Genomic DNA, 72,089 nt, shown 5'->3' with positions numbered 1-72,089 from the left:
GTTTAAGACAAAACAATAATAAGCAAAACGCTATGAATATCATACCATTTGCGATGTTATTAATATTGTGCTCATATGTGCATATTAAATAAAATAAACACGTTTCATGTTTAAATAACTTGTCTTCTGTTTCAGCTGCTGTGTACAATTTTTCGACCCCCTACGTAATAGTTCAGTGCATAAATAATTCCATCCACAAGACATCTTCCTTCAATTTGTTGAATAAATTTTGACAACTTGTTCCGACTTAAAACTTCTTCTCTGTATATTTGATATGATGAAGCCATGTACATACAGGTGTTTATTTCGACAACACACATGACACAGATAATTTATCTATAATCCATTAGTGAATATGTAGGTTGTTACATATTACACAATTGTGTGCTTGTGCATCTTTGATAGTACTCCTTTTTGTGTATAGCAATTTTGTAGATTTTTTTTATATTTCTTTTTCCAGAAAAACACACTGTTCATTTCACATTAATTAATCCAATTAGCACATTATCTAAAAATGTATTAACAATTAAGTTTCCTCTTCAGTATAGACCTGCAGGACCTGTTGATGATCATAAAAACCAAGATATCTGACCTATAAATACACAAAATAAAAATAAAAATTATATAAATGGAGAAAAAAAAACAGCAGTATAAATAAGCTTATTTTACATGTTTTTTCATGTTTTAATGAATATTTTGAGAAACTTTCACTTGATATTCTAACTTAAGAGTTCTCTTATTTCAGTGCTTTGTGTCGAAGTTTTAATATTTGTTGTTTAGGGCCTTGCAGTGATGTTTAAAGTTGAGCCACTTGCACTAGTTGTTATAGAATGTTCATATGATGTGTTATTTGAACCACTGTCCTATATTATAGTAAGGTTGAGTGCTCACAGACATGATTTTTTTATTAATTGTTATTGACTTTGAACATGTTGAACTAAATTTAATTGCTTAAATCTTTTAATGTTGGGATCTTTATTGGCCAGTGGTGGATTCAGAAATTTTCTTTAGTGGGGGCCCATTGACTGCCTAAGTAAGGGCCTGCTCCTGTCACGCTTCAGTGATTTCCTATGTAAGCCCCCGGCCCTCTCTAAATCCGCCTCTGTTGGCTGACCTATAAGGGAAGTGTTTTCTCATTACTGAAGGCCGGCCCACCATTGGCCTTTAATTTCTTGCATCCACTGCATGAAACTCTGGTGGATAAGTCACTCATTTACCATACCACATCTTCTTATTTTTATATGAATCATCAATCAAAGGCAATTACTTTTATTTGTGTAATTCAGAAATTATCGAGAGGTTTTTAGTAATGCGAATAATGTGACTGGGTGATTATCGCAAAAATAAGAACTCATATTTTGATATATATATATAAAGATCTTTATGCAGATTTTTTTTGTTGTCCATTCGTAAAAAATCACAATAATAAATGCAAGCAATAATGTCTGAATTTACAGTATATAGAAGTGGTATTACCATTTAGGCCTTGTTGTATTCTGTTTATCTTGTTTTGCCGCTCATTTCTGTTGTAACTGTTTATATTTTTCATTATTTTTCTATATTTCTTGTCCTAAACATAACAAGGGTAAAAACTATTATTATTATTCTATCAGTATGTGTTTTTCTTTATGTATACAATAATATTTAAAAAGAATGAAATATTTGTGCTATTTCATTTCACAGACTTTTTGCCAGTCATCACTTTCAAAGACTTTCACTCTGGTCAATAGTTAAAAAAAACAAAACATTCCCATACTTTTTCTTCGTGTTCGTACTAATTTTTTTATTGAACAACAAAGACATGATTCAACTATTTATTTATTATTTGTTTGCTTGACTGCTTAAACTTAAATATTGTTTACAGTATAATCATGATAATCTGTTTGTGTCTCACTCGTAAAAAAATCAAATTAATATATATTACTTACAGAAGCAATAAAACAAGAGGCTCTCAAGCATTTTTGTCAAGAGCCTGAAGTGCTCACCTGAAATTTTATTGCATCAATCTTCCATTTGTGATCATTTTACCCTTTTATTCCATTTTAACCATGTACATGATGTAACTATAAAGTGACTATGTTTCTTGATGTAAACATGGTAAAAGGAAATGAAATACAAACTTTATACTAGTTACTCAGAAACTCATTCTGTCCAAGATTGGCTGTTATAGTTTTGCAATGTTAAAGGAAAAGATTCTTTAGAGTATTAAGCAAACTAGATAAACACATTGTGAAAAATTGTCTTATAAAGGCAATAACTCCTGATGGGGTCGATTAAAAATGTTGGTTGCATTAATATCATATTTGTAGACCTTACTTTGCTAATTATGTTTGCTGTTTACAGTATATCTTTATCAGAAATAAGATTCAAGTTAATAACCAATAAAAATGCTACGCATGGCTTAGCTTGATACGACCGTACAGGTTGAACCGTGAAAAGTTGGGGCAAGTATGGACACAACATTCAAGCTTGCTACAGCTCTGAATTTTAAACTTGGATTGTGATTCAATAGTTGACACATCATATAGGTTTCTGACACAAAATGAATGTGGTCCAAATACTTAAAAATTTTAAATTGACAATTACAGATGGATGCAGTCCTAACCTGTACAGCAAGTTAACTTGATAACCAGTCATTTGGACTGGTCAAAGTTAACCTATGACAAAATTTAGGACTGCTCTGACCAGTCCTAGGACCAAAATCTAGTTAACTTGAAAAGCGGACTTGGTCCTAGGACTGTTTTGATGTCTGCCAAAAAGTTAACTTCGAAACAGGTCCGCTATTGATATAAGTTAACTTCGAACCAGTCCTGCCGTTAAGTTAACATAAGTTAACTTCGAAACCAGTCCTGCCACAAAGTTAACTTTTGCTTTGACAAATCCGATCGAAACCAGACCTGTTCCCAAGTTAACTTTTGACTGGTCTGCTCAACACTAAGTTAACTTGTAACCAGGACCGCTCTACATCGATTTAAAAAAAATATTTTTTAATATCTTTGTTTCGTAGTATAAACATCGAAAATAAAGTAAAACTAATACTTCCGTTATACATGTTATATATAAACAGGATTTAATACAAATATTTGAAAATAAAGTTCGCATAAAACGTTGCTTGAAACACAAATTTATCTGTGATCTGCCAATCTATCAATTAAAAAACGATCTTGGTTACAATGATAACGGGCACTGAATATATATTCCAAATTCAACCATATTTGCACTTTATTTATATGTATATCTATGAAAGGACGTATTTTAGAGGAATACATCATTTTAACACATGACTACAAATTTTTGTTCGCATAAATTTAGGGTGCCAGCATGTCCTCCTTTTATTCAAAATATTGATGCATAAAAAATTTAGTTACGTTTTGATACCTCATGCTGACTTGTACAACAAAATTATTTGACCGCGTTGACCAAAACTGACCATGTGTGCACTTTTATTTATAAATCTATATACCTCATAGTAAATCAGCCATATTTTTTCAAATTTTTGTTCTCATAAATTTAGGGTACCAGCATGTCCTCCTTTTATTCAAAGTTTGATACGTAACAAAATTTCAGTAGTTTTGATACCTCATACTGACTTGTACAACAAAATTATTTGACCGTGTTGACCAAAACTGACCGTGTGTGCACTTTTTTTATAAATCTATATACCCGCATAGTAAATCAGCCATATTTTTTCAAATTTTTGTTCGCATAAATTTAGGGTACCAGCATGTCCTCCTTTTATTCAAAATTTTGATACATAACAAAATTTCAGTAGTTTTGATACCTCATGCTGACTTGTACAACAAAATTATTTGACTGCATCAACTAAAACTGACCATATGTGCACTTTAATTTGTAAATCTATATACCAGCATAGTAAATCAGCCATATTTGTTATGTCAGGATTCAATGTATATTACAATGGACAGCAATATTGCTATACAATAACAACAATTTTTTGTTTGCATAAATTTAGGGTGCCAGCATATGTCCTCCTTTTATTCAAAATATTGATACGTAACAAAATTTCAGTAGTTTTGATACCTCTTGCTGACTTGTGCAACAAAATTATTTGACCGTGTTGACCAAAACTGACCGTGTGTGCACTTTTTTTATAAATCTATATACCCGCATAGTAAATCAGCCATATTTTTTCAAATTTTTGTTCGCATAAATTTAGGGTACCAGCATGTCCTCCTTTTATTCAAAATTTTGATACGTAACAAAATTTCAGTAGTTTTGATACCTCATAATGACTTGTACAACAAAATTATTTGACTGCATCAACTAAAACTGACCATATGTGCACTTTAATTTGTAAATCTATATACCAGCATAGTAAATCAGCCATATTTGTTATGTCAGGATTCAATGTATATTACAATGGACAGCAATATTGCTATACAATAACAACAATTTTTTGTTTGCATAAATTTAGAGTGCCAGCATATGTCCTCCTTTTATTCAAAATATTGATACGTAACAAAATTATAGTAGTTTTGATACCTCTTGCTGACTTGTGCAACAAAATTATTTGACCGTGTTGACCAAAACTGACCATGTGAACACTTTTATTCATAAATCTATATACCAGCATACTAAATCAGCAATTTTTTTCAAATTTTTGTTTGCATAAATTTAGGGTGCCTTCATGTCCTCCTTTTATTCAAAATTTTGATACGTAACAAAATTTTAGTAGTTTTGATACCTCATGCTGACTTGTACAACAAAATTATTTGACTGCATCAACTAAAACTGACAATTTGTGCATGTTGTGCACTTTAATTTCTAAATCTATATACCAGCATAGTTATTCAGCCATATTTTTTATGTCCGGATTCAATGTATAATACAATGGACAGCAATATTGTAATACAATAACAACAAATTTTTGTTCGCATAAATTAAGGGTGACAGCATGTCATCCTTTTATTCAAAATATTAATACGTAACAAAATTACAGTAGTTTTGATACCTCATACTGACTTGTCCGGCAAAATTATTTGACCGCATCATTTTAAACTGACCATATGTGCACTTTAATTTGTAAATCTATATACCCGCATAGTAAATCAGCCATATTTTTTATGTCAGGATTCAATGTATAATACAATGGACAGCAATATTGCAATACAATAACAACAAATTTGTGTTCGCATAAATTTAGGGTGCCAGCATGTCCTCCTTTAATTCAAAATATTGATACCTAACAAAATTTCAGTAGTTTTGATACCTCATGCTGACCATGCTGATTGTACAACAAAATTATTTGACCGCATCAACTAAAACTGACCATATGTACACTTTGATTTGTAAAGTTATATACCTGTATAGTAAATCAGCCATATTTTTTGTGTTAGGATTCAATGTACAATACAATGGACAGCAATATTGTAATACAATAACAACAAATTTTTGTTCGCATAAATTAAGGGTGACAGCATGTCATCCTTTTATTCAAAATATTAATACGTAACAAAATTACAGTAGTTTTGATACCTCATGCTGACTTGTCCGGCAAAATTATTTGACCGCATCTTTTTAAACTGACCATATGTGCACTTTAATTTGTAAATCTATATATATCCGCATAGTAAATCAGCCATATTTTTTATGTCAGGATTCAATGTATAATACAATGGACAGCAATATTGCAATACAATAACAACAAATTTTTGTTCGCATTAATTTTGGATGTCAGCATGTCCTCCTTTTATTCAAAATATTGATACGTAACAAAATTTCAGTAGATATGATACCTCATGCTGACTTATACAACAAAATTATTTGACTGCATCGACCAAAAACTGACCTGCATATGTGCACTTTAATTTAAAAATCTATATATATCCGCATAGTAAATCAGCCATATTTTTTATGTCTGGATTCAATGTATAAAATAAATGACCGCTGTTGGGATGGCGCCTAATTATGTCTGCTCCTGGCACTCCTGTGAACGTGTTAGTAGGGAGGCAAATGTAAGCAATAAGGAAAACAATTAATGCAATTTTTTTTCCGCATACATTGAGAATGTCAGCGTTTCATCTCTATATTCATAATATTGAACAGTGACTAGGGTGTGTAAAACGAAACTATTAGGCCGCATCATCCAAGTACATGTACCAACACTGACATGTCTGAATTCATTTGTGACTTTTAATAAAAATTGTATTTGAGGTTCTCTTCTGAATAGTATACTGTTAATCTATTATGGCGGTTGATGGATTTTGTTTGTAGTTAAACGTCAAGTGACAACTGTTTCATTCATGTGCACAAATCTCTCGACAAATCTGACGAATTTGACGAGATTGTTGGTAGTTTTACCACATCGTACATATCCGGACACTGTACAACTGTACAATTTTCGTTAGAATATTCTGCGGAAAAAGAATAGTAAATCCAATCCAAATAAGTAGAATAACAATGAAATATATAATATATCCATGCATGTATAAATGCGTAAAGTAAAAATTATGAAGGGACAGGTAAAATACGGGGAACGAAGTAACGTCGACAAAGATGTTGATATCCCATGATATACGAATGTTGTTCCGATGCGTTGGATAACCCCAATTTCTATCCGCCTTCTAATTAAAAAAAATATGATAGCTCTATGTAATTGACTAATGTTTATAAAAATATATAAAAATAAAAAAGAAAGAATTGTGTTGTTATTAATAATGTCTGGTAGAGTATAGCGAGTAAAGAAATTTGCTATCAGATGCCTTCTTGGGAAGAACAATGCGAATGTTGTTTATACATAGTTTAATAAAGCTCAAGTCTGATATGAAAAGTCGCAAAAACGACAACATTTTATAAGCAGACATGTACCCAGGTCTGGTCAATAGCAGACTTGTCCACAGGTCTGGTCAGAAGCAGACCTGTCCACAGGTCTGGTCAGGAGCAGACCTGTCCACAGGTCTGGTCTGGGGCAGACCTGTCCTCAGGACTGGTCAAAAGCAGACTTGTCCACAGGTCTGGTCTGGAACAGACCCGTCGATAGGTCTGCAGCAGTCATAAAAAAGCGGACCGTAGGTCTGGTCCACCGTAGACGAAGTTAACTTGCTGGTCTGCTTAAAAATTCTCAAGTTAACTTAAAAAGCAGTCAACAAGTTAACTCTAAGTTAACTTTTGTCAAGGTTAGGACCGCACCCATCTGTACGGGCCTAAATATAAAAAATCTAAATGAATGGTTAAATTCAGCATATCAAAGAACCCCATACATTCAATTTTTGATGAAATCCAACAAAGTAAAATTTTGGACCCCGATTTGGACCAACTTGAAAACTGGGCCCATAATAAAAATCTATGTAAATAGTCAGGTTTAGCATATTAAAGAACATCAAGAATTTAAATATTGTTAAAATCAAAAGGAGTTAAATTTTGAACCCTTTGGACTTTAAGGTCATGCAGGTAGACCAATTTAAACAGGACCAAAAAATTAAGAATCTAAATACACAGTTAGATTTGGCATATCAAAGAACCCCAATAATTCAGTTGTCTATAAAATCAAACAAACCCTTTTGGCCCATAATTCCTAAACTCTGGACAAAAACTACTTAAATAAATCCCAACCTTCCTTTTTGTGATCACAAACCTTGTGTTTAAATTTCACAGATTTCTATTAAATTATACTAAACATATCATGCTAAAGTAATTATGCAAAAACCAAATGTCTTCAGATGGCCACTACATGATACCAATATATGTTTGCAAAAAACTTTTTTGCAGTCGTATAAAAACTGCAATGTTTCCTTAAAATTACCAATATCGTGGCAGCAACCCAACAATGGGTTGTTAAATTTGTCTGAAAATTTATTTTTGATAAAACTTCACCTATAATGAACTCTTAACTCTGTGTCAGATTTGCTCTAAATGCTTTTAAAACTTTACTCAGGATTATGTTTTTTGACAAAACAGAAAACAAAGTAAAAACTGTGTTTTAGATGCCCATAGATATGACATGAAGGATCATTCAGCTTAAATTTGGTAGAAATTGGTTCAGTAGTTTTAGAGGAGAACACCAGATAGACGACGACGAACAATGACAGACACTAAGTGATGGCAAAATCTTACTGTTCCACTAGAACAGTGAAGTAAAATTGCACTGGCTCTGTCCAAAAAAAGACTTTGACAGTGCAGTGTACTGCTTTTGGGACACAACCACATCAACATTGGCGGATCCAAAAAGGGGGGGGGTCCTGGGGTTATAACCATCCCTTCTCTTTTGCGGAGCAATGCATTTGAATGGAAGCATATAGTTGGAACCCCTCTCTTTTTCCCTAAAGATCTGCCCCTGGTCCACATTATAGAAAAATCTATAAGCTATAACTCAAAATAAGGATAATTCTATTTTTAAAGGGTCTATAATTAAGTTTGACAACTTCAGACATACTAATATTTCACCTTTTCAAACTATACCAAATCACTACTTTACCTAAAAAAAATTGCCACATTTCATCCAATTTAATTTCATTCCTTACTTGTTATTTCATCCGTAATATTTAAAGAAATAAATTTAGAAGGAGTATGATTTTAATTTGCAAGTTACATACACTATCCAAACTAGAGACCTAATAGAGTAGATATACTCGACTAATTTTAATTAAACTTGGCGTGAACTAAGATTTAAGGGAATATATGACCTAGTTTTATGGCAATAGCAGATACATTAAAGACTACATGGTCATTCTTATTAACAATTTCAACTGCATGTATCAAGATTTGATCCTACATTATTGAAATATTGCAAACATAGCTTTTTTAATGGCTCTATATATAATTGTGTATGTCACATGTATGTACATGATGTATTTTAATGTAAAGCAGCTGATAACTCATTAGCCGTCTGTGGCGGATCCAGAACTTTTTGTAAGGAGTGGCCTGCTAACTTACCTACTAGGGGCCCTCTCCAGTCACACTTCGGTGATTCCCTATTTAATCAACCAAATTTTTCCCACAAAAGGGGGGCCTGCCCCCCTCGATCCATCTCATATTTATTTCAGTTCTTCAAAAGGCAAATTTATATTTATATGAGCCTATGCCTGAAAATAGAGATTTCTAATTTAGAGGAAAGCCCCCCCCCCATTTGTGTGGAAAATTGTGTTGATTATATACGGAATCACTGGAGCATGACTGGAGCAAGCATCCCCCCCCCCCAAAAAAAAAACAAACAGGAAAAGTTCTGGATCCGCCCCTGTCAACCTTACACTCAGGTCACTGTGTTGTCACACAAAATGAATGATACCAAATGTTCATATGAATATTTTTTAAGTCGTGTAGATGTAAAGAGGCAACCATTTGATTTGTAGGGTGAAAAAGGTGAATATTCAGATTAATCTTGCCTTGTAAACTTGTGCTATAAATAAAAATTACAAATCCATTAAAAAATCCTTCAGCCCAATATCATCCAGTGAAATAAATTATTGTTTGTTTTCGAAGTTAAGGAACATTGTGGAAGTACTTAGTAGTCCAGATAATTATGACGCATTTCAAGGCATTTTTTTCTTGAGGAGAAGTGTTGACTTATAATTTGGGGAATGGAACCAATAAATTGATCGGATCCGATATGATCTTCCCAGTAACGGAGCACCTATTAACTTTGAGGTAATTATTATTGTCGGTGGTCTTACAGGTAAATCAGAATGAATAGTGCATGCACATCAATTAGCAGACAAGAGACAATTATCAACTTGTGTATAATGAGTATTCATTTTCTCGCAGTTATTTACGGTAAATAAGCTATATGTATATATGTCCCAAAACAGGTGCTCGAATCAAGTACTAGTATATGACTTTTAAATAACAATTATATTTATATTTTGTGGCGGATGGAATCCGGGGGTTGGACTCCTCTTTTTGTGAGCAATCATTGCATTTAATGATAATTTCGGGAATCCTCTCAAGTTCCTATATATACAAGGTGATACAGGACGTGCCGTTGGAATAGGTCGATCATCTTTTCAGGCTTAAAAATATGTGAATAGGTCGAGAAAAGCTCTATTTTGACACTTAGGTATTGCACTGTTACATTACACACCAAACAAAACGCAAACAATATGGGAAAAAGATAACATTTTAACCTACACAATATATGAGAAGGTATACACTTTTGAAATCTAAATTATATAAAAAGGGTGGGGTACCAGAAACCCAGCGACAAAGACACCCCTTATTAAATGGAGACATGTAGCTGGAACCCCCTTTATCGCGGCTTGAACCGCCCCTGATTTTACATGCAAATCAAGTCCCGGGATTCTGTTGGCGGTAATCACGAAGAGGGGATAATTAAAAGCACGAGGAATGATATACAATTGAACAGGGGTAGAGTGCATGGAGGTATTGGAATTAAAATTGTCACTTCACGATGATCGAAAAAAGTATCTTGCACGTTATTTTCATCATCTTGTCTGAAACACTCTGAATAATGAGCTTCAAGGCAAAAACAAGTCATGTTAAATACTAATAACATACACGTTGTATGGACAAACCCTCAAATCCCTCAACAACAAATGTTTAATTCAAGTCATATCAAATAAGTTATAGCGCGGAAAGGTAACTTTAATTTAATATCAAAACTAAATATTTGTTATATTTTTCAATAAATTTATAAATCTGAATTAGGCATATGTGAGTTCCATTTCACGAGACCTGCACAAGGATTTCTATAAAATAAATTTAAATTATAAATGCAGTTTTCAATTTTTTTCCAGTATAAATAAAAAAAATATGTATTTAATCCTTTGAGAAATAATACGATTTGATTGAATTATTTTTCTTCATAATAATGATAACTCCTTTAGTTCTTTAATTTTTTTTAATTATGACAGTAGCGTGTACCCTCGGAGTGTGTATAACTTATTTTCTGGGGAACATCCTGTCCACGTGTAATACTTAGTATATATTGCAACTATATATTGCAACAGATGACATTAAACAAATTTTCTTTGTATCATCCGTGTCAATTTCGAAATTTCATGTTCAATCACACACAAAAAATCACAAAAACGATATTATGATAAAATCATAAGAAAAAGATTAAAACATGCTAACAAATAAATTTGGCATTGATTAAACAGGTATTCGTGTTTTACAGAGCTTATTTCCAGTGGACAACAACAAATGGAAGTTTTTAACGACCTTCACTGGCTATACAGCACTTGCACGGTCGGACCAGTGGCCATATTTCATACTAGATAACTTATAGTAATTCTTTTTATATATACGACAATTAAAAAAAATTGTCCGATCTGATACACGTACCTCTAATGTACAGAATTTTGAACAGCTTCAAATATATGGCCTTATTATTGGTAATATACCAAAAATAATACCATATTAGTGTCACTCATTGCTTAACGTGTTATCAAATTAAAATGAAGAAATAGGCTCAAAACATCATTTTCTAAAGATATTTATTTTCAATCCCAAAATAGAGAGGGAGTCCGGTATACGGACTTAAGTCCAGATGAGCAGATTAACTTGCTTTTCTATATTAACAAGGATTTATTATTAAATTCATCAAATTATTTGAACATGGGAACCAAGTAACGAAACAAATAAACCGGAAATTGGCCATACCTTTTTAGTAAGTGGACAAATATAGGCAAGGATAATGATTTTATAATTGTTTAAATATATATATATATATATATACGAAAAAGTTCTGAACAAATTTACATTCATTCAGATGTGGTGTAGCACCACTAAGAATAGAAATGGGGAGAATTGGAAAAATAATTTTAAGAGATCGAGTCTGTGATAATTGTATGTATGGATATTTTAGAAGATGAAGCCCATGTTATTTTATCGTGTACTTTATATGACGATTTTAGAAAAGAATTATAATATTTGTTGAAGCAACACATTTTAATAGTGATTTTATGTCTTTTGATGATAAACAGAAATTAGCGTTTTTATTTACAGATAATAATATGATTCGAAGCTGTGCCAAAGCCTGTAATCTTATTTTAAATTGACGTAGAAATGTTGTATACTGTAAATAATGTTATATATTATTGAGAGATGAGACTTAAATAAAATATTGAATTTTGAATTGATTCATTACCTTTTTATCAGTTTAGGTAATTCTTTATTAGCCTAGCGATGAAGCCATATATGTACCTAGCCATTTTAACTATTTGTTTTATTAATCTTTGACGAAAGAAAGAAATATATTTTAGATAACTATTTCCTTTATATTCAATGGAACAAGAAACTAATTTGTCAGCAAACTAGAGTAACTATATTTAGAAATAGCATCGTTACAGGTCTTCTTAATGGTTGTTGTTGAATAAACTAACGGTGAAGCGTGTTAAAATTTTAAGTTGGTAAAAAAGAGAATATAAATCATAGCTGTCTTCTATGAAAGATAACTTTATTACTGATGTCAAGTAAGGACTTATGTTAGCTATAGGTCCTTGTGTCAAGGTCCTTATTGCATTTTTATGTTCTTAGTGCACTACGAAGGTCCTTTGCGGTATTTCTACGGACCCCTGTATAAGTAGCCTGGTATAAGGCCAATGCGAAAATATTCCGACCGTATTACGGGCGGTCTCAATTACAAGACCTACCTATCGTATTTATTGTTAATTTTGTTAATTTGTTTTCTTCCTGAACATGCATTCAATTTTGTTAGCACTGTTTAGGCGCACCCGACATTAATCAGTATTATACAATAGGGAATGAGTATCTCCAACATTCACTTGTCTCTTGAAGGATCAATATTGAATTTCTTCCATCCGCACCAAACATGTATATTTACGATTTAATTTGTTAAATTTTGGAGTTTGGCAATATACAATCAAAGTAAGCAAGATACAACAGGCAGAAGATCTGAATTTGTAAATTGGTATTTTGATATCACCTGCTTAGGATGTGTCTCTCTGGAATGTTCTGATAAACTTACACACAGATAATCTGCCTGTTAATCGTAAGGTTATGAGATCTATAGGAATATAAAGTTATTATAGGCCTAATTGCATGCAAGTCTTTACAAATTATATATTTTGGTATGCTATAGTTGATTTTTTAATATACTACTAGTCATTTGGTAGGTTTTTTTTATTTTTATTTTTTACATGCGGATTGACTTGAATGTGATATATTATGTATCTTTTGTGCTGTATTTAACAATTATTTGCAACCATGCTGCATGTTTACACACTCATCACTATACCGCATCTAAATAAAGCTTTCTTGTTAAAAAAAACCAAGGAGATGTACAAAAGTATTATATGTCTCTGGTGACACATGGGTGTCAAAGTGCCGTGAAAATGAGAAATGAAGTTTAGCGAGACACGGGAAATTACAAAAATATCCGAATTGCTTACTAACATAGTGTAAGCGGGATGCGGGAATCTAAAAACAAATAAATAGTAACTAAGCGGGATCCGTGAACAGAACCCCAATAAGACCCCATTAGTTGTGCCTTATTTTGGTCTTTTAAGTTAGTTTCTTTCCCCTACATTACGTGATCGTTTTCGTAAAACAACAGCACTGGAGGTCTGACAGTATTTTACCAAGAAATGAACAGAATATTCAAAAAGAACTCTTAGAAAATTGAAATATTGGTATGCACACATACTAACCTGTCAGCTCTGACAATTATACTCGTTTCTTTCACAGTGCGACAATCTTTACAATGTAGATTGTGGTGAAAACCTAGTCCAAATAATTATGCGTCTTGAAAGGCTATTTTATTTCTGGGACGCTTTCATCCGACGAAGACGAAATGTGAAACCAAATCAACAAGAAGTATAACATTTATAAAAGAACCCGAGGTGGGGGTGGATCAAGCCATTTAAATGAGGGGTTCCTAACCCAGGACAAATGAGGGGGGGTACAACTACATGTCCTCATTCAAATGCATTGATAATCCAAAAAAAGGGGGGTTCTAACCCTCAGACCCCCTGGTTCCATGTCTGTGAGGCATGCTTTAGCTTGCCATCAAACAAAAATGTATACTAGTTGAGTGATAATGGACGTCATACCAAACTCCTCAATATAAAAAAAAGAAACTGAAATAAAAATCATACAAAGGTCACAAAGGCCATAAATTTTGGCTCCTGACTTGGGAAAAGTGCAAAATGCAGTAGGGTTTAAAGCATTTACCTTAAATTCCTGAAATAACAATTATAAAATCATCTTGCATCTTTGTGAATTTCTTAAAATTGGTCATATTAATAAATGCATGCAATATTTTCAGAAAATTTCTATATAGAATTTTAAAAGTCAATCTTGTGCATGATTATCATGATTATACTCGCACAATTAACACATGTGGTTCTCAAAACTAAGAAGTGTCAATGCTATTTATGACAACATTTTTTTAAATGTAAAGCATAAAGACCAGCTTTAAGGGCAACAAGCTTATCAAAAACTCACGGTACATATTTTTTTTATTAAACACACATTAATATACATCATGTACATTTAACAGCAAAAAACATATTGATGCAAGATGTCATTCAATAATAACTTTTACTCTTTTTATATATAGACAAGAACTATAGAATATACAGAGAAATTATAAACAGCAGAAATAATAGGCAATTTAAAATTTGCAGAAGCCAACGAAACCTAAATGGTAAGGCCACTTTTAATTTTAAAAAAGTTATTGAACTTGAAAGATGATTATCATGATTACTAAAAAAATTAAGTGATGTGGTCAGGTATATTAAATATATGAAAACTATTGATCATGGTTTTGAGAAAGCAATTGTAGGCCTGTGACGACCTTCAATAATGAGAAAATCCATACCCTATAGTCAAAGTAGGCTGCTATAAAAGACCCTCAGACGAAAAATTGAAACAATCCAAATTGTAAAACTGATTGCCTAGTTTATAACAAAATAAATTACAAAAAATAAATATGACCGGTATGAAACAACAACAACAACCACTAAGTTTATGTGTCAGACTAAACTGACAATAACTAAAGGCTCAGAACTTTGGAAAGGCACAATAGAAATATGGCAAGGTTATATAAAAATAAGATGTGGCATGTAAATTTCCTGCAAACACAGACGGGACTACTGTAAACCAACTAATTGTTCGCGAATACTTTATTTTGCGTTTTATACTTTCTACATCGCAGCTATTTATTTTTCGCGGTTTTCAAGTTCACTTAATGTATTTTAATAAGGAAAGATGCATATGAAAAAAAATGTATATGCGATTTATATGCGCGTTATATTTCTAAATGCGAAAATAAATTGCTTTTGAAAATGAATCGCTTGCGAAAATATAACGCGCATATAAATTGCATATAAAATATTTTTCATATGCATCTTGCTTACGGTAAACCAACTTATTTCTAAATGCGAAAATAAATTGCTTGTGAAAATGAATCGCTCGCGAAAATAAGTTGGTTTACAGTAAGCAAGAAATTTATGCATTTCCCTTAATTGAAAAGACACAAAGTTAAGTACTCACAGTAACTGACAGCTTACGTTAAAAATCCATAGAAACTAATGCATGTAATAAAAAAACAGGTGTATGAGCACTCAACCCTACCCTAACTTTAGACAGTGGTTTAACAGCTCAACATATTTTCATAAAGAACAAACTGCATCAACTTGAAAAATTGATAAATGCACAAAATCAACTAATATAAGAAATATAGACAAAAGCATTCACAAGAAAGAAAGGAAGTATATTCAAAATGTTAATAAACATGACAAAATAAACTTGTATTGCTGTTTCTCTCTCCATTTATAACATTTTATTTGTTTACTTTGTGTATTTATAGGTGATCAGACATCTTGGTTGTCATGATCAATAGGTCATTTAAAGTTGAAATGTATCTACATAGTGCGCTTTTGGATTAATTTGAACTAGAATGTGTGCTTTTCTGCAAAAAAGAAATAGGAAATTCCATCATAATCACATGATAATGGCCATAAACAAAACGAAGTTCTATCATAGATACACAAAAACACTATTGTATAAAAACAACAACATATTATATATGTTAGTCAAAAGAAAGGAGAAATGCAGAAAAAATATTATGTTGTTGTTGAAAAAAGTAACACCAGCTGTATCTACTCATTTACATCGCTCCCTCATATCAAATATATGAAAGAAGATCATTGAAGAACAATTTGCAAAAATGTTTTCTCTTAGATTTGTAGGAATATGTTTAGTGATTGGAATAATGTGTTCACTGAATTCTTACGTAGTGGATTGAATTACTGTACACAAGCTGAAACAGAAGAAAATTTTAATTTAAAATAACAGGAAAAGTGTTTTTTTATTATTTAATCTGCAAATATAAACAAATTCTTTAGAACACCACAAATGGTATGACATTCAAATGGGTTGCTTATTAATGTATTGCATTGAAACAATTACAAAGAAAACAGAATCCTTTGCTACAATTTTTTTTTATAAATTAAAGTAAAAGTTATATTTTTATAAATTATGAACAATACCTTGACCTAAACAGTCAGACTGTATTAATTTTCAATGTCATTTAAATATTGAGTCAAACATTTATTAAAGTTTTAAATATCATTTGTATCAATTATTCAGTCTTGTAAAAATTATATTCATACTGTTTGCATACATGGTAATGTGAAGAAATGTTTAACGAGTAAAAATGAAGGGAAAACATTTCCTTAATGGAAATTTGATGTTCAGAAATTCCCTAACAGGAAATTTGAAGAAAAATAATTTCCTTAAAGGAAATTTGAATAACAATGATTTCCTTAGAGGAAATATGTTGTCTTGAATTTTCCCTCAAGGAAAAGTGTTTGTCAAATATTTCCTCACAGGAAAAAGTATTTCCTCCAAGGAAAATTTGAAGCTACAAATTTCCTCACAGGAAAAAGTATTTCCTCAATGGAAAATTTGAAGCCGCAAATTTCATAAAAGGAAAATTTGAAGTCGCAAATTTCCCCAAAGGAAAAAGAATTTCCTCAAAGGAAACAGTTATGCAGCAAATTCCCTAAGGAAAATCAATTTAAGGAAACTTGATTTCCCTTGAGGAAAACTATTTTTCCTCTGAGGAAATGGTTGAAAAAAGGGGCATAACTTTTTTAACAGTGGTGTTAGAGCTAAAACAAAATTAGGACAGATATAAGGAAACCAATGCCAACCAAGTTATCAACTTCATTTTGACTTAACTCAAAAAACTAAGGTGACAAATTTTGCACTCAGCGGAATTGCAAACTTGTCCCGGAGACTGTTATAGGCAATATTTGATCATTTGAATTGACGAGATGGTACAATTGTGCATACTTATGTTACACTTTATAATAAATATTCCTTTCAATAGACTGTACAATTCACGTTGGATCATTAGTCAACATAGAAGCTTAAATCATGTTAATCCAAGGCAAACAAGGTGAATTTCGATAAAAAAATAATATATTAAATGCACAGAGTTATAGTAAGGAATTCGAAGAGACAATTAAAAACGGGGAACGAAACAACGTAAACCATGATGTTCATATCCCTTCATATAAAAATATTTTTCCGATGTCTTGGATAACATTTCTTTCCGTATTTGTACATTTGTACATGTAACTTTTGAAGCAAAAAAAAATCTACTAATCAGTAAAGTTAATGGACTTAATGGAACTGATTTTATGTAATTTAATAAAATTAATATTTCGAATTAAAAAGGGTTTTTGAATTGTTCTGGTTTGAAACACATTTACGTAAAATAATAATACTAAAGGCCGTTTTTATAAAATAAATGTACAAATGAACTTGAAGTTTATTTCTAAGTTTACCCAATCAGTTTACGCGAAAATTTAAAGCGCGTTTACTTTCAAGTTCACGTAAAAATACACTTGTAAAATCTGTAGTAAACGCCCGTTTATTTTTAAGTGCACGTACAAATAAATTTGAAGAATTCTGAAGTAAACGCCAATTTACTGACTTAACGGACACAGAGTAAACGCCCGTTTACTCGGGTAGACATTAGACATTTCCATTTCGACCGCGTTAACGTAATTATAGTAAACGCGCGTTCCCTTTTCACGAATGTGACCTACCGAATTATACTATTTACCCCTATTTGTGACATTTTTACCTATTATTGTTTTTGTTTGTTTTGTTCACACATCGTTGTCAATATAATGGAATTATATGAGACTGTCATACAAGTGCGAGGTTTAGCTAGCTTTAAAACCAGGTTCAATCCAAAGAAAATGCCTGTACCAAGTCAGGAATATGACAGTTGTTATCCATTCATTTGATGAGTTTGGACTTTTGATTTTGCCATTTGATTTTGGACTTCCCTTTTTGAGTTTTCCTCGGAGTTCAGAATTGTTGTGTTTTAACTTTTTCCTCGTAAACAGGAAATTTAAAGTTAAATAACGAAATATGTGCACGCGGCGTTAACTTGCGTTTACTTTATGTAATGCTTGGTTTGCATTATGTCTGCTGTATAGTTTACCTACTTCTATTATTAATCAAAATCGAAAACGGTCCATTCAGAACAAGTATCGATTTGCGTATTTGTAGAATGTCATGTCGTTGGTACACATAGTGGCGGCTTTGAGGGTAGGAATGGGGGGTTTGGCACCCTTTTGTTAATAGGAACATGACATCGGATTCTCTCCCTTTATCCTTGGTTGGGAACTCCTTTTTAAAAATGTCTGGATCCGCTCCTGTACACAGAACTAGTACGCATTGTTTCTGGGCTGTACAGATAACCACTGTCACTCTTTTTTGTAGATGTAATCATTAACGCTAAATTTTGTTCATAAACATTGGTGCACATACAATTGTGTGGTCAAAGATTTTCTAAAACAAGTCTGAATCCATGTTGCATGTGGCATGTCATAAATATGGTGAATTTGAGAAATCAGAGAAAGCTTATTTGTTTTTAGGTTAATTTTAAAGTTTTCGATATTTGACAATAGGGGGAAAACTATCAAATATGTGTTTGACAGAACAAAAAATGAATGTAGCTGTAATAACAATCTAATCGAAATACAGATCTCTGATTTCGGTATACTACATATAAACTTGCATGTTCGTCCTTCATTCTTTTTCATATATAGTCGAAATCCGGATCTGGTGTACAAAAAAAAATATTGACACCTTATGTTTGTGGCATAACATCTTAGCCACTAGTTAATTGTTTTCTGTTTAGTATTAATAGAGTTATATTAAGATCCATTTTGTTACATCTTGTGATCAATTTTATTTTGCAATCGCCAATGGCAGTCAGCAGGGTTAAAGAACATCAGTTGTTCGACCTGCTGGTCAAATGCGTTTTGTTTGAATTTACTTTATCACTTTTTTTGGTCATTTGGACAATTTTGTTTGTGCTGTATTTAGACCCTTCTACAACGAAATTTGTTTTACATGCACACGTATAAAAATTGCGGTTTTTATGGAACGCAATCATAGGTTTGAACTTCGTTTTCAATTTAGACTTGTTTATATTTTTTCGTTTGGGCTTATATCATATTTTCCCTCCGGTTTATATGATCCGTTCATCCTATTGACTTTTAAAATTCAAGAGTCTATCTAAAAATGAGGGTAAATTATATATGGCCTTCCAAGTACCGTTTCGATCCCTAACATCACTAAAGAGACATATATTGTCGAAATCCGGATCTGGTGTACAAAAAAAAAATTGACACATTATGTTTGTGGCATAACATCTTAGCCACTAGTTAATTGTTTTCTGTTTAGTATTACAATTATATTAAGATCCAGTTTGTTACATCTTGTGATTAATTTTATTTGGCAATAGCCAACAGCAATCAGCAGGGTTAAAGAACAACAGTTGTTCGAGCTGCTAGTCAAATGCGTTTTGTTTAAATATACTTTTTCACTTTTTTGGTATTTTGGAAAATGTTGTTTGTGCTGTATTTAGACCCTTCTACAACGAAATTTATTTTACATGCACACGTATTAAAATTGCGATTTTTATGGAACGCAATCATAGGTTTGAACGTCGTTTTCAATTTAGACTTGTTTATATTTTTTTCGTTTGGGCTTGTATCATATTTTCCCTCCGGTTTATATGATCCGTTCATCCTATTGACTTTTAAAATTCAAGAGTCTATCTAAAAATAAGGGTAAATTATATATGGCCTTCCGAGTACCGTTTCGATCCCCAACATCACTAAAGAGACATATATTGTCAAAATCCGGATCTGGTGTACAAAAAAAAATATTGACACATTATGTTTGTGGCATAACATCTTAGCCACTAGTTAATTGTTTTCTGTTTAGTATTACAATTATATTAAGATCCAGTTTGTTACATCTTGTGATCAATTTTTTTTGGCAATAGCCAACAGCAGTCAGCAGGGTTAAATAACATCAGTTGTTCGACCTGCTAGTCAAATGCGTTTTGTTTAAATATACTTTTTCACTTTTTTGGTATTTTGGAAAATGTTGTTTGTGCTGTATTTAGACCCTTCTACAACGAAATTTATTTTACATGCACACGTATTAAAATTGCGGTTTATATGTAACGCAATCATAGGTTTGAACGTAGTTTTCAATTTTGACTTGTTTATATATTTTCGTTTGGGCTTGTATCATATTTTCCCTCCGGTTTATATGATCCGTTCATCCTATTGACTCTTAAAATTCAAGGGTCTATCTACAAACGAGGGTCAATTATATATGGCCTTCCAAGTACCGTTTTGATCCCTAACATCACTGAAGAGACATTTATTGTCGAAATCCGGATCTGATGTAAAAAAAAAAAAAAAAAAAAAGAAATATTGACACCTTTTGTTTGTGGCATAACATCTTAGCCAGTAGTCAATTGTTTTCTGTTTAGTATTAACGTTATATTAAAAACCATTTTGTTACATCTTGTGATCAATTTTATTTGGCAATCTCCAATGGCAGTCAGCAGGGTTAAAGAACATCAGTTGTTCGACCTGTTAGTTAAATGCGATTTGTTTAAATATACTTTTTCACTTGTTTGGTCTTTTGGAAAATGTTATTTGTGCTTTATTTATATCCTTCTACAACGAAATTTGTTTTACATACACACGTATAAAAATTGCGGTTTTTATGCAACGCAATTATAGGTTTGAACGTAATTTAGACTTGTTTATATTTTTTTGTTTGGGCTTGTATCATATTTTCCCTCCGGTTTTTATGATCCGTTCATCCTATTGACTCTTAAAATTCAAGGGTCTATCTACAAATGAGGGTAAATTATATATAGCCTTCCAAATACCGTTTTGATCCCTAACATCACTGAAGAGACATTTATTGTCGAAATCCGGATCTGGTGTACAAAAAAACAAAAAAATAAAATAAAAAAATATTGACACCTTTTGTTAGTGGGATAACATCATAGCCACTAGTAAATTGTTTTCTATTTAGTATCAAAGTTATATTAAGAACCATTTTGTTACATCTTGTGATCAATTTTATTTGGCAATCTCCAATGGCAGTCAGCAGGGTTAAAGAACATCAGTTGGTCGACCTGTTAGTCAAATTTGTTTTGTTTGAATATACTTTTTCACTTTTTTTGTCTTTTGGAAAATGTTGTTTGTGCTGTATTTAGACCCTTCTACAACGAAATTTGTTTCACATGCACACGTATAAAAATTGCGGTTTTTATGGAACGCAATCATAGGTTTGAACGTCGTTTTCAATTTAGACTTGTTTATATTTTTTCGTTTGGGCTTGTATCATATTTTCTCTCCGGTTTATATGATCCGTTCATCCTATTGACTTTTAAAATTCAAGAGTCTATCTAAAAATGAGGGTAAATTATATATGGCCTTCCAAGTACAGTTTCAAGAGAAAAATAAGGAGATGTGATATGATTTGCAATTAGACAACTATCCATCAGATTAATTGGATTTACACATGTAAGCTATGTTAAGCGACCATACCTTATAGTCGGCTATATATAAAAGGTCCCGACATGAACAAATATGGAACAATTTATTTCGAAAACTAACGGCTAAATTTATATAAAAAAACAATTTGCGAAAACAATATGACAGACATGAACCAACGGCAACCACTGAACTACAAGCCACTGACTCTGGACAGGCACATAAAGAAGGTGACGTGATAAACATATGTGTGTATGCTCAACCTCCTAAAATGGAGTGGATGTAAGCAATTATATGCAACAATACGGCCTTCAATAACGAGAAAAAACCTTCGTTTAGTCGACAGATTAATAAAAGGTCCCGACAATAAACTTAAATCAGAGTGAATAAATATAAGCTAACAGAAATACTAAGCTCTGTTATAAACCAACATACGTATAAACAGTTTTTTTTTAATATACAAAATGTACTTTTGAAAGCTTTATTATGATCAAAAACAAGCTGCGGTCCTAGTTTGGTAGATATCCAGGATAGTTTAAGAAAGTTATTAAAGTTTTCAACACTTTAACCACAGAAAGCAGTTTTGTGGACGCCGACGACGGAATGAACCGGATTGCTATTTGTCTCACTTTTGCTTCAAAAGTCGCAGGCTCAACAAAAATGTAAAAAGTAAAATCACAAAAATACTGAACTCAGAGGAAAATCAATTTGGAAAGTCCATAATCACATGGCAAAATCAAAAAACAAAACGCATCAAAAACGAATGGACAAGAACTGTCATATTCCTGACTTGGTACAGGCATTTTCAAATGTAGAAAATGGTGGATTAAACCTGGTTCTATAGCGCTAACCCTCTCACTTTAATAACAGTCTCATCAAATTTCGCTACATTTACACGATGCGTTAAATAAACAGTCACAATTAATAAAATAGTCAAAATATGGGTACATCAGTCATCATCGTATAACAATTTTAAAAGGAACAATTTAACAGGACACAAAAACATCTACTATCTACAAACACATGGATTGATTTGAGTGTCTGACGTCAAACTGTTATACTTTGCGAAACATGTGTATCTTCTATGTCAGTATGTGTTGGTTAATAAACTCTTTTCATTTTTGACTATTTTAAAATATTTTTATAAAGCATTACTAGAGAACTTAAAAAATGAAACAAGCAAACGAAATTAAAAGAAACAAAAATCAAATAAAAAATTATTAGAAAATACACTTTCACAAAGAAGTAAAAACAATAATAGATATAAAAACAAAATAGATACGACAGTAACAACCAGAACAAAACTAACAACAACATGAAATAACATAATATATACATTTTTAAACAGTATAATAGTGTATTCAAAACAGGTCAAGGTTGAACGAACATGAACTTCTATAGATAACAATCAACTGAGTGTGGCGCGTGTCGATGAAACATTAAATAACTTTCTAATTACTAAAGATATAATTATTAAATTTGAAATTATTTTTTTTTTAAAACGTTTACTTCTATATGCAATGTCCTTTGTGTTAATTGTATCACTCCATCAGGTCCTTAGTGCACATTTTTGTTCTTAGTGCACTAAGTTAGGAGGTCCTTTGAGGTATTTCTATGGACCCAATTTTGTATGATTGCATTACATATACTTGCACTGTTTGGATTAGCATAATGATAGGAAGATATCAGTTAGAAATTCTCAAAAAAAAAAGAATTAAAGGACAAAACTTTAATATATAGATTGTTTTTTTGGGAAAAGGTTTCTGTTGGCAAATATTTGAGAGAAAAAAAAAATGAAATTTTACATATTTAATACATGTTAAGTAAACACCTAGAGTTACAAATACACAAATATGGTTGATAGAAAAAAAATACTATGTCAATATTGTATATCTTTCAAAGTATTCTAAATTTGCGGTTTTGTGATAGGTGCGTGTAGTTAGAACAATGTGGTCAAAAGTGTTAGAAAGAAGCTATCGAAAAATGATTTAGAACCTTAAACTACACATACGGAGCAACATGTATGATACAATGACAGATAAACGTATGATGTAACTGTGAAATAGCCATTGTAATTGCCACATTATTTTATGGATCGTTGGTTTAATTACCTTTGATTATTGACACGTGCCGTCGAATTTTATCTTTATAAACAGAAAATATTAACGCATACATAAGTTACTTCTACAGTTTAGAGGAAGACGACGAAGAAGAAATATTTATAATAGTGCAACCTGAACTAACAACTAAATACATAGTTTATATCAAATAAGCTTGTTATCCCAATAAAATAAAGGATAAGCGCATTTACAAACAAATGTTATAAGTCATATACGTGATGCTGAACTTAAAATTAGATTGTATTGTTTTAATCTATGAGGATCTGGAGGGGTCCTTCATTTCTGTATTCTTAATGTTTAGGTAGTTGTTTTTCTTTTCTTCATACTTTTGTTCTATTATTTTCGTGTCATTACATTTATAAACTTGCTTTTTGACTTTTACATTTTGACGTCAAATGCGAGATTCTACGTTAGAGACAATGTATCTAACCATTCGGTTCTAGTACTTAAAATATTTCAATCGTGTATGTGTGGACTTAACATACATAAATAAATTTCAAAAAATAGAAGCAATATGCCTTTTCGGGCTTTTTTGTTAAATAGTTGTTTCTTTTTTCATTGTGATTAAGATACTTGTACATCCTGTCATTATTGTACATAATATTCTCATATTCCTGTCATTCATGTTTGCTATTGTGCTTTGTCTATATGACCTTTGGTGTTACTTTGGTGCTATACTGTGGATTCATTAATATTCGTTGGATACCAATTTTCGTGGATATCGTGGGTACAGGAGAACCACGAATTCAAATATTCAACGAATAACAAATTTTCTGAAGGAATGAGTGTAGACTTTGCCAAAACCACGAAATTAAATATCCACGAACATGTAAATTTTCCTCAAACCACAAAAATTGATACCCACGAAAATAAATGAATCCACAGTATTCAAGCCCCCATGAATTATTTTGATTCTAATAGAACAATTACGTTAATTCTTTTGGATCGAAGTGCTTTAGGTGGAGGCACATATTTGCCGTTCCCATTAATAAGCGCACTATTAAATTAGCGTAAGAAGAACTGAGCAAACTGAATTAATGATATGCTTAAAGTATTTACAATAACGTACATTGATAGTTTTGGATGAATTTAGATGATAATTTACTTATAATGTCTTATATGCTTTTAAAAAATTGGCTTATACCACTTTTTAGCAATGTTTGTTAATATTTCCTTTTTTGGTTTGGCAAGCCTGTAGCATGCTTATATTTTTACGCCATCGTTCTATGACGTCGTATATCTGATTCATAAAAAAAGTATATGACGTGGGAGTACGATTGGAACAGCCCTGACGATATATTCATATTTTACCACGAGTGTGTACTCAAAGCGTTTGAAGGTCGTCATGTTGGAATTCTTAGTAGTCAACCCACTACTGATCTATTGTTTGTTTAGTATTCAGACATTTCCAATGATCAATTCAAAACTGCGAGGGGAGTACAAAACGGAAAGTCCCTATTCAAATGGGAAAATCAAAAACTCGAACACATAGAAACAATTGGAAGACAACTGTCATATTCCTGACTTGTTACATGCATTTTCTAATGCAAATAAGAGATACTGACGAATCTGATAATAGACTGTACAAATATTCAGTCAAAGAATGCGAAGTGTTTGTGCAGTGCTAGATAAAGGACAAAACATTTGCCACAAAAGTCGTTGTAAGTTGTCTACCAATTTGATATTTAGTCTTTTGATACATGTTTACGACCATAAACATTTCAGGTTAAACGTGATTAACTAGTTATTTAGTTAATTTTGACTAGAATGCATTGAAACAAGCAACCAATGTATCGTAGAATATGAACATTTAATATGTGTTTTACAATATGTTGTTAAACTTGTATTTCAGATTCAGAAGCGGACTTTAAAAAAACGTCGATGTTGTTAATTGATGCCGGTCTTGCATTTAATTCACCATATCCGCTCGTACTGCATCCTTCTAGAAAGGTTGATGTCATCCTTTCGTTTGATTTTAGCCATCGTGGTAAAGATACAAACTGGCCGTTTAAAGTAAGTAAATTAATCATGTAAAAACCATGTCTCCGCATATATTTTTAGAAGATCGCAATTTCATTATCTCATTTACTTCAGGAATAATAATAGACACATACACAAGTCTTAAAATTGTAAACGCTTGGCGCGTGTTTTGTCTTCATAAGTCGAATAAGTGCAACTGAAATAATAAAACAAAAATGTTTAAGGCAGTATCAAATGAGCATCAAACATCACGACTCTTTTCATAACATGTATGTTAAATGTATGTTTGCTTATTGTGCCACGAACTTATTATCCTGCAATATATCTTACAATAAGGCTTGGGCATAGTTTAATTCGACATGGATAATCAGAAACACTGACCTTTTGAAAATCAAAATGGCTTTAAAATGATAAGAAAAAAAGCGTCGACCAAAATATCCTTTATTTACAGAGTAAAATCATTTGATTGTTGTGAATTAAAATGTATTGTGCTCATCATTTTAACAACATGTGCTCTCTTAAGAATGATGAGACAGCATGACCCAGGATATAAAGGTGCAATTTATGATCTTAGGGAGAATAGAAACACACATTTATCTATTAATGACCGTTGTTACGTGTTTATTTATTCACTGATTGGGTATACATGTTCATAATAAAAATAACCACACTATTAAAGCAGTACCCTTTATTAAAACAGGCAAAATTTGGAAATCAGTCATGTCTATCAAATGATCTGTAAATTTCATTCTAGTCTATCTTTATTAATGTTTTCTTATTATTTGGATACTGTGAAGCTAGAGGAGTATCCTTATCTATTATTTTTATTTATTTCCTTCTGTTTGATTGAAGCACATTGAATAGTTTACCCTCCCCCTTTTGTCAATGACATCCACCCAAGTGGGCCTCTTGTTTAGGTCAAAATTGAAAAACTACCAACAAAAAATTCATATTAAAGAATTTGCTACAATACAACTATCTGAACACAAGAAAGATAATACCTTTCTCTTTTTTGACTATACTGGTCTTTATACATGCCTACTATATCATGGTTTTTAGACTGTAGTTGACACACCAATGCATATAAAATTTGAAATAAAATTCAAGAAAAAACACATTGAATACTCAAGTTGGTGTTTTTGGTAAGAATATTAATTATTTGTCACACTTATCACAAAAATCCTTGCCAAGAAGGATAATTTTAGAAAAAATCGACTTTTGAAACAAATTTTTAACCCAAACATAGAAATTTCAATTAACCATGCAGCCCTTAAATCATGATGTTTTATCATTCTTGGCACAAAAAAGTCCATATGAGCTACTTACATGCAGGGAACATTTGAAACAATTACCCTATGCAGGTTGCAGTCTTGTAATTGACTGCTCCAAAGGCTTACATGCAAAACAGCTGTTCTTTGAAAATATGCGACATAGAAAAAAAAATCATATTCATATCATGTATGAACTAATGTAAAATTGTGATTTAATCGAGAAAAAAGTGGGTCATTTCACAAAGAATGAAAAGTTATGTAAACCTGAAGTCAAAACATTTTTTGTTTTCTACTTTCTGTTTGTTGTTTTTACCAGGCGAAACCACTTCAAGTAAACATGATATCCTCCCACTTCACTGAATTGATATCCCCTCAAAAGATGCAAGATTTTTTTAAAGTCTATATATATGTTTCATTTCAGCATAAACCTATAATCAAACAGAAAAAATAAGCTCAGAAAAAATCAGAAAAAATGCACTATTTTGTTTCCCTCGATGTTTTGACATGCACCAGAAACTGGAGTTGCAATACAAGACTGGTACCTTGATATGTGATTGTCTATTTATTTGTTGATAATGATATAGTTTAGCTGTAATTACAAGTAGTGTTTACAATAACGATGATCAACAGAAAACAACCTTAGATATCTGGTATTTACAAACAGGGACCCTTCACGGAATAAGGGGACCAGAAGAGAATATTGGTGTAAGCAGTAGTGTAATTTGTTGTTAAATAAACGAATAATCGGCAGAATTAAAATGCCAGAATAATAACGTTTAAAAGTTCAGCGTTTTGCACTTTTGTGAGAAAAATAATTAAGTAATTTCAAGCAAAGGTTAGAATATTTGAATGAATTACTGCGAAACAGTTTTCGGATTTACTTATACGTCACTCGCGATTATCTTATGAATCAGGGGAAATAAAGTCGCCGATATGGATTTTTAACGCAGTAAACTTATAATCGTTGATGTTATTATTTTACTGGGGTAAATATTATCTTCGTAACTGCAGATACGTATATCCAATGAAGGCAGACGAATTTCTGGTCAATATTTCTTTTGTCGATTTTGTAATAACTACAGAAGGGTGCTGTCCTTACCTGTACAACAAGTTTACTTGATAACCAGTCATTTGGACTGGTCTAAGTTAACATGTGACAAGATTAAGGACTGCTCAGTCCAGTAATAGGACCAATATATAGTTAACTTGAAAAGTGGATTTGGTCCTAGGACTGCTTGTATATCTGCCAAAAAATTAATTTGGAAACAGGTCCGCTATTGATATAAGTTAACTTAGATCCAGCCCTGTCATAGGTAAACATAAAAGAGGGACAAAAGATCACAGAGGAGCAGTCAAACTCATAAATCGAAAATAAACTGACAACGCCATGGTTAAAAAAGAAAGAAAAAAGACTAACAGACAAATAAAAGTACACATAACACAATATAGAAAACTAAAGAATACTGGAAACCAACTTATTGTCGCGACTTTCGCTATAAGAAAAATAACGCGAATTCAAATCGTCGCCAATATGTATCACTGTGGTCTTTTCTTATTTAATTATCTCAAGTAAATTAGAAAATCGCGAAATTAAATAGCCGCGAAGTGGCCTAGATAGGACCAAACGCGACATTAAGTATCCGCGAAAATAAGTTGGTTTACAGTAAGCAAGACCAAAAACTAGGGGTGATATCAGGTGCTCCGGAAAGGTAACAGATCCTGCTTCGCATGTACGTGGCACCCGTCGTGTTGCTTTTGTGATAACAAATCCGGTAAAAATAGTCTTATTCGGTAGGTCACATTTATGAAAGGGAAGGGGGTTGTAGTTACGACGTAACTTAAGCTAACTTCGAAACCAGTTTCACCGTAAGTTAACCAATATTATCTTTGAGTGGAAAATTCCGATTGAAACCAGACCAGTTCTCAAGTTGACTTTTGACTGATCTGCTCAACCCCAAAAACTTGTAACCAGAACCACTCTACATCGATTTTAAAAAATATATTTTTAATATCTTTAATTATTGGTATAAACATCGAGAAATAAAGTAAAATTAATACATCCGTGAAATAAACAGGATTAAATACCTTTATTTGTAAATAAAGTACGCATAAAACGTTCTTTGTTATCTGCCTTTCTATAAATTTAAAAACGATGTTGGTTACAATGCTAATGGACATTGAATATATATTCCAATGCATGTACCTATCAAATTCAACCATATTTGCACTTTATTATGTATATCTTAGTCAGCAATATTTCCATGTCAGGATAGAATTTATAATACAAAAAGAAAGTAATATTGGAACAAATGACAATATAATTTAGTATATAATTAGTCTGCACACATTTAGGGTGCCAGCATGTCCTTTTTTTATTCAAAATATTGTTTAGCATTAGTTTTGAAACTTAGGCCCAACTCCTATAACAACATTATTTGACCGCATCAACCAAAACCGAACATTCTTGCACTTTATATTGTAAATTTATATAACGTCATTGTAAATCAGCCCTTTTTTAATCGACCCTTTTTTATATCAGGGTTCAAGGTATAGTATAAATGACAGCAATATTGGAATATAATAACTACAAAACTCTGTCCGCATAAATTTAGGGTAGCTGCATGTCCACCTTTCATTCAATATATTGATACGTAACAAAATTTCACTAGTTTTGATACCTTATGCTGACTTGAACAACAAAACCTTTTGCCCGCATCAACTAAAACTGACCATATTTGCACTTTACTTTGTAAATCTATATACCTGTATAGTAAACAGTAAAATCACAAAAATAATGAACTTAGAGGAAAATCAATTCGGAAAGTCCATAAGCACATGGCAAAATCAAATAACAAACGTATCAAAAACGAATGGACAAGTCAGCCATATTTCTTATGTCTGGATTCAATTTATAATGCATATGACAACAATATTGTAGTGCAATAACTACAAAATTGTGTCGGCATAAATATAGGGTGCCAGCATGTCCTCCTTGTATTCAATATATTGATATGTAACAAAATATCAGTAGTTTTGATACCTCAGGCTGACTTGTACAACACAATTGTTTTATCGCATAGACCTTAACTGATCATATTTGCACTGTATAAAGTAAATCTATACACCTGTATTGTAAATCAGCCTTTGTTTTATGTCAGTATTCAATGTATAATACAAATGGACAGTAATATTGGAATACAATAACTGCAAAACAAACTGTCCGCATACATTATTGGTGCCAACATGTCTTCTTTTTATTCAATATATTGATACGTAACAACATTTCAGTAGTTTTGATACATCAGGCCGACTTGTACAAAAAAATTGTTTGACCACATCAAACTAAACTGACCATATTAGCAATTTATCAAGCAAATCCAAATATCTGCAGAATAATTCAGTAATATTTATGTCAGGATGTTTAGTATAAAACAAATGACAGCAATATTGAAACACATTGACTAAAAAAAAGTGTCCGCATAAATCTAGAGTGCCAGCATGTCCTCCTTTCGTTCATCATATTGATAATATGTAACACAATGTTAGTAGTTTTTATACCTCAGACCGACTTGTACAACAAAATTATGTGACCGTATCAATTAAAACTGACTATATTTGGACTTTAGTATGTAAATCCATAAGGCTGCATAATAAATCTTTTGTACGTCAAGATGGACTGTACTGTTGTATAATACAAATGGACGAATTATTTGAAAACAATGAAGGCAAAATCTTATCCGCACTAATTTGGAGTGTCATTTCATCTCTGTATTCATATTTATTATATTATACAGTCACTAAAGTTAGTTCAGGATGTTGTGTAAAACAAAACTATTTGACCGCATCAGCCAAGGCCCAACACTGACATGTCTGAATTCATTTGTACTTTATAATAAAAAGTATATGAGTTCTCTTCTGAGAATAGTATACTGTTAAAATATTATGTCGGTTGGTTGATTATGTTTGTAGCTAAACGTCATGTGGCAACTATTTTATTCATGTGCACAACGATTAAGTACAACTGACAGTAATACTAAAAAAATTGATGGTATTCCGTAGCTAAGGAAGAAGAAGAAAAATATATTTTTGGAACGTGCCATATTTCAATTATTATCGGCAAAGACATAAAGTATAACAAGAATACTTGATTTATTTAAAGTCGGTTATACATATAACAATACAACCTAATATAAAAAAAGAAAATGTGGTATGATTGCTAATGAGACAACTATCCACAAAAGACCAAATGACACAGACATTAACAACTATAGGTCACCGTACGGCCTTTATCAATAAGTTTTGTAAAACTTTTATCCGACATACAAGCATAATACATAAAACACAAAGGACATCATGCAAAATAAATCACAGCAATTAATAAGATAAATTTCTCGACAAATCTGACGAAATTGACCAGATGGTTGATATTAAAACATCACCTTATGTATCTGGACATTGTACACTTTTCGTTAGAATATTTTGTGAAAAACAGAATTGTTAATTCAATGCAAATAATGAATTACATAAATATCCATGCATGTAATCAATAAGTAAAATTAAGGAAGAAACAGTTAAATATGGGCAACGGAAACGGAAACGTCGACAATGATGTTGATATCCCGTGAAATAAGAATATTGTTATGATGTCTGGAATAACTTGTCTATCCGCCTTATAGTAAAAAAAATAACAAAATTGCATTTCTTTTATGATAGCTCTACATGCATGTGATTGTATAGCAATTGTTCAATGTATTTCAGAATATGTGAAATGAAAAAAAAATGTTGTGATATCTAGTAGAGTCTATATAATATAGCTAGCAAGTAAAGAAATTTGCTATATAGGCCTTTTGGGGGAAAAAGGACAATTCGAATATTGTTCAAATATTTAAAGCTCAAGTTTGATATGAAAAGTCTAAACACGGTAATCTGTCATAAGCAGATCTGTCCTCAGGTCTGGTCAATAGCAGACGTGTCCACAGGTCTGGTCAGTAACAGACCTGTTCACATGTCTGGTCAGGAGCAGACCTATTCACAGGTCTGGTAAGTAGCAGAGCTGTCCATGGTCTGGGGTAGACCTATCTTCAGGACTAGTCAAAATCAGACTTGTCTACAGGTCTGGTCTGGAGCAGACCTGTTGATAGGTCTGCAGCAGTCCTAAAAAGCAGACAGTAGGTATGGTCCACCAACGACGAAGTTAACGTGCTTGTCTCTGCTTAAAAATTCTCAAGTTAACTTAGAAAGCAGTCAACAAGTCTGCTCCAAGTTAATTTTTGTCAAGGTTAGAACCGCACCCATCTGTTTGGGCTATTCCTCTGTATTTCGGTCTTTTTAAACTTATTTACTAAATTTGAACCTGAAATAGTCTAGGTTTATTCATAGTTTAACCGCTAAAATGAGAAATTAGTCTTTCAAAACAACCCAATGATATGGGTTACTGTAAGTACTGTTATGTTCTAATTCGCCGGACTTAAACGAACATTAAGTATTTCTACAATAAAACTCAACACATGTACCACAAATGAGCTCGCCTTGTGAGGTTAGCATACTGTTTATTAACTAATGTTTAATAAAGCTTAATTAAACAGTTCGTTTCAATTTCATTTAGGCACACTACGGGTTATTCTCTTACTGAGCACTAAAACAGTCATGCTCGATCACAGTCAGCCATGCATTAATAAATACAAATATACACCAATCTACAGGGTCTTGGTGATAGTGTGGGTTGGTTTGGGTGGGGTGGGGGGGGGGGGGGTCGTACCAAAAGCAAGGCAGTAGCATGGCGTATGCTAACCAGCGTAAGGCAGAACCTCGAAAATAAACATTATAAATTACATTTAATTTATATCAACAACAACCACGAGAAACACGAGCAAATCATACAAAAAATAGAATACCTGTTTTAAAGTCGCAATGCGACAAATAGTGTCCAATGGAATACATTGTTAACATAAGAGGTATTCTAAAAACACGTGTTGATGTAAACAAACACACGTGTATAACCAAAACAAATACATGTGCTTCCGTACTATTATTAAATGTATATATCCGTAACTGTCTTAAACTTTTAGAAAAGGGTATCCGTAACTGTTGCGTTTAGTTATTTCTGCGTCATTTCGTATCCTCAATTAAATAGATCGGACAAACAATTTGTATGCCCTATTTATAGGCATTATGTTTTCTGGTCTGTGCGTCCGTCCGTCTGTTTGTTCGTCTGTTCGTTCGTTCGTCCCGTTTTAGGTTAAAATTTTGGTGACAGTTTTAAGTCGAGGTAGTTTTAGATAAAGTTGAAGTCCAATCAACTTGAAACTTATTACATATATTTCCTATGACATTATCTTTCTAATTTGACTGCCAAATTAAAGTTTTGACCCCAATTTCAGGGTCCAGTGATCACGGAAAATGATAGTGCGAGAGGGGCATCCGTGTACTTTGGACAAAGACATACGCATTTATATTTCACAATTAATATTCGACAATGAAAACCCCCATAAGGTATAGTCAGCTATAAAATGTCTTATATTAAAAATTTGAAACAGTTTAAACATGCAAAATGATAAAAACTAATAGCCTATTCTATAACGTATTTTAGGGAACAATATGACAGTTATGAAACAACCCATACAACTGAATTACAGGGGTGGTTTTGGGTAAACACAAATATCCTACACATCACAACACTTTGAACTGCGATTTTTATCAAATCGTGAACATTGCATTTTTCTGCAAATGTTACGGTCAAGGAAAACATGTAATACTCCTTTACCTAGTGACAGGGACAAACATATAAATTAAAGTTTCTTACTATCTTAGTATTTGAGGACTTTATATCCATGTTTGCTGTAAGCTATTTCATTCAAGGAATACAGTTTATTCTTCATAACTCAAGTTAAAAGCAAATGAGTAATATGGCAAAACGACAACAAAACATATACATGTACTGTTATGTTTTTTAGTGTTATGTCCCCGTCCTAGGCAATATTTCTCATTAATAAAATTGCATCCGTTTCATTGTCGTTTCCTCACCATAACTGAAATTATGTATACACAATGCTAAAAACTCAAGCAGGGATTTAATTTAGTCAGTGAGTCATTTACCGTTCATGAGTTATGTCCCTTTTTAATAATTGAAATATGCAAGGTATGAGCCGGATTGTTCATCTCCTCAGAACCATTCTTCTTGTATTTGCTGATAATTTAGTAGTTTTTCATGTTCACTATCTAAAAAACAAAGATATGTGGTTTTCTCTTAAATCCGATAAACTTCTTTTCGGTGATGCTCAAGTTCAGATATTACTTTACATTGTTGTTGACATTTTCTACGCATGAATGCTTAAATTTTCTTTTATTTATAATTAGCAATTGGAAAAGGCGTCAAAGTGGGCTGAAGAAGAAGAAATTCCTTTCCCAGTTATAAAGAAACAACTTGAGGAGATCAAGGAGAAATGTTTTGAAAAGGGGGACTATGAAGAGGTGTACGTCTTTCCAGGTGAAAATGGTGCACCGAGTATCGTACATTTCGTAATGATAAACAAAACGTATGGACATTCTGGTAAGTAAATGGTCAATTAAAAAGCCTATAAATGAGAGCATGTGTATGTTTAATTTTGTCAAATTGGTTGTTCCTTTATTTTGTGTTTAGTTCTCTAAAAAAATTAACAAGACATGATACTTGAAAAACAATAAGTGTGTGGTATGATTGCTAGGGATAAAATTCTCTACCAGAAACCAAATAACGTAGAAATTAACAAATACAAAACATCGTTTACCCCTCAGCAATAAGCAAACCTCATGCCGGATAATAAGGTGTAAGACGTCTCGAATGTAATACTGCAAAACAATTTAAACGAGAAAACTAGTTGTCTGATTTATGAAAAACATATACTATATCAGTATACGTATCTTCTGATCAACACATTAACATTACAATGGAATGAAAAAACAAACTTTATTTTTCTACCTTCAATCCTTTTTCAACAGTTGACACACCAGACGCAGTAATGCAACAATATCCTTAATATTGCTTCGTACACAATGTTGACAAATCATAAGTAATTCTTTAGAAGAACACATGCTTCTCTGATCCAAAAGAAACTAGAGAGATTGTGTAAAATAGAAAAAAAAGTGAAACATTTTCCCACTTTTACACAAAACTTAAGCCATGGCCACCACCATTTTAACTCGTCCAATGTAAAATAATTTCTTGTCAAAACACATTATATTTTGTTCGGACAAATCTGATTGTACATCTATTTTCATTTCTGATTTTTGTTTTAGGTCAAATTTCACTTATACTTGGCGGGTAATTGTAAAGAAAGATCCCCTCCATTCTGACTTTTGATATCAAAAACATATAAACAAATGTTATGATTGAAAAATAAAATCACAAAAATACTTTACTTCATGGAAAATTCAGAACGGAAAGTTCCTTATCAAATGGTAAAATCAAATCTCAAACGTATCAAACAAATGGATAACAACTGGTATATTCCTGGTGCAGGCATTTTCTTATGTAGAAAATAGTGGATTGAACTTGATTTTATATCTAGCTGAACCTCTAACTCTAATGACACTCGCATTAAAGTTCATTATATAACCACGTTGCGTGGACAAAACAAAAAGACATATAGGTAAAATGACAAAAATAGGGGTACAAAAGGCTATACTATACTATAATCTTAATCACTATAAACACAAACAAATATGTCACAAAGAAACACAAAAAGTCATTTGCGTACATGTAAAATTCACCATTAAAAGATCGGCAGATTTAAAGTTTTAAGTGCTTGAACCAAATCCCTACTCTGACAGCTTAACATCAACTTTGACGTAAAATTGCGCGTTTCATCAACATGTAAACTTCACACAAGGAGAAATAAAATAGTTTTGTCTTTCAAAGTATGAAAGGAATATAGTCTAGATAAAGTCCTAAAGAAAGTGATAGTAAAGAATTAAATCACTGAAATGCAATAGAAAATATTTTCTTTTCATAGAAATTGATCAAATATCCACCCTTTTAGGTGCGAACATATCTTGCCTTGGCAGGATATTGGATCAATTTCTATGAAATTGGGAGAAACTAATCAGTGAATAGTTTTGCTAGTTATATCAGTTGAACAGTCGGTATATCATAACATTTTGAATTGGTTCTAAAATCCGATGTTTGTAATAATGTTAAATTCAAATTTTCAAATTAAATAAGTTTCTTTAATTACTTTAATCGAACAAGAAAGGTATGAAACATTTAAACAACTGTACGAATCAAAGTCTGTGTCCAAATGCTTTGCAAACTTGCACCTTTAATGGAGGGGGGATGTGGAAAATAGAGGTCAAGGTACTAAGGGACAATGTTGAAAACTTGATTCTCATGCTTAACTCATGGAGGATAGTATTAAAGATATGCGTAACACACTCATCCATGATATCCCTGATATTGAGGAAAAAATATCAACAGAGGAAAAGAAACTTGTCCAAAAACCCATGTATAGATTATTGCAACTATGTAAATATTAGCAATCCGAAAGCTAGGGAAGAAGTTCTTGAATTTATTGCGGAAAAAAATGTGATAGACCTATACAGAGAATTTGTTTTCAGATGTCCGGCGATACACTTGGAGGAAGAGAAATCCTTTTAAAAAGAATACTTTTATAGATCGTTATTTAAATGGAGAGTTGTCTCATTGGCACTCCACATCCTCCTATATCTATAGATTATACTTTTTTCCTCTCACTGGACACTTTTTAAGGTATTCGGCCCATAATCAGCCAATATACAACAGGTAAAATAATTAACATTTTTATCAAGGATTGTAAGTAGATGGGTCCATGAGTTCTTACTATGAAATAAAAATCCGCAAAACATTTGAGGGTAACAACAGAGCTGGGTTACAGTGCCCCCTACTTTGTCGTCAAATGCCAAATAAGGGGTTTAAATAGTATGTAATTTTAAGAAACCTATTTAGTGTAATTAACTAATCTATCTTTCAAATGGAACCTTACATGTAACCTTGAAAAATAAGAAAAAGTAGTTTTTTTGCTATTCTATTTTTAGAACTGTGTTATTGTTACTAATAATAGAAAAAGGAGGAAAGTCTAAAATGTGTCAAGTTTAAATCTTCATCAGTTCAAAAAACTTCTACCGTACCGATTTGGAGAAATTTTGATTTATAATGTCAAGGTCACAGTTCTTAATGGAGACTTGGTATCACTGTTCTGATGTTTTTTGGTATAATTTATGTAAATCTTTAGCAAAACTAACATTACTTCATATACATTTGTAATAAGAATACACTCTGATATTTATGACATGTAAAGTTCAAAAGGTCAAAGGTCAAGGTAATTTTTGGAGCTAAAATAAGACAGTTATCTCCTTTTTTGCTAAATTTTCAGAAGTGTATCTACCTATTGGTCCCATTATCTTCATAACCTTCGTGTTGTTTATTCTGAAGTTTTCTATGTTGTGTCATGTGTACTATTGTTTGTCTGTTAGTCCGTTCTTTTTTAGCCATGACGTTGTCAGTTTATTTTCGATTTATGAGTTTGACTGTCTCTATGGTATTTTTCGTCCCTTTTTTGCAAATAAAGACCATTTGAAGATATTCAAAAGATCAATGTTTCGTTTCAACCTTCAGAGGTCAACAGGTCAAAGGTTAAGTATTTGTAGGAGCTAAAATTAGATAGCGACCTCCCTTTTTGCTCAATTTTCTATAGTAAACTTACCTATATGTACTATAATCTTTGATACCACTTTTTAATTATGATATGCATAAAATAAAGGATAAGCTGCAACATTGAGGTCAAAAGGTCAAAGGTCGAGGTAATTTTAGGACCTGAAACAAGACAATTGTCTTCTTTTTGCTCATTTTTTTAAAAGTAGGTATTTGAAACATGTAAAAAGTAGGATAAATTAAAAGAATAGTACATTGTATATATATTTATATACTTTCAATTCTGAATGCCCTTGAAATGTGACCTTTTGACCTTAGAGTTGAAGACTATCTTCATCCATGAGGGGGTAGGAGCGGTCTTTATATCGAAATCCCGGGCTTGAAAACACGAATTCCCAAGGTCCTGAACTTAAGTAAATTTCAATCACGACATCCGAAAATGAATTTCTGGATCCCGAAAGGCTCAATCTTGAAATCCAGAGCTTAAAAACACCCGATCCCGGAGACCCAATAAAGGTCCTATCCTCCACATCTAATGAATATCATTAAATGAGACCTATATTGTTAAGAACATTTATTTTAGCAACATGGCAAAAATACATATATGAATATATGGCATATTTGTATATATATATATATATATTTATATATGTGTATTATAGTGGCATAGTCATTTGTTTATTGTTTTTGAAGAATGTAATCATAGACAATATTTATGGTTTTGCTACACATTTCAGATTTTTTCCAAGGTCATGACATTAACAGCATTAGGGCTCCGGCCTTATTGAATGCAAAGGATGCATTTTCTTTAATTAAAACCAGCAGTAACGAGACCTCATTAAAAAATACCCCAGCATTCCTGTCCAACATTGAACTCTGTTAGGTAAATTATTTCCCATGAACTATTTTAGATAGGGTTTATACTACTTCACGCCCGTAATAAATAATAGAAATCTTCTATAATGATATTCAATAAACTCAATCACATTTCAATATCTATATGCATATTATCATAGAGATATAATGATGGTTCAGAGGATACAAATGCATATGATTTTTAAAAATAATTAAATTTAGATTGATCAGTAAACCATGAAAATGAGATCAGGATTAATCATACAGTATAACAAGTTTAGCAGACCTATTGCTTTTTGAATCAGATATATGGACTTGACCATGAGTACATAACTTTTTTTCACTGATCCATGAAATGTGGTCAATGTCAAATGAAAACAGTTTAACAGACATGCTCATTGTAATGGCCTGACCATTAAGTTTAACCGACGATTGGGCTCAAGCAACAAGACTATCAGGTGCTGATAATTTATTCTCAAACCAATCTAACAAATGGTAAAAAGCTGAAAAACAAATAAAATACAATTTTACAATGTGTTCAATTAATGTTATTAAAACGAAATGTCAAAGGTAATAGATAGCACAGTCCGTGGAAGCGAGAAAATGTTGTACTTTCAAGAACAGATAAATTCCAGGTATTTCACGGAGAAAAGGTTCAATCATACGAAAGGCAATTTGAAGGCTTTAAATACAATGTTATATAATTAACTCACTCTGTGGTTAGCCACGAATTGTGTCCAAGATGATGTTCCTGTGATCGTTATGACCTTGCAGTTTTCATGTAACGGATACGTGTGAGAGAGGGAAAGGTAGCGACGGTACGGTGTTTTAACGTTAAAGATGAATAATCCTCCTAGACTGGAGCACATAAATAGATTAAGAATATAATCAAACGAACTATATAAATTACGGAACGGTGTAACAGAATACTCCCCGTCTGATGTCTATCTGATATCACTATTCCATAAATTTTTCGAATATGAATACAAGATTTACACAAATGAATTAATCCCAATATGAATTGAATATATACAGGTGAAATGTCCACTATTGGTCGTGTGAGAAATATCACGTCTCAACTTACGACATTTCACTATAAAGTTTCCAGAATAGATTAATTCCACTGAAAACTGGGTTCGGCACAGTTTCTTGTCCTATGAAGAAGGATCTCTCCAATGAGATCGCTGTGATTTGTAGAATGTTCCATAGCTGTCGTTGAGATATTAGGAACTGTTTTCTCCAACGTTGTGAGACGGCGACGACGGTTAGAGGTGGTCCTCTGATGGGTATGACGAGAGGTAATATTTGATCCTCTTCCGGTTTGGCGAAAAGTTCCATCTCTTTTAGTATCAGACAAAATTAAGCGTTTCGTCTTAATGTTCAATCCTGCTGATCTTGCTGTTTTATCTGTGAAGTGGGGTCCTCTATGTTTGATTTTGTTGTAGTAATGTCCAAGAAAAGGTGTTACTTTGTGAACTACTGGTTCCTTTTCACTAAAATTCAAGTCAAATTTGGCAATACTGCTTCCTTCTCGGAGTAGAGGTTGCTTGCGCAATGACAGATTGAGCTTGGCAATAGGTCCTTCTTTCGGAATAGGTTTGTGAATGCTATTGATTTCCTCTCCATGAACTTTAGGTTCTGTTGATTTCGGATTGAAACTTTCTTTATCTATAGATTTTTCTATAGAAGTCACAGATTTTACTTTTAGTGACGCGAGTGATGTCCCTTTAGATGAATTTGTGCGTTTACCAGGCTTGGTACTAGGTCCTGTACATTCAAGGGATTGTATTGAATGCGATTTAGCGACCTTGGCATTCGAATGAAAGTTTTTGTCGTTAGACTGAACAACAATTGGATTATTGTCCTTAACAGCTATTTCCGTTCTTGAGGCAAGACGTTGTTTTGATTCCGTGATTGAAACGTAAGTTATCTTTGTGTTGACTTCAATAGGAACAGTTTGCTTGTCAATGTATGTATTTCCAATTATGACCCAACCAAGTCTTAACTTTTGGGCAAATGGAGTTCGGGATGGTCCTAGGCGTTGTTCAAGGACGTGGTGTGCCTCTATAAGGTCCCTTCCAATTAGGAGTAGAATTTGACAACGTTCCTCTAGTGGTGTAATACTTCCTCTGAGTTCTGTAAGATGAGGATGATGCATTGCAACTTCAGGAGTAGGAATTTCGTCTCGATTATTGGGAATATTATTACATTCAATTAATGTAGGCAGATCAAATTGTACGTCACTATGTACAGATTTTATGACGAAATCTTTTCCTCTTTTCCCGGAAGTAGCTACTCTGCCGGAGCATGTCGATAAAGTATAGTTCTCCGGTTTATCTTTGACGTCGAAAAGATTAAAGAATTCGGGCGATGCTAGTGACCGGTTGCTTTGGTCATCAATGATGGCGTACATGCGAATAACTTTGTCCTGGTTATCTTTGTGATAAACATTTACAGGCAGTATTTTAGCACAAGATTTCCCGCTATATGTATCTTTGTAGATCTCTGTGCAGATCGAACTTACAGAGGTTAACTTTGTTTCAGCTGACTCTGTCTGCTCCCCGCCGTAGACTTGTGTTAGCTCCCCGTCGTAGGCTTGTCTGGGTGAGCTAAACTGGGAACTTTCAGATTGTTGTGGTCTAATGATGTGAAGTGCTGTGGTATGTCGTTCACTTCCACACTCGTTACAACTGATACTTGCGTTGCAGTCCCGACTTCTGTGTGTGGTTGACTCACAACACTTGTAGCACACATTGTTTTGTCTTAACAGTTCCTTGCGTTCCTCGATTGGTTTGGCTCGGAATGCTCGGCATTCATTCAAGGTATGCTTTGTCTTGTGTAGGATACACAGATTTTGTTGTTGACTGCTGTCTTCAGTTTGCTGTTCAACCGCCGTCTTATGGACGTTGACTTTAGAGTACGTCTGAGGTGTGAACCTTGGCGTAGAGTCTTTTGTATTTGGTGTTACTTTTGATCCAAAGATGAACCCAGGATCGTTCTTAATTTTGCTCATTTCCCTGATGAAGGCAGAGAATTCTGTGAATGGCGGAAAGGCAACTTCATATTTGGACTTGTATCTTGAAGCCCTTGTTATCCACTTTTCTTGGAGTCCGTATGGTAGTTTTTCCACAATAGGATTTATACCGGACGAAGAATCGAAATAAGCAAGTAAACATCCCAGCTTGGGATTTTCCTTGTGATATTCGATTTCTGATAGAATATCAGACAAGTCATAAAGACGTGCGTTATCTTTGTTCGTCAAGGTAGGAAAATTGACGAGTTTACTCATGAGAGAGGCTTCCAACATTTCTGGAGCACCATATCGCTCGTCAAGCCTCTTCCATAATCTCTGTATACCTATGGAAGGATTATTGGCGTTCGACGCTCTTATGCTAATGGCGTGTTTAGCAGACTCTGGACCGAGCCACTTGATCAGTAAATCGATCTGTTCTGAGGCAGAGACTTGTAACTCATCAGTCACGTTCTTGAAGCTTGCTTTCCAAGTATGAAAGGATTCTGCCCGATCGTTAAAGCTTGTTAATCGGGAGAAAAGCAGGTCCTTGCGTAAGAGGAATCTAGTTATTTCTGATGTAAGGTTGATTTGTTGCTGGTGTGCAACAGGGATCTCTTCTATTACGTCTTGTTTTTTGTGTGAAACAGGGATCTCTTCTATAACGTCTTGTTTTGTGCGTAAGACAGGGATCGCTTCTTTAACACCCTGTTTTTGGTGTTCAGTAGGGCTCTCATCTGAAAGACCTAGTTTTTGTATGCCGGTTACTAATCCCAGATCTGGGATAAAGGTAACTTCCGGTGACTTATTATCGGAAGGCAAGACGGCAGATGTCTGTGACAGCAAGTTCGATGCCACGGATGGCACGAACGCTGGTGCTTCGTGACTCAGTTCGATCTTAACAGGAATTTGTTTTTTCTTTTGAGGTCCTGTTACTTCCTTAACAACAGTTGATACAGGAAGTTTATTGACGAAATCTTGCACACGCTGGAGCGGGTCTTCCTTTTCGTCAGGGAGATCGCTATACGCTTGGCTATCATCGTATTCCAGGATACGAGCCTCGGCCTCTGCGGCTGCAGCTTCTCTCTGTGCTTCAAGAAGGTTAAATTTGGCTTTAAGCTCGGCCTTTTCCCGGCTTACTCGTGCGGCTTCTTGTTGCATTTGAGCCTTCCTGCGCATAGCCTCTTGTTCTAATTGTTGTTCTAATTGCGTTTTTCTGTAAGCGGCCTCTTGTTCTAATTGCACTTTTCTGTGAGCAGCCTGCTGTTCTAGCTGAATTGTTCTCTGTGCGGCCTCATGTTTACGTTGAGCGACTTCTTGCTCCATTTCTGCCTGTTTACGACTGGCTTCCTGTTCCATTTCAGCCTTTTTGTGTGCTGCTTCCTGTTCCATTTCAGCCTTAATGCGTGCTGCTTCCTGTTCCATTTCATTTTGTCTGAACAGGGCTTGTTCTTCTAACATTGCTTCCTGTTGTAGGATAAGGGCATGTTTTTCGACAAATGCTATCTTAGACTTTGCAGCCTCTGCCTTGGCTCGCTTTCTCCGTGCCAGGCTTGACATGTCTGACACGTTAGAGCTACCGCTGTGCGAGGTTTTCTTACCCCTTGAAGTCTTTGTTTTAGTTGATTTGGCTTTTGTTAGGGCGAGGCGATGCTCGTGTAGTTTTTCCATGACCAGTTCCACTTTGGACAGACGCAAATCCAAAGAGAGTTTACATGCATCAATTTCTTTTTGACTCTCCAATGTTCGGGTCCTTTTTAGAAAGTCTAGGTATTCATCTGTGAGCCTACGATAATTATTACAGGCTTTAACAAGTTTGTCCTGGACTGTTAGGAGTTGCTGGAGATCGTTAGGAGGCGTTGTTTCTTCCAATAACTGGGATTCAATGTCTGCCCAGAGAGCCTCTAGTTCCTGACAGAACTTGTCACGTTTTTCAGTGAAAGCTCCTTGTCCTTTTTCCGTGAGGTCACGTACTCGCCTAGCCTCGGGAGTTTCATCTGACTGTGATGTACTAGACGGATTTTCTAATAGTTCAGGGACATCTCCTTCTTGGGGCTGAATCTCTTCTTGTTGTTCCACATGACTGGGATCCATGTTGACTCAACGTTGTTGGGTTGCTGTCGAGTTCACACAAGATATGTAGTCCACTGTCAGTGTAAAGGTATGTACGTATGTACGTTGCTACGTTGTCGTTCCTTGTCTGGATATGTAAAGACAGGTTGTCGTCAATTTACTGTACGTCAAGGGATGACGCGTACATGCAGGGCTCAACAGGTAGGTTGCTGTGTAGCTGTGGAGTGGCGTTATCTGTGAGACACAACAGGCAAGTTGTAGACTTTTTACTGTAATGGCCTGACCATTAAGTTTAACCGACGATTGGGCTCAAGCAACAAGACTATCAGGTGCTGATAATTTATTCTCAAACCAATCTAACAAATGGTAAAAAGCTGAAAAACAAATAAAATACAATTTTACAATGTGTTCAATTAATGTTATTAAAACGAAATGTCAAAGGTAATAGATAGCACAGTCCGTGGAAGCGAGAAAATGTTGTACTTTCAAGAACAGATAAATTCCAGGTATTTCACGGAGAAAAGGTTCAATCACACGAAAGGCAATTTGAAGGCTTTAAATACAATGTTATATAATTAACTCACTCTGTGGTTAGCCACGAATTGTGTCCAAGATGATGTTCCTGTGATCGTTATGACCTTGCAGTTTTCATGTAACGGATACGTGTGAGAGAGGGAAAGGTAGCGACGGTACGGTGTTTTAACGTTAAAGATGAATAATCCTCCTAGACTGGAGCACATAAATAGATTAAGAATATAATCAAACGAACTATATAAATTACGGAACGGTGTAACAGAATACTCATCGTAAATATAGATAACATATATATGTTTCATAAGGGAGAGAATTAACATTAAAAAAATTTATAAACATTGCAGAGAGTTTCAAATATCTGTTATGTAGCAACAACTTTTCTCTTTAGTCTACGGTTGGTCAAATCCCATAAAATTCCTGTTATATCTTCAGCTCCTTAATCGTATTGGAGCTTTTGGTACCACATTACAGGAAAACTGGCTGACAGATTCATATTCTGCAGAGACTAACTGTTTGATATGAGAGATAACATCTTGCCTAACTGGAAGTAAAAAAAAATCATAGCGAATTAATCAAAACTTTTAAATTTAGCATTCTGAGGAAGAAAACTATCATTATAGTATAAGGTTTAAAGCAATGTCCACCAAATGTGTTTATTCAAAAGTAAGGGCGGTTCCAAAAATAAATGTTGGAGGGAGAGGGCGTTGGAAGACACTTTTTATTTCATCCCCACCATGCATAATATTACATTTGTCATTTCTGTGCCTTTTATAGCTGAATATGCGGTATGGACTTTGCTCATTGTTGTAGGCCTTACAATGACCTATAGATGTTAATGTATGTGTCATTTGGTTTCTTGTGGAGAGTTGTCTCTGTGGCAACCATACCACATCTTCTTTCGTATATAAATAGATATAGGGGTTTAAAAAAAATATTGTAAATATCTAGATTTCTTTTTCTTTCTTTTTAAATAGAAACCATTGATAATCAAGCATAGCGCTGTTTATACATAATTAGTATATGTCAGTGAACATACTCAATCAATTGTTTCCATTTTTTGCTGGCGTGTTTTGTATATGCGACTTTTTGTATTTCTTTGGTTCTGATAACGTGACTCTGTACTTTAAAAGATCCCGTCAGTATGATATTGGTATATTTTATGTCATTATGATATATTTCTATTATGAATTACAAAATACGTTGAACCACAAACGTCAAAATCATTCAATCGCGTAGTGGAATAAACTATGTGTGGATTTTTATAAATTCTATATAAATTTTGGACTATTTTAAATCTCGGTCTATTTCTGAAATTGATTCTTACATAATTTTGATTTTTTAACCCTGTATGCTCACATAGTCTATGTGAAATTTTAAAATTGTTTGTTTATACATTGAACGACAAATATATGGGACGTATGCAATTTTCTGATGTCAGACATGCGAATCAAGTAATGTGTTTGCAGATAGATGTTTTTGTATTCTGTTAAATTGTCCCTTTAAAATTGTTACACGATGATGACTGCTGTATGTTATATTTAACTTTGCCATTAAAGTGCGAGGTTTGGTATGCCTTAAAACCAGGTTCAACCCACCTCTTTTATTCCCCTTTAAAAGTGTCCTGTACCAAGTCAGGAAGATGGTCATTGTTATAATATTGTTCGTTTCTCTTTGTGTTGCATTTTAACGTTGAGTCGTTTGTGTTTTCTCTTATATTTGAGATATTGAGATAAGACGTGGCACGGTACTTGTCTATCCCAAATTCATGTATTTGGTTTTCATGTTACATTTGTTATTCTCGTGGTGTTTTGTCTGATGATTGGTCTGTTTCTGTGTGTGTTGCGTTTCGGTGTTGTGTCGTTGTTCTCCTCTTATATTTAATGCGTTTCGCTCGGTTTTGGTTTGTTACCCCGATTTTGTTTTTTGTCCATGGATTTATGAGTTTTGAACAGCGGTATACTACTGTTGCCTTTATGTACCCATATTTTGACTATTTTTATTTATTGTGTCTGTTTAGTTCACGCATCATTGTAAATATAACGGAACTTGATGAGACTATCATCAAAGTGAGAGGGTTAGCGCTATAAAACCAGGTTTCAGCCACCATTTTCTTCATTTGAAAACGCCTGTACCAAGTCAGGAATATGACAGTTCTTGTCCATTCGTTTTTTATGTGTCTGTTATTTGATTTTTCCATGTGATTATGGACTTTCCGAATTGATTTTCCTCTAAGTTCAGTATTTTTGTGATTTTACTTTTTCCAAGTCCATTAAAATGATGTAGAAGTGTTCATAGGTCCCTCAACATTCGAACTTTGGTGTGGCATTCGGTATCTGGTGGATATCTGCATCTTGATCTCACATGCTAATTTCTATAAGAAGCAAATTATATAGTTTTACAATTATGTACACATCAGAGTTCTCTCAGTAATCATGGAAATAGGCATTGTTAGTTTGATAATTGGTAAATTTCTAATACAGTTCAACCTAGTTTATTCCTGCCACATTCTGTATGTGTATGTGCCTATCCCAAGGCAGAAACCAGTAATGCAGTTGTTGCATTGCATTGCTGTATATATATCATATTTGTTTTTCATTCATTATTTTGTACATTATTAAAGTAGTTAGTTTTCTCCTTTGAATTCTTAACATTTGTCATTTCATGGACTTTTATAGCTGAATATGTAGTAAGGGTTTGTTTTATTGTGTAAGGTTGTAGTGTGAATTAAAGTGGTTCATTTCTATGTCATGTGGTGAATTAGGGAGAGTTTTCATATTGGCAATCATACCACATCTTCTTATTTTCAAAATGGCTTTGCACCAATGCAAGCATTATGAATATTGTATCCAACTGTATAGATAGAAGATTTAAAATGGCTCTGTACCAATGCAAGCACTATAAATATTTTATCCAACTGTATAGATTTAATTTTCAAAATCTATTCAGTTTAAAATAAATCATTGACTAATATAGAATCAAATAAACTAACATTCTGATAGTACTAAGTAGTTATCAGCCTTTAAACAGGTTAGATAACTCTCTAATACGTGTAAACATGGAACGTGTACATATGTGTTTATGTTTTAAATCTATCTTTTTTCAAGACAAAGCATAATAAAACAATTAACATGTACATGTATCTTAGAACACTGTTCTATTTATTACCTATGCCTATCTGTGTTTGTCTGTACATGTGTATTAGGTAGAATAAGTTCACCAGACCAGAGTAATTAAAAACGTTAGCATCTCTGAAATTTAAAAAGTTAATTGGGTTAGGGTTAGGGTCATCATTGATACCTTGACATACAAATGTAAATACAAATTAGTTATAAACTGTATCTATATAAGTTAAATTCAGACAGATAAGCACTAGTAAGAGTTTTTTTAACGCTTTAACATGTTATAGTTCATATTTTAAAGTAAGACTTTATCTGGTCAAGACTGTCACACTGCTATAACATCTATATCTATCCCTTAAGGCTAGGTACATGCATTTTCCATTTACTCCTTCTGATCAGTGCTGTGAATCATAAAAGAAGAAAAAAATATATAAATATGTGTATCTTTTAAATAATTTTAGGTACAACAACCATTTATTTTATTCATTTATCAATTACACTACAACAATTGACAGCAAAATTACTATCAATCTGAACACAAAAAAAAACAACATGTGTATCAGTTAATGAAAACATACTAAAACACAATTAGTCTTTTGTAGACGAATCGCGCGTCAGGCGTATATACAAAATTTAGTCCTGGTACAAAATGTATCTATGATGAGTTTATTTAGTCTTTATGTCATGTTTTTTTTTAATTATTTCCTGCACCCTTATTAATGTACATTTAAATTAATAGAAACAGATTGCAGAAATACATAAACAGTGTAAATGTAGCTTCATATACACGAAAGAAGAGTATGCTACATTTCTTGGGTTGATAATAAAAAATATCTGCAACTTACCTAATCAATTGTGTTTGGTAGTTTTGGAGGGATAAATGTCACATCATTAACAAGGATGGTTTCTCTAAAAAATTAAATATAAATTTCTGTTACAAAAGTGTACTTCTTTATTTTGATAGCGCATAGACAAGGAATGTACATTTATAGCAGTACAATACACATGTATGTACAAATGATGTTTGAATACAAATTTGCTTACCACATACAATAAAGTGAAAACTGGACATTATAAAAAAACTAATAAAACGCTATTGGCCAATGTAATAAAAAGAATAACTAATCAAAGAATTCAAATATTAAAAAGCTTCACAACTTGTGACTATACAACGCTGAAAATTTACTCCGGCGCAATGCACCTTGCTGAATTAATGTGTTGTTTGCTCAGTCGTTGAATATTTTCTGTATTTGATTTTTTGTCGCTTAAATATTCTTAAAAAAAAATATCATAGTTTGGATATTTGATTAAAATGGGATATACATGAAAAGTATCAACTTCTTTTAACATTCATACTGCTCATTGTTGAAGGCGGTACGGTGACCTATAGGTGTTAACTTTTTCTTTTTTATATTTAAAAATTAAACAGAAAAAAAACTCCCATATATATGAACGATCAGTTGTTTGTTTGTTCTTCATGTAAGTTTCTTTGTATCCTATATGAGCATTTAACTAAGGATTTTCTTACGCCCAGGAGTAGATTACCTTAGCCGTATTTGGCACAACTTTTTGGAATTTTGGGTCCTCAATGCTCTTCAACTTTGTATTTGTTTGGGTTTTTAACTGTTTTGATCTGAGCGGTACTGATGAGTCTTATGTAGACGAAACGCGCGTCTGGCGTATTAAATTATAATCCTGGTACCTTTGATAACTATTAGTTAAATACTGATTAAATTATTAGATGATTTTTTGTGTTTACTATTATCGGTACGTCCAAAACATTGGTGCCGTGACAAAAACAGAAGAATACGAAAGATGAGTACCGCGAAGATGAAGACCAGATGAGCTGGACATCGTGGAGTTCTTACAAAGTTACTGAAGAAAGTGGAACCGAGTTCCGAGGAATTTTTCCAGGAATATGACGTTAGTGAACTTTCAACCATTCGAGGACTTATTGTGAAGAAGCAGGAAACGATCGATCAACTGAAAGAGACGATTGTGGAGGAACTATCGGAAGAGGAAGTGAGCGAAGAAATAGAGGAAGCCGACAGATACACATATGACATAGAAATGAGTGTAACCAAACTTTCAAAAATCATTAAGGAATCGGAAATCACAGACAAACAGTCAAGTAAGTCATTGCTAAACTCAAATACACACGAGTTTATTAATTACACAAATCATCAAGAGGGTCAGCCACAGCCCAGTTTCATGGACTCAAATATACCAGCATGTACCACAAACTTCCCAAATTAAATTTACCATCGTTCGGTGGGAATATGTTAGAATGGCAACCCTTTTGGGATTCGTTTAGTGCTGCCGTACACGATAACCTGTCTTTAAACGACGTACAGAAATTAAATTACTTGAAATCTCAACTGTTCGGAGGAGCCACCCAATACATAGCAGGTCTACAAATAACACAAATTACGGACAAGCATTACAAGTACTGAAACAAAGATTCGGTCAACCACATAAGATAGTACAAACATACATGAAGAGTCTAATCAACCTTCCTAGTCCAACGTCAAATATTACGCATTTGAAAAAATTCAACTACAGTATGAAAAACTACATCCGTGGCCTTGAAAGTAAAGGGGAGTCTCACGAGTCGTTCAGAAGCCTTTTGGTGTCCCTAATATTAAACAAATTACCTGGGAATATACGAGAAAACATAGTACGTGCCCACGGAGGCGACCACTGGAAGCTATTCAACATAAGATAACGATTACGGAAGCGGGTCAGTCGGTAAACGGTGATGATATATAGCCAAATTACACACCCACATCAGCATTCTTTACGTGTACAAATTGCAACTACGCAAATCAGAAAGGGAAAAGAGACATAACCAAGAAGCTGTGCATCTTTTGTCAAGGAGTTCACTCCCCATAAGCTTGTAAATCTGTTACGGAAATTGAAGCTCGAAAACGCATTGTTAAAGAGAAACAGGCATGTTTCAATTGCTTAGGAAATCTCAGAGTTGACGATTGCAAATCCGATAAAACGTGTAAAAACTGTAATAAACGACACCATACTAGCATTTGTTCAAAGAATGAAACACACTTGTATATTAAGTCTAAAGATAGCATTACATCAAAACCAGATACCGATGCCGCAGTCGCAAGCCTAAATCCATTGTATGTTGGATGTGTACAGATTGAGTGCTTAGTCTTAGAGGCATGATTTTTTTATTAGTTGTTAGTGGCTCTAAACTAGCTGTCAGATAACTACGAGTACTCTCATATCTGTTCATTGTGTCTTTTTGTGTCGGGATGTATAAGTACCCGGCCACGTCCACCTGTATTTTTTGTCTATCTGATGAGTTAAGTCTTTTTCAGCTGATTTTTATAGTTCGTTCTTATGTTGTACTGTTATACCACTGTCCCAGGTAAGGGGAAGGTTGGGATCCCGCTAACATGTTTAACCCCGCCACATTATTTATATATGTGCCTGTCCCAAGTCAGGAGCCTGTAATTCAGTGGTTGTCGTTTATTTATGTGTTACATATTTGTTTTCTTTCATTTTTTTTTTACTTAAATAAGGCCGTTAGTTTTCTCGTTTGAATTGTTTTACAATGTCTTATCGGGGCCTTTTATAGCTGACTATGTGGTATGGGCTTTGCTCATTGTTGAAGGCCGTACGGTGACCTATGGTTGTTAATGTTTGTGTCATTTTGGTCTTTTGTGGATAGTTGTCTCATTTGCAATCATACCACATCTTCTTTTTTATATTCATCAACATCATCGGTTAGATCGCAGGTATTGTTGAAAACCACGATAGCACCTATCACGTATGACAAGACACATTTTAACACCGCAAATATACTATTCGACGAAGGAGCCCAGCGAAGCTTTATCAATCAAGAGATGGCCGATTTATTGAACCTGAGACCACATAGGAAAGAAGCGATAACGATATTCGGTTTCGGTGAATCCAACAAGAATTACAAATTGCTACTATCTATTTAAAAGGTCTAACGAATACACTTATGCCTTTTGAAATTCTTATAGTACCACAGATTGCTTATCCGATACATACTTACGCAAGGAACCAGTCGAGTTTTAAGCATTTAAATTGATTGAAGTTAGCCCACCCAGCTTTACAGGACGAGGATTTTGGATATATCAGTCTTAGTTGGCGCCGATTATTATTGGGATATTGTTGGAGAGAGAGTAATTAGAGGTTCCGGACCAACCGCTGTACAGTCCAAAGTTAGATACTTGCTATCAGGACCTTTTCAATTGAACACTAACAGTAATAATCAATCCACGTCATCGATTATGAAAATGTTGACCACAAACAGACTAGAAGAATGTGAAATACATATATTTTGGGAAATCGAATCCATAGGAACAGAAACAGACAGCGAAGTGAAAGCGAAAACAGACTCACAAGAAATGACCACTTACCAAGAGAATAACATTCATTTGAAAGACAATAGGTACATCGCCAAGTTTCCATGGAAACCAGAACATTATGAGTTGCCTAGCAACGAAATGATCGCCAGAAAGAGAGCATACAACGTAATAAACCGACTTGCTAAAGAACCAGAGATGCGTAATATATACGGTAACATAATCAACGACCAAGAAAATCGAGGTTTTATAGAGAAGGTTTGGACCCCGGATGAGATTACTAATCGAATACATTATATTCCGCACCACCCAGTGAAAAAAGATTCATCGACTACACCGATACGTATAGTATTTGATTGCAGTTGTCGTCAAGATTCAGAATCTACCAGCTTAAATGATTGCCTTTCTTCTACACCGCCGCAGCTTAATAAGCTAACAGATATTCTTACAAGATTCCGCTACGGGAATCACGCCTTAACAAAGGATATTGAGAAAGCATTCCTCTAGATTGGACTAGACGAAGAAGACCGCAATTCCACCCGATTTTCTGGCTTAGAGATCCAACCAACCCCAAGAGTGAACTTGAGACTTACAGATTCAAGGTAATTTTATTCGGAGCGACATGTTCGTCATTTATTCTTAACGCTACATTATTGAAACATTTATCAACGGTTACAAGTGCTACTGCTGAGATGTTCAAGCGTGATTTGTATGTAGACAACGTACTTATGTGTAAATACGGAAGAAGCCGCCTTTAATTTCTTTAAAGTATCTAGAAAACTCATGACAAATGCAGGATTTAATTTGAGAACATGGAAGTCAAATAGCAATCAACTTAGCAACGAAGCTACAAAGGCAAACGTACTTGATACGGATAGCGAGACGAAATTTCTTGGAATGCGTTGGTATGCGAAGTCACACATATTGACATTTGCGAAATTAAATGAAGATCGTATAGATATTGATAATTCACCAGCGACAAAGAGAGAAATATTGAATAAATCATCGTCAATTTACGACCCACTCGGAATTCTTGGACCAGTGACCGTAGGAGCTAAGCTACTTGTACAAACAGTATGGAAAGAAGGATATGATTGGGACCAGGTGTTGCCTATCAACATAGTTAAATCATGGTATGAAATTTTAGATGACATCCGAAATGTGACAGTTAATACGAAAATCGCAAGACATTTTTTCAACGATCAAAATGAGAACGAAAGCAACGAGAAAATCACATTACATGTCTTTGTTGATGCCAGCCAACGCGCTTATGGAGCCAGTGCCTACTTATGTAAAGGAAACACTTCTTCTCTTGCTATTGCAAAAAACCGGATCGCTCCGCTCGCCAAAATGACATTACCAAAGCTTGAATTGATGGCTGCAGTAATAGGAGCTCGAATGGCTAAAAACCTTACGAAAACCCTAAAACCACAACGCACAGTACTATGGAGTGACAGTCAGATCGTTTTCGTCTTTAAAATCATTTGGAAGATTTGTTCAGAATCGCGTGCTAGAAATTAAAGAAACGACACAAAATTACGACTGGAAATACGTAACAACAGAATCAAATCCAGCCGACCTTCAAACTCGAGGAATATCATCAATGCAATTCAAAGAATCGACTTTGTGGATGCAAGGACCGTCATAGATATCGGATGAGAACAGTTGGCCTACATGGACCCCACAAGTTAAAAAGAGACTATTTTGTTAACGACAACAGATGACAGCGAAAAGATAAAACCGTATGTATTACATGGAATTTTAAAAATAATCGACCTATCAAGATTCTCGTCATTGAAGAAGTTACTACGAGTTGCAAAACACGTGTTTAAATTTGTGAATATATGTAAAAGTAAGCGACCGTATAGGTGTAATACCACCATTGATTTTCCCCTATTAGTCTTTGTTAAATTTGCACTTTTCAAAAAAATGTGCAGAATTTATCTGTGTTTCAAATAAAGAAATACTTGGCATGAGTAAAGTTTTATCCTGTCCAGTTCTATAGAAAAAGTTTCACATAACATTTCATTGCATATAAGAAAATAACCATCATTGGAAGATAACCAATCAAATTTCTCTCCTTATTCTATCTGTGTACAAGGTTTAGTCACCATGTAACCTCAAGATTACAAAATTTTCTATAGAAATCACAAATAAAAAATAATGGTGTTTTGAAATACCCAAGACATGTGTTTATGACACAGAAATAGGTTTACTGCAATAAAATGTAGGATTAATTACCTACAACGGTCAAATTCAAGGGAATATTTTTTTAGACCTACTTTCGTATGCAACCGGATGTGACGTACCATGATTTGGTGGTATTACACCTATAACTTGAGGAAATATGCTAGACACGGAAAAGATATTACTAAAGATGAAATCGACCGCGCAACTCGTACATGGATTACAAATATTCAAAATGAAAAATTCAGTTATGAAAAGCAGCAACTCGGAAACCCGTCACATGACAAGAATCTACCGTTAGTAAGACAACTGCGCTTGTTCATATATTTAGAAGGAGTCATTCGATGCGCCGGGCGCATACACAATTCACAGTAAGACGACTCCGAGATGTTTCCAGTGCTACTACCGAAGAAAAATCAATTTACGGACTTAATTATATTGAACGCGCACCTGCAGATGTTACACTCTGGTGCTGGACAGACAATACACAAATCCGCCAATCATATTGGATACCTTCCATTAGACAATGCGTTAACCACATCGTTCAGAAATGTATAAAGTGCCGAAAAGTGACCGGAAAAGCATTTCCACAGCAAATTTCGCCTCTGCTACCTAAGGATAGAGTCACCGATATGATTCCGTTTACGACAACTGGTGTTGATTTCACTGGACCACTATTCGTTAAAGATAATGGACTTGTTACAAAATCGTATATTTGCCTATTCACATGTGCTTGAATTCGTGCCGTACACCTAGAACTTGTTACAGATATGACAATCGAATCATTCAAATTAGCGTTTAGACGATTGGTTAGTAGGAGAGGAATTCCGCGTACTATGTATTTCGATAATGCACCAACCTTTGTTTCCGCCTCACATGGCATTTCAAAGAAAATGAACATTCAAATTAATTGAAAATGTATCCCGAAAGCAGCACCGTGGTACGGTGGATGGTTGGAGAGACTAGTTGGAATTACGAAAACAACATTGAAAAAAGTGCTCGGAAAATCACAAGTACATTATGACGTATTACGAACAACTTTGATAGAAATCGAACGGGTAATCAACGATCGTCCGATTACGTATGTGTCGTCCGACATTCGCGATCCAGAGCCGCTTACGCCGTCACATCTGCTACAGGGAAGAAGATTATCACAAGAGAACAATTATTCGAATTTTGATTTTACAGTGGCAAACAAACGTTACAACCATAAAGTAATTTTAATTGAACACTTTGCAAAACGATGGAGAACGGAATACCTCACCAGATTAAGAGAATTTCATCGCGTCGCCGGAGACCAAAGCGCACATGTGAAAATCGGTTCCGTCTTACAAATCATGGACAATTAACCGAGAATGATGTGGAAACTAGCTGTTATAGAAGATTTGATCACCGGGAAGGATGGAGTCGTACGAGCAGTCAAACTACGTACACCAAATTGACTGATTACCACGATACCAATTGTGAAACTGGTGCCACTGGAAATATGAACTTTAATTGTAAAAAGTGTTTTTTCAATAGCCTTTTTATGACCAATACATGAACAGTAACTGCATTTTACGGCCCCCAGAATGTTGTTAATTAGTTATAGTTACTTTATACTCTTTTGTTTGCTTAACGTTTTACCGCCATTTACGTAACAATAGGCCCGCAACGTCGTCACTTGCCGACGTCTATCTTGTATAACATAGACTAGTAAAGCATACGAAGCATTGAAGACGCTTTTGTGTTTACTATTATCGATATGTCCAAAACAGAATCCCTCAAACGTCTCATACATGTAAAATGTATGCTTTCCTCTTTAGGTCTACTGCACTTTTGTTTAATGCTTCCTTGCAATAGGTTATTTGCCAATTCCCGTAATTGACCCTGTAATTAGATATCCCTTCTTTTTGTTGTCTCCCTTACGAGGGACATAATTGAAGAGCTAATAGAAAGAGCAAATATACCTGTGCGTAATGTGAGTAATCTTTTAGGTTTTAAAATCTTTTAATTACATTAATTTGTTGTTCAGCTAAATACTTTTGACATCAGAAATTATTTTTCATGAAAAATTAGTAAAACCTGCGATCGTCACTTTCAATTCATCATGTTTTGCATAGGCAAAAGCCATTTTTGTCTGGTATGGAACCAGTCTACGATTGACAAAGGGAAGTAATTTGTTTTAAATATAACAGAATCAAATCGGTGAATAGACTTTTTATATATATATATTTGTGTTTGTTTTTTACCTTGCCTGGGGTGTTTTGGTATCGGGTATGTTCTCCCTGGGTCCGTTCGTTTTACTGACAAAATATTAATATTCAATAATTCAGGGCATTGAAGTTAAAATTAATAAACTTTTTTTTCAGATATTTCTATGGTACTAGGGCGAACGTGAATCAGGTTGAACGGACCTGGAATCCGGTGTTTGCTTCTGAATTATTACAAACGTGAACTGACTGACCTGGATTACTTTTAACATAATCAGTTTTTCATAAATGTACATTTTGTTCCTTGTTTAGATAACTCTTATTAACGTCTGTATTGCCAGACAAGCTTGGCTCGTGGGGCATGATAAACATGACAATGTTGACCATTTCAATTTTTTAAATGTTTGGATATGTCAATGCAAATTACCTTATGACCTGCTCAATATTTTACATTGAAGCTTGTCATCAGCTTGGCCTTTGGTTTACTAGGTTCTCCATGTCAGGAACCATAAGGAAGTCGATTCAATTCCATCAAAATATACACTTAACATATAAATACGGAACATTAAAATATCAAAATGAACGGTCCGTGTTTACATATCTATAATCGACTTATCTTCCTATGCCGGTGGAATATAAACTAGGCAAAAAAGGAATGTTACATTGGTTTTGAATTTGAAAATATCACATATATTAATTAAGAAATAATTGATGCCACCTACACTTGTAGTTATAACATGGGTAGGCAATATATTCGTGATTATTTTTGCCAGAGCGATAGCGAGGGCTAAAATACTATATATATATATAGTAACACGAATATAATGCCTACCCATGTTAAAACTAAAATAAAGTATAGCTGGCATCAGTTATTTCGATTCTGATTAGGCCAATTACGGTAATTTCTATGATCGCTGAGTATAAGTGTGCAGTATTTTTGCAGGGTCGTCCCTCAACCTCGCTGTCGATTTTTATCCAATTAGTTCAAACCAGTTTAATTTCGCAAAGTTATAGGTTTCTAAAATATGTTCATATCTGATAGAGGATTCCTTGATAATAAAATTAATGGTACCAATTTTCTTGCACCAGATGCGCATTTCGACAATAAATATCCCTTCAGTGATGCTCGTGGCCAAAATATTTGAAATCCAAAGCTTATATAAAAGATGAATGGCTATAATCCAAAAGGTCCAAAAAGTATAGCCAAATCCTTGAAAGGAATCATAGCTTTGCATGAGGGAGATACATTCCTTAATTCATAATAATTTCCAATATTTTGTAACAGCAAATTTAAATAACACAAAAAAAATCCGTATTTTCATGCCAGTACCGAAGTACTGGCTACTGGGCTGGTGATACCCCCTTGATAAAGTTGTGCTGACATTCCAGACTTGGCAGGAGGGGCCCTTTGACAGAGATTCATTGATACTTGCGGTAGCCCAAATAATAACGACGTCTGGCAACTGGCAAGCTTATTTTAATTTTATTTCTGGGACGTCGTCTTAAGTTAATTAAATGCATTAAATGCGTATACAAATTTGATAAAATTCATTTTTCTGCCGTAGTCAATATACGCATATGTAAACTAAATTTATTGGATAATAAAGTATGGGTTCTTTACAAAGCTTAAGAAGCACGTCATATTAGAATTTCAAATATTTTAATGATTAAAACTAGTAATCTGAATGATTAATCTATCAAATTTACTCATTTAAAAAAAATATCGGAAATGACGTGACGTCATTATCTGATTTCAAACAAATAACCATTTTTTTTTTCAAAAATCTACCTGTATAGAGTTGGAATCGAGTTGTCCTTTTTGTCATTTATTGTGTCGAATACGATTTTTAACAAAAGGTCGAATTAAAAACTTGAAAAAAAATTACACTTAAAACAATGCCCCGTCTACGCCAAAAATGAAAGAGAACGATCTATTGGGATATTGGCAGCAGGAATGACTCAAGTGCAGGTTTCAAATCATTGTAATTACTCTAGAATGACTATTGCTAGGCTTAAGACTTGTCTTAGAGATACCGGCACAACAAATGATCGACCGTAGTGGCAGGCCATGTGAATCGACGTTACGTCAAGACAGGCACATCCGCATCATTCATTTCCGGAATCGATTTGTAAACGCGTCACAAACTGCACGACAAACCCACGGAAGACATAACAATAGAATATCTGCTTAAACAGTTCGTAACCGATTGCGTCAAGTTGGTCTGAGAGCTCGTCGTCCATTAAAGGGACCTATCCTAACGCAGCGTAACAGGATGGCGCGACTTCAATGGACACGGGTACGGATTCGATGGAATTGCATACATGAAGACAGGTTCTTGTAACCGATGAATCTAAATTCAACTTGAAATCTAGTGACGGTAGAGCCAGGGACTACCGGAGACGCAATGAAAGAACTTCTGATGCGTGCTTTTAGGAAACAGATCGGTTTGGTGGTGGCGGAATCTTGGTATGGGGCGGAATTACCTACCAAGAATGCACCAACCTTAAAATCATCGTTGGTAACCTAAATGCAACAAGGTATAGGGACGATATTCTGGCTCCAGTTGTTCTCCCGTTTCTTCGAAGACATCGTTTTAACCACGTTTTTCAGCAGGACAACGCCCGTTGTCACGTGGCACACATTTCGATGACCTTTTTGGAGAATACCCATATTCGTGTGTTGCCTTGGCCAGCAATGTCTCAAGATTTATCCCCAATTGAACATCTTTTGGACGAACTTGGATGACGTTTCAGAAATAGCCAAAATCTACCAGAAACGCTAACCAGCTCCGAACAGCACTTTTCAGGAATGGAACAACATCCCTCAAGATTTATTCGACGTCTTATTGATTCCATGCGACGGAGGTGTCAGGAGGTCATAAATGCAGTAGGTGGTCGTACAAGGTCTTGAAAAAAATTGTTCGAAATGTGCAATATTGTTTTCAATAAAAAAAAAAACTTGTTATTGTTCTCTTCAAATTCATGTTAGCTAACTATTGCATTACATTTTTGTTATCAGTTTGTTGTTATAAAAAAAATAAATGATATTATAAGCATGTAACGTGTCCTTTTTTGCCTAGTATATATTTGACAACCAGTTGCATCCAAACTGCACACGTTATTTCCACATGACGAACAGAAGAACAGACTTCAATCGGCATATTTGTTTGGTAAAACGCCGTCGTCTGTCTTGGCAGCCGATCCAGTCGGCCATATGAGTTTACCATCATTTCTATTTTCGGATTGTCAAAAGTTTTTTTTTTTTTAATATGAGCGTATACTCTTTAGTTTTTTTTATTAAGCCTTTCTGATATTTTAATCATCATTTTAAAAATAATAAAAATAATTTCGCTTACTAGGCGGAAAATACCGAGGTGTTGGAAACATTGACACCTCGGTGAAGTCTGGAAATTTTTCCGTAGATCTTTATTATGGATCGGATACCTTAAACAGTCTAAAAAATTGTACTGTACTTCCAAGCTATCGGTCAGATCACTCTATGATTTTGCTAGACTTAGAATTCAACCCTTTCATTAGGGGAAACATTTTGTGAAAGTTTAACAACTCTTAATTATATGATATAGATTATATAAATACTATTTAGCAAAAGAAACAGGAAGTGAAAAAACAATATTGTGCTTTAGTTTATAATATTTAAAATATTGACAAAATAAATAATAAAGACTATCATTTTAGAATTGATTGTCAGTTTTTGCTTAAGGTAGCACAATACAAAGATTTTTCATCCCCATCAGACATTTTTAAACTGATGTAATTCCACTCATCTTTCTTTAAATTTTATAAATGAGGTGGCAAAATAAAGAAGAAGGATTAATCTTTCAAATTGTGATAATTTCATTAAGTAAGATCGGAACCTGTACATGAGGAAAAGAGGAAATTCCTTCCTGTTCACTTTACAAATAGAGGAATTGATGCAATCAACATCAGCAACGTTCTACATCACAAGGAAGTAACTTCTAAAATTCCTATTTATTTTCAAAATCAGTCTGTTCCTATTATATCCTACAGTTACACCAAAACCATTGCACCCAAAATATTTAACTATAAACAAGCATTACAGGACCTTGATTTAGAACAATACCTAAAACAACCTCTGACATGTGACTGTTCCCTCTCGCCTTACAATTAAAGCCCCTCTGGCCATGTTATTACTGGGGATCTAAACATAATTGAACATGAAAATCTCCGAAAGGTGAATCTCATGGTCCTAAGTTTAGAGAACCCCAACACATCAATTGGAACCATAACTTTAAAATAACTATGGATTCCATTGAGAAATATGCAAGAGCATGGGCTAAGCGATTAGAAATTCAACTGGACACTTTGTCAGAATGGGTCAAAACAATCAGGTCTCTGATAAAACGTCGCATTCATAAGTTGAAAAACTGTGTGAATGATCGACCTAAGTGCATTTTCAGTGACAAAGAGGCTGTAAAATGTCTATCATCTCTTCAAGATAAGTATGTTGTTGTTCCTGCGGACAAAGCTTCAAATAATATTGTCTTTGTATGTAAATCGTATTACTACGAGTGTCTTATAAAATAATTAGGAATGAATGAGCACTCAGGTAATCCCACATACAAAAACATATCATTTGACAAGGAAAAATTTATGGCGAATCATAAGTCCTTCATGGCTTCTATGAACATTGCATTGAACAACAAATCGGAGGACTTACCTTGTTTGTATTGGATAACTTAACTTCACAAAATTCCGTACAAACAACGGTATATTGCTGGCTCATCTGCTTGTTCTACCAAAGAATTGTCTATTAGATTGATTAAAATTCTGTCCGCAGTTAAAGAGGGTCTTCAGATATACTGTGAAAATGTTTACTCAAGTAGTGGTATTAACCATATGTGGATTCTGAAAAACTCTAAAGAACTTCTGGATAATTTTAAATCTCGGTCTTTTTCTGAAATTAGTTCTATTAAAACTTTTGATGTTTCAACCTTGTATACAATCATTTCCCATGTGAAATTGAAAGACCGTCTAAAAGAAATAATCCACAATGCTTTTCATCATAAAAATGGTAGGATACGCTATTAATTTATCACTTTGGGATACCATAAGGCATATTTTGTTAATAAGGAACAAAAGGGTAAAACATACTACACAGAGGAACAAGTGGTCAGAATGCTGGAGTTTCTTATTGACAACATGTTTGTTGAATTTGGAGGTAGACTTTTTCAACAAATTGTCGGCATTCCTATGGAAACGAACTGTGCGCCTCTCCTTGCCGATCTCTTCTTATTTTCATATGAATCGGAGTTCCTTCAGACACTTGTCAAAAACAAGAAGATCAAAGAAGCCAGGTTATTTAATTTCACTTTCAGATATATTGATGATGTTCTATCCATTAACCATCCGAACTTTTCTGATTGGGTTCCATTAATATACCCACCAGAACTAGAAATTAAAGAGACCACAGACACGGCTTCCTCTGCCTCATTTTTAGACTCGAATTTGACAATCTCAGTACCAGAATCTATGACAAACGAGACGATTTTAATTTTGAAATTATCAATTTTCCCAATCTTAGTAGTAATAAACCAACTTCACCTGCATATGGAATATACATTTCCCAACTTATTAGGTATTCAAGAGCTTGCAGCTCCTATTTGGACTTTGTAAAACGTCACCAGTGTCTGATCAGAAAGTTGATGAACTAGGGGTATGTCAAAGAACGTCTCATCCTTTTTCTAAAAAAAGTTCATCGGAAGATACTCAGAACTTGTTGATAAATATTCCGTATCAACTTCACAAAAAATACAAGATGGTCTTGAAGTATAGATTTTGCGTACTGACGTTTGGTTATTATCTTAATAACGTGTTATAGTATTCTTTTATTTGTCTTTATTAATATTACTTGTACTGTTAAGTCAGTTTTTTTATATATTCTTTTGAAGTTACTCTGTGGTTGTGTAAAACATCATACTTTGAACGACAAAATTATTTCATTTACTATTATTACTTTTACGTATTGATCTTGAATACTATGAACGACAAAACTATTTTATTCAACAATACTAAATTTCTGTTACGTCTGTTTTTTATGATACACATTTGACGTGAAACTGTACTTATGAATCCCGTCATACTTTGAACCACACACTTATTTTATTTATTATTATTTCTTTTACTGTTAAATCTGTTTTTGTTATATCTACTTAACGTGACTCTACATGTATGTATGCCGTCATACTTTGAACGACAAAATTAGTTTATGTCTACCTGTGCGAATTTCAAGCGCGTAATTGTACACCAGTATTGAAAACCTTCTATCCTTAACGAGAAGAATTTACATACATAAATTAAGCTGTATAAGAAAAACAAAATTAGTATGTTAAATTTGATGTATGCCTTTTGTGCTTCTTCGTTACATTTGTTGTTTTTACAGTGATATTAAGATGATAACACATAATTGACTGCTGTACCCCTATTTTTGACATTTTCACTCTTTGAGTATGTTTTTTTTGTTCATTCATCGTTGACAATGTAATGGAATTTGATGCGATGGTCATAAAAGTGAGAGGTTTAGCTAGCTACAAAACCAGGTTCAATCCACCATTTTCTACATTAGAAAATGCCTGTACCAAGTCAGGAATATGACAGTTGTTATCCATTCGTTTGATGTGTTTGGACTTTTGATTTTGCCTTTTGATTTTTGGTTTTCCTTTTTGAATTTTCCTCGGAATTTAGTAATTTTGTGTTTTTACTTTTACAACAAAACACTTTTATTTCAGCATTTTATCGATTTCCTACGTTAATGTAATTTACTTGAATAATGCTTTCAGTTGTGATAGCTTAACTTAGTAGTAAATGAAGTTAACATCTTGTTTCTTTTCTATTTTTTGTCGAGTTGTGTCATAATACCAATTAAAAAATTACTTTGATTTGCTTTAGTGAAAAACATAAAAAAAAGATATAACTGTCGTTTTAATTTTTAAATTATCTTCTGAAAACGTTTCAACCGGCTTGAAACGCAAGATCGTAATGAAAGTTTTGGTTATAATAACTAGCAATAGTTTATTTCTGTATTCACTGCCGAAACTTATACGACGCACATTTCCACCTGATAAGAACAACAATATCAATATTGGTGATTCGTCCAAGGCAAACTTGTTATACTAATGAACCACCAAGTATCACAGACTCCGTGAGACGTTTCAACATAAGCACCAAGTGGAACAGGTTTTACACTTGTGCAACCGTACATTCAAAATTCGGTCCGAGGAATGTTACGTCTTCCAAAAACATACTTTCGTGTCAGACCGTGCGTCAAAGACTCTGATTTAATGGACTGAATCTAAGACGTTTTCTGAAAGGGCCGCTCTTTAATAGCGTCATGGAGTCATGCGAAACAACGTTGAAGTTAAAGCACCTGGCATCATATTATGAGTATAGATGATCAGTTCCGATTTGCATTCAGTGTTAATGATTGACATAAGAGTAAACTGTAGGCAGGGTTGACGTTTTAGGGATTCTTGTGTCAATGAAACGGATTGTTTCGGAGGCAGCGGGTCTGTGATGGTATCAGAAATATGTCACAACAGACGCACATAGTAAAACAACGTTGATGGTAACTTGAACGCCTTAAGATAATTTGCATTATGGTATGGTTCAGGATTTTAGTAGAAAACGCGGTTTCTACCATGTATTCAGACAAAGTAAAAATAGATATCACGTGGCAAGGATTTATATGGACTATCTTGAGACTATATTCGCGTTTGTTCTTAGCCCATTTGGCCATGATATTACTGACAATCTTAACATAATTTAACAACTACATCTCTGAAAAGTGATTAATGTTGGTTCTAGATTTAGAGAATTCCAACACATCAATTAAAATAAAATAATTTTGAATTCCTTTGAGGATTATGCAAGTGCATGTACTAAATCAGATAATATGAACTTGATACTCTGTCAGAATGGGTCTTAAGAATCAGATCTTTGATAAAACGTCAAATTCATAATTAAAACAAAGAAAGTGTGTTAATTATCGAACAACGCCCGTTTCGAAAGATAAAGAAGCTGTAAACTGTGTTCCATCTTTTCACGATGAATATGTTGTTTTGCCCGCGGACAAAGCTTCAAATAAAATTGTCTTTGTATGAAAATCGTACTACTAAGAGTTTCTTATAAAAGATTAAGGAGTAAATGAACACGCAGGTAATCCCAAATACAAACACATATCATTTGGCAAGGATGTGAAGTCATTCAAGGCGTCAATGAACATTACATTAATCAGCAAAATTGAGGAATAACCTTTGTATTTGGTACTTAAGCTACAAAAAAATCCACAAAACAATAACGGTACAATGCCAACTCATATGCATGTTTTACAAATAAAAGATTAAAAGGAAGTATCCATCAGATTGACATAAATTCTGTCCTCTGTGAAGTAGGGTCTGCCGAAATACTGTGAAACTGTTCACTCGCGTAGTGGTATTACCCAAAGGTAGATTAAAATTTCTCCACAGAACTTTTAGATGATTAAACTCTTGATCCCTTTTTGACATCAATGTTTTCATAACATTTGTCAACTCTGCATACCACCATTCCCCATGTGAAATAGAAAAAATCGTTTAAATGAAATAGTCAACAACGCTTTTGAATAAAAGAAAATTGTAGTATATAAAGTAAATGTATTACTTTGATATACCATACGACATATGATAGCGAAATAAAACAAAAAGGTAAAACATGCACCATAAAGGCACAAATAATCATTATGGGGAAAGAACAATGTACCGTACTTTCCTGTTCTCTTCAAATTGAATATGAGTCGGACTTTCTACAGATACTTGCCAAAAAATTAAGTTAAAAGAAATCATATCATTTAATTTGACATTCAGAACAATTGATGATGGGTTTTTTCAGACATGGCTTTCTCAACTTTCTTATTAGATTTATACCTTGAATTTGACATACGCAGTCGTCTCAGTAACAGAATATATGACAAACGAGACGATTTCAATTTGAAATTATCAATTCGCCAAATCTGAATATTGGATACACATTTCCGAATTCATTCAGTATTCCATGGTTTGAAGCTGCTACTAAGACTTCATGAAACGTCATCTGTGTCTGCGTTAAACATTAATGAACGACGGTTAGACCTACAAACTCTCATCTGTTTATCTAAAACAAAACATCATCAGAAGATACAAAGTCTTTGTTGATTAATATTCAACTTCACAATACATTATACATGTTATAGTCGTAAAGTTTAGATTATAGGTCCTGGCGTTGTTTGTCATGTTAATCCTGTGTTAAAATGTTCTTTTGTTTGTCTTTGTAAATTATAAAACATAACTGTTAAGTCCATTTTTTGTGATATTATTTTGGCGTTGCGCAGTAGTTTTACATCTCGTAATTTTATTTGTATGCTATGGTCATTTACATATCAGGGTCTTTCATTTTTGCTTGTGTGCTATGTGTAAATGTCATTTTGATTTTCTTTGTTGATATATGTGTTTGTGTATATATTGATAAAGATTATAACACAATGTTGACTGTTGTACCCATATTATCGACCAAATACCTCTAGTATGTCTTTTTGTTTTCTTCACATTTTTGTCAATATAAAGGAATTTCATGCGACTATCCCACACGTGAGAGGGTTATCTAGCTATAAAACCATGTTTATTCCACAATTATCTACATAAAGCAATGTACTAATTAGTTTTCAAAGGTACCAGGATTATAGTTTGAGAAGCCCTACGCGCGTTTCGCAAACATAAGAATCATCAGTGACGATCAGATCACAATTATTATATAGTCAAACTTTAAAAGTTGAAGAGCAATTGTGCCAAATACGTCTAAGGTAATATGTGCCTTGGACTCGGTCAGGAATATGACAGTTGTCATCCATTTTTTAGATTTGTTTCAGATATAGAATACCACTTGATAAGGAACTTTCCGTTTTGAGTTCGGTATGTTTGCTATATTACCTTGTACATTTGTAGATTTGGCACTTCAATCACAAAGCCTGAATTAAGTATTGCAGAGAAAGGGAATACAAACGATGCTCATTAATAAAGTCATGGTTGACATTTACCGAATATGTCAAAACAAATGTATAGTCTTCACACCGACCACATGTTTAACATAAAAAGTATGAGTCTAGTGAAGTGAATCTTTTTAAATCTGTTTCTTAAGTAATAATCAGAATTTTCGATTTTGCTTTTTACAGAATATTCCTTTAACACAATAATTATATCTTATGTTGATTGATATCAATGTGACTCTATACTAAACCTGATTAAAACTTGCATGCATTTAGTACGCATATGTCGATTGCATCATTCAGTTTCGATTGTGTCATTTGTAAAAATATAAATATTCGAATAAGAGATCACATTTTGTTTTGCTTTAGATTGATACTTCGAATTTATTTATACGCTTTTTTTTATCATATAGAGATTCATTTAACATTGTTTTTGTACGTTTATCTCAACAAAAATGGCATAGAGTTTTGTTTTTATAAACTGCAATGGCTGCATAAAATGAAGTTATAAGCTGATGACGGTAATAGTATACTACGAATCATACAAGATAACATGTACACATTCTTTTTTTTCAGGTATTAAAGGAACATCTTTGTTCAAAATATTACCTAAATATCCAACCTATAAATTCCATTATTCTACTGAGGAGTTTACGGACTTACTGAAATTGATGTTCCGTAATGTAATGGCCAACAATGACAAGATAATCGATTGCATTGAATCAGCAATTTTAAAAAAGAAATGATTTTGCCTAGTGGACAACACATATTGTGTTTTTGTTTTCATGAATAATTGTTATTGTTGTACATATTTGCACTGGTTATTCCCAAGTGAAGAATATTGCTACTATTATATTTAGATAGTTTATATAAGTTATTAGAAGTTGTTTCTAGCGTCAAGTATATTCAATGAGTAATTAACGTACGTTTTACTTTATGTTATTATCTGTATTGATAACGTAATATATGGCGCAACTTTGTCATGTATTGTTTAGAACGTTACCGTTGGGTTAATATTATAATATTGAACCCAAAAGTGTACATGTACAACTTCTTAACTAGAGAAATTATTAAGTTTAGATTGGTGAAGTCACAAAAGTGTATTATTATGAGCAGTTTGAGTCGAGGACTCCTATATTTTCTGACAGTGTTCATTATGTTTTGCTTCCTACTTAGAATATTTATTTCCTGTAATTTCAAATAAATACCAGTGCAACGTCACGTTCGTCAGACTTTGCTGTTTACATTTTGGCAAGTGCAAAGATCCCGATTGGTTCTGTTAGAGGTAAGATGCAACGCAGATCGCTGTATGCCTCGCAAGATCCAAATTATTTATAATATACATTCGTTTGGCAATTCCCTATTTTAGTTCAAAAACACATGCTTATTATTAAGATCCGCTCCGCCTATTCATGCAAATTTATTTGACAACTTATTATAGACAAGTGTCTTTTTAATACGTTGGAAATTACTTATTAAAATTATAACGATAGTTTATTCTGTACATTGTTGCATTGTGCCGTAATAAAAATATTATTTTACTACGAATTATTCATTTTCGCTGCCAATATTACCGCGGAGAACGTAGGCCTGGCGAAAGACAGACAACACTATAGTTACTATTCAATTTAGAGAGTTTCCGTCGTATATATTTGCTTATAACTATAACAAAACATATCAAGAAGCAGTAATTACAACAGTTATCCTTAATTAATACAGAGAACACTAGAATTCAAATATACTAAATATGAGGACACATTTATAAGTCAATTTGTTTGTTTGGTCTCCTTTTAACAATAACGAAAACGGTAATTAGTGGATCGTTCATCCTGCTTAACCATGATGCAAAGGATTACATATCGGGGAATGTGTAATTACATCCGGTTTAAGTAGTTGTCTATGTTACTAAGTCCTTCTATGTTCTGCAGACATTAAATATAACATAATCAACATCTAAGGTAAGATGTCAGTACATGCAGCTCATGATTGAAAAGGTTTTGCGCTAAAAATATCTCTCAGAAGACTTTTTATATTTCATTACACTGTTTCTACATAGTTGTAGGAATATGTAGTGTGAGTGCCATATACTTGAGTATTATCTGTTTTTGACAAGGAATTCTATGTTTGATACTTACTTTTAGTCTAGTGAGAAACTTTTCGACTTTTTTTTCGGGTCAAAAATATAATTTTAAGTTTAAAGTCTTTCTACTAAAATTTTAGCATATCTGTTTGTTCTGTTTTGATTTACATTTAAAATTGAAATGGGATCATCCTGCTATTGACATGATTGAGCTGGTTTTTTTTGTCTTTGTGTATCTCTTAAATGAAACCAATTATCAATTGTTCAAAGCTTATGTGTGCTCATAGTTTTCCTGAACAATAACAATGTAGTTTTTGTAAGAGCTTGTTTATTTCACTCATTTTTGACAAACATGATATTTATGAAATTATTTTTCCACAGATCATTTAAACATTTTAAACTTTTTTCGTAATGATTTATTGATAATTTAAAGTAATGAAAGTACAGTTAATTTGGGGCTTTTCAGAATATTGTGATGATATATATATATATTCTACCAGTGGTATAAACAAGATGTGAATTCAATCTTTTTTAAAGAACACTTGCTAAATCTTCGATACACGTTTTTTGTTTTTAAATGTGATTTTATTTTTTTGTGAAGAACCTCCCTGAAGCTAACAGAAAATATAATGAAGATTATATTATCAAAAAGCTGAACTTATTTGTTTGTTGAGTTTTGAGTATTGATCTTTCAACAAACAGTCAGTATTCCAATGGGAACTTATTATACACTCCTACTGGCCAATTTGTTTTGCTCTCGAAAAAGAAAAAAAAAACGAATAGCAGCACATCAGGTCAACATACAAAACTAAGTCTAAACAACAGGAATTCAACAAAAACTGGGGATGATAACAGGTGCTCCAGAAGGGTAGGAATATCCTGCTCCACATGTGGCACCCCTCTTGTTGCTCAAGTTATCAAGTTATCAAGGGTCTATCCTTCCCTACGACAAGAGACTTGCATCTTCGTTGGTCATTTTTTTTTAAGAAACAAAGCTATACGAACTCTTTCAATTTGTCTATATTTCAGAATGGGGAATACTTGTGTAAAGTGTAGAAAGGTCAAAATTTTAAATAATATTAGTCTTTGATTGTATGGACTTTTTAGTATCTATAGGTGTCATACCACCAATAACTCCCTCAAATTTAGAACGTATGTGAAAGTAGGCCTACTCGGACAAAAAATAGTGCATTTGATGTCATTTTTTACTTAAACTAACCGACAAATTGGCAGAAATGAAACTTTTGGTGAACGAGAAATATATTAAGACCATTTTGAGCTAAAATTTACTTGTTTATGAGTTTGCATTCAAAATTGAGGATTAATGCACTCCATAGTATACTAATTTAAGATTTCCAGAAAACCAGGGGTTATTTTTAGTGGTACCTCTATTCGGAACACCTTTTCTTTTTTATATGATTTTAAACACCTGTTGAAAATTGGCATGTAGAAAGCTGATACATGTAGGATTCAGGATATACCTGGTTTCTATGAAGTTAAACTTAAGGTAAAATATTTAGAAAGCTGTGAAAATTGTAAAATTTGGTTGAACAGATAGGGACTTTTAATTGGTGGTATGACACCTTTAAGCAAAATGCGATGAAACATCAAAATCAGAAAACAATTGTTTTTATTTGTCTTAACTGATAATTTGAGATAATAGTAGCCACATTTCAATCTTTTTGGGAGCAAAATGTCACATATTGCAATTTTAGAACCTAAAACTTGAGTTTGTGCTATTTTTAGCTTTTCCCATCCTGACAATATGCTCTTATATAAAAAATGTCCTAAATAATGTTATAAATGCACAGAAAGTTATTCTGTGGTGTTAAACATTGAAACATAAGTTGTTCACTACCCCCAAACAAATTTTGTCATGCAGATTTAATGAAATTATTTGATTTTTACCCCTTATATCATTGCCTCATACTATGTACTTGGCAGGTAGAATAGCCTAATGTAAACACTGCAGAAACTCACAGAAGTACCATTTATTATTCCAAATGAAATTTTTTTATCTTAAATTTTATTAACTGTAGTAAATAAGCACAGTTAAATGACCATGACTGCACTTTTGATCAATTTGTAGTACTTTACTGACACCAGATGAAAAAAAAGGGGGGTCAATATTCCTTGATCTTCAATATCTTGGATTTTTTACTAAATTCATTGCAAAAATTGTGGAAAGTCTTTAAAGAAGTAGAACAAACAAGGAAAAATCAGCAAAAACTGATCTTGATATTGAAAGTTTATATTCCTGTAGCCCAAAATAAAATTTTCAAGTATTTTCTATCAAAGTCATACATTACAGTCAGTTTAAATTGAGCTGTGAAATTTTTAATATGAGTTGTATAATGCTGAGATAAGCTTTTTTTAACTACAAATTGACTAAGGATTAAGAATAAAGCAAAATAAAAGATTTCTAATCAACTTTTTTGTCTCTTTAGGTGTCATACCACCAATAACTCCCTCAAATTTAGAACGTATGTGAAAGTAGGCCTACTCGGACAAAAAATAGTGCATTTGATGTCATTTTTTTCTTAAACTAACCGACAAATTCGCAGAAATGAAACTTTTGGTGAACGAGAAATATATTAAGACCATTTTGAGCTAAAATTTACTTGTTTATGAGTTTGCATTCAAAATTGAGGATTAATGCACTCCATAGTATACTAATTTAAGATTTCCAGAAAACCAGGGGTTATTTTTAGTGGTACCTCTATTCGGAACACCTTTTCTTTTTTATATGATTTTAAACACCTGTTGAAAATTGGCATGTAGAAAGCTTATACTTGTAGGATTCAGGATATACCTGGTTTCTATGAAGTTAAACTTAAGGTAAAATATTTAGAAAGCTGTGAAAATTGTAAAATTTGGTTGAACAGATAGGGACTTTTAATTGGTGGTATGACACCTATATACGATTCTGATTCTGTTATTAAACGTCTGTGACTTGCAATATTTGAAATAATAGCTGTAAGTCTGTAAGAAAGGTCAAAATTTTTAATAATATACGTCTTTGATTGGATGTACTTTTTAGTATCTATATTTGATTCTGATTCTCTTATTAAAAGTCTGTGACTTGCAATATTTGAAATAATAGCTGTAAGTCCGATTTGCGTGCAGGTTTAAACCAGTGGTTTCAAACATAAATTGAACAGATAATAACGTTTTAAAAAGGGTAATGAATCAAATTACGTGCGAATGTTGTGAATACCTGACGTTTTTTTTTATAAATTGCATCCAGTCATTAAAAGAGAGATCAGACAGAGTGGGTAATGTATGGTGACGATGACCACGAGTATGTCTACGTCGGGCTGTAGAGTTGAAAATATTCATCACATTCACTGAGCTACAAAAAAGACTAGATACAATACCTATACCATCAACTTTGATGCCAAAACGTACATATATACCACCACCACACCAACAGTATATTTAGCATATTTACCTTTCGCAGTAGAGATTTAGACTTGAAAGTAACTGCTGCAAAGTAGTAGGTCCGGTAAGGGCAGATTTTGGCCGCAATTTTCAAATTTATCTAACAAAATATTTTAGACACTTTTTAAACCCTTAATTGTCTATTTCAATTGATTCGATTAGTTTGTGTGAAAATATTTAACTTATTTAGTCATTAAAATGTTCCGATTCAAGCTTAAAAATGAAAAATCTATCAAATATGCAAAAACACCTCACTTTTCAGATGTTTTTTGTCAGACGGAAACCGTATAAAATTAAACTAAAATGCTAAAAATGTGAAGATTTCAGTAACTAAGCATGATTTGATGATGCTAGTACCCGATATATGTGCATTGTATTGCTAAAAACAGCCCATATT

The 72,089-nt window shown here is 33.4% G+C and overlaps 1 protein-coding gene across 1 annotated transcript; it reads left to right on the top strand.

Annotated features, from left to right (window-relative positions):
• The first annotated feature begins 25,764 nt into the window (after positions 1–25,764).
• On the top strand, positions 25,765–66,983 carry LOC139500070 (cytosolic phospholipase A2-like). Its single transcript, XM_071288808.1, has 3 exons — positions 25,765–25,912; positions 34,507–34,699; positions 66,748–66,983. Exons 1-3 carry the CDS (start codon positions 25,781–25,783, stop codon positions 66,915–66,917), a joined length of 495 nt encoding a protein of 164 aa, XP_071144909.1. The 5' UTR covers positions 25,765–25,780; the 3' UTR covers positions 66,918–66,983.
• Positions 66,984–72,089: the final 5,106 nt, after the last annotated feature.

Source organism: Mytilus edulis, chromosome 13 (genome assembly GCF_963676685.1).
Source record: "Mytilus edulis chromosome 13, xbMytEdul2.2, whole genome shotgun sequence".
NCBI classification, from domain to species: Eukaryota; Metazoa; Mollusca; class Bivalvia; order Mytilida; family Mytilidae; genus Mytilus; species Mytilus edulis.
The sequence above is the reverse complement of the archived record's forward strand: the minus strand, read 5'-3'. Positions and strand labels throughout refer to the sequence as shown.

Coding starts and splice junctions, on each gene's coding strand:
- LOC139500070 (XM_071288808.1), top strand. CDS start 25,781: ATGTTGTTAATTGATGCCGGTCTTGCATTTAATTCACCATATCCGCTC. Junction 25,913..34,506: donor ATACAAACTGGCCGTTTAAA/GTAAGTAAATTA, acceptor ATTTATAATTAG/CAATTGGAAAAGGCGTCAAA. Junction 34,700..66,747: donor CAAAACGTATGGACATTCTG/GTAAGTAAATGG, acceptor CTTTTTTTTCAG/GTATTAAAGGAACATCTTTG.